The sequence below is a fragment of the Electrona antarctica genome (assembly GCF_951216825.1).
Source record: "Electrona antarctica genome assembly, chromosome: 12".
NCBI lineage: Eukaryota > Metazoa > Chordata > Actinopteri > Myctophiformes > Myctophidae > Electrona > Electrona antarctica.
Window position 1 is genome coordinate 9975485 of NC_136793.1, and position 72089 is coordinate 10047573.

General features: G+C 43.0%; 4 protein-coding genes and 1 pseudogene across 5 annotated transcripts; all 5 read left to right on the top strand.

The window, feature by feature from the left end:
* Positions 1-3911: 3911 nt before the first annotated feature.
* Positions 3912-5546, top strand: LOC306934569 (zinc finger protein RFP-like; the record flags this gene model as incomplete). Its single annotated transcript, XM_079517187.1, has 1 exon — positions 3912-5546. The coding sequence occupies one exon, from the start codon at positions 3912-3914 to the stop codon at positions 5544-5546; it is 1635 nt and encodes a 544-aa protein (XP_079373313.1).
* A 4919-nt stretch (positions 5547-10465) lies between these two features.
* Positions 10466-19759, top strand: LOC306933738 (uncharacterized protein; the record flags this gene model as incomplete). Its single annotated transcript, XM_079516046.1, has 2 exons — positions 10466-12097; positions 18116-19759. The coding sequence occupies 2 exons, from the start codon at positions 10466-10468 to the stop codon at positions 19757-19759; spliced, it is 3276 nt and encodes a 1091-aa protein (XP_079372172.1).
* A 3256-nt stretch (positions 19760-23015) lies between these two features.
* On the top strand, positions 23016-24963 carry LOC306933739 (E3 ubiquitin-protein ligase TRIM39-like; annotated as a pseudogene). The gene is made up of 2 exons: positions 23016-23467; positions 23777-24963. The product of its transcript is annotated as an E3 ubiquitin-protein ligase TRIM39-like (transcript).
* Positions 24964-48570: 23607 nt separating this feature from the next.
* Positions 48571-52683, top strand: LOC306933740 (DNA excision repair protein ERCC-6-like; the record flags this gene model as incomplete). The annotated part of the gene is made up of 1 exon (XM_079516047.1): positions 48571-52683. The coding sequence occupies one exon, from the start codon at positions 48571-48573 to the stop codon at positions 52681-52683; it is 4113 nt and encodes a 1370-aa protein (XP_079372173.1).
* Positions 52684-55203: 2520 nt separating this feature from the next.
* LOC306933741 (COP9 signalosome complex subunit 8-like) lies at positions 55204-55734 on the top strand (the record flags this gene model as incomplete). Its single annotated transcript, XM_079516048.1, has 1 exon — positions 55204-55734. One exon carries the CDS (start codon positions 55204-55206, stop codon positions 55732-55734), a length of 531 nt encoding a protein of 176 aa, XP_079372174.1.
* Between the last annotated feature and the right edge of the window lie 16355 nt (positions 55735-72089).

The following is a 72089-nucleotide window of genomic DNA, read 5'->3' on the forward strand; positions in this document are numbered from 1 at the left end:
CCCTGTGACATCATGTGGAACTACTCAAGCCCACACTGTTTCTTCAGGAAACGGTGCAACACTTGGAATTTCTAGTTCTTGTGTGTGTGTGTGTGTGTGTGTGTGTGTGTGTGTGTGTGTGTGTGTGTGTGTGTGTGTGTGTGTGTGTGTGTGTGTGTGTGTGTGTGTGTGTGTGTGTGTGTGTGTGGATCTAGAAATGATGGGCCCCTGGGCCATCGTCATGCAAAAGCCCCCCACCCCCCCCCCCCACCCCCCCAGAGCTTTTTTCCCCCCCGACGTGGTGCTACTGTCTGTACACGTGTACGCATAACAATTATGACATATAGGCCTGCGATATTCAGATTTACAGCAAGGGATTGCTTAAAAATAATAAACAGCCAAAAACTAAGCCAAATAAATGCAAACTGAGGGTTTAAACACTTGCAGTAATGTGTAGGACTTTTTGAGGTTATTTTATTGACACAAATGAATAAGCCCATTGTTAATAACAGTGACAAGGACCGTGTGTGTCACTGCTGTTACCCCTTTTTTGGGGAGCCCTTACCGGGGAGCCCTGACCTTACCGGTCCAACACTTCTGAAATGATAGACCATTATACAAAGTACCGTCCACCACTGCAGAATCTAGCGATCTGAATCCACCGCATTGTTGTTGTTCATTTGTTATAATTGCAATAGTAATCATTCATTATTACTATATTATAGAGTATATTTATTTATTTAGAGTGTATTTATTCAGTAACTCGGTTCTCCTAGTCTCTCCAGCGCTTTAGTAAGCAGAAATACCGTACATTTTCAAGTCAGGATACTAATCTCTTCCAATCAGGAAACAGCATAGACAAGTGAAAGTGGACGTGATTAATCAAAAGAATTACAGGTTTAGAACTGGAACACTCTAAAATTGAAGCTGATCATATTATCTTCGTGTGGTTCTCTCTCCTGATTGGATAAAGTTGGTGTCCTACCTGTATCCAATAGAAGAATTACATTACAGTTATTTATTTCCCCAATAATATTTGTGCGTCTTGGATTTCTGGTTCAAACACAGTGTATACAGCTCCATAGAACATATAAACTATCCTGAATAAATACGTTGTTTTCTTTGGCTTTTGAGGCAAAATATTCTACAACTCTCATAAAGTATATGTATGGTATTTACATTTGACAGTCAAAACTACAACAAATCAAACATACAAGAAAGTAAACTGAATAGGCCTACTGGGGTAGCAAGACATGATATTAGGATAACACTGACTGGACAAAAGAGATTCAGAGATGACTGTCCAGAGTAATTAACCTGTATAGACCAAAATGCAGCTGACAAACTATACTGTGCATCAAGCCTCCCTTCTGAACGAACACACGTGTGCTTTAGGCACAGTAAAGCAATATGTTAAGGACTTTGATCGCATAAAGTAGTACACATACATTAACAAGGCAGCCAGGTGAACAAGGCATGCCTAACTCTAATGATTGCTGAAAAACTGCTTGTAAATATATTTTCTTCATTTGGAGAACAATTTCAGCTGTTATCAGATAACATCATACAACAATACAATGACAATTGACTAATACAAAGACAATGGTACATATTTACATTATCAACTTTATCAAAGCAAGAAAGATGCCAGTGAAGGGTTAACTTCTAGAACGTGAGGTCAATTAAAAGCACTGCAGTAAAAGGTGCTTTTAATTGTTATATTATTGTTCATGGTAACCAGACTAAATAATTGCCCGACTTTACTATTATATATCTAGAGTAAACCCCAAAAGTTTGCATATTAGTCTGCCCCCTGTGACGTCATGTGGGTCAATACATCATCATCAGACATCATACTGTACTTAGCGAGCTACTCAAGCCCACATTGTTTCTTCAGGAACAGTATCGGTGCAACATTTGCAATTTCCCAAAATTGTGAAATGTCTAGTTCTTGTTTTTGTATTTAGTTTTTGTCTCTGTTTTGTGTTTGTGTTACATTTCTCCCTGCCTCCCTTCCGCAAAAGGACCACAATAATGGAAACGTTTTTTATTCTTTGTAAATTCATTTTCAGTAAAGTGCACTGTCAATCAATCATTCAGTATTTTATTGATTTAGCTGTTATTTTAGCTATTTTGCTATACTAGGCTATAATATTGTTGGTGCAGTCTTCGGAGCATGCGTGTCACACCAACATGTCACTCCATGTACTACTTGAATGATGAGGGGAAAATAAAACCTCTTTCGATCTTATAATAAGCCTCTTTTAATTCTAACTATTCAACTTTATTTGACTTATTTTACTATATATAAAGCTCTAAACGGTCTTGCACCTTCCTACCTCCACGACTGCCTGCCTAGTTATGTTCCAGGCCGCCCTCTTAGGTCCTCAGGTGCGTGCCTGCTCGAGATGCCTTCTGCTTTTACGGCGGCCTGGAATAAACTTCCGCTTCAGCTTGCAGGCTCCCTCGGTAGATATTCTTAAAGCACAGCTCAAGACTCATTTTTTTTTTTTTACTCTTTTCTTGTTTGTTCTATGCCTTGTAAAGCACTTTGCAATGCATTTCTGGCATGAAAGTTGCTATATAAATATAGTTTATTATTATTATTATTATTATTATTATTATAAGCCTCTTTTAATTCTAACTATTCAACTTTATTTGACATTATTCTGCTGCTGACAGTATGTTGATAATAGAATACACGACAAGACTAAAGGTGTGTGTGTGTGTGTGTGTGTGTGTGTGTGTGTGTGTGTGTGTGTGTGTGTGTGTGTGTGTGTGTGTGTGTGTGTGTGTGTGTGTGTGTGTGTGTGTGTGTGTGTGTGTGTGTGTGTGTTTACCACCGCTGAAGTGCCCTTGAGCAAGGCATTGAACCCCAACCATGAAATGTTCTATGAGCAGGGCGTGGCTGTAAACAAGCATCTCGAGCTTAGTCCACTTACCCTGGGTAAACAAAGAACTTTGCTTTGCGTGTGTGTGTGTGTGTGTGTGTGTGTGTGTGTGTGTGTGTGTGTGTGTGTGTGTGTGTGTGTGTGTGTGTGTGTGTGTGTGTGTGTGTGTGTGTGTGTGTGTGTGTGTGTGTGTGTGTGTGTGTGCGCGCGCGCATGAAATATGACACCAGTCGGGTGTGCTGCTGTTGCGTAATCTCAATGACGTTTCAAAAGCGAAAGTAAAAACCACAGCAGACAACAGCGCTAGGTTCTCAATAACAACTTCAAATCAAGAGGATTTTCTATAAACGGAAAGGAATTACAGACATTGACAGGTGAACATAGCTACATAAAACTTTTCTATACAGAATACAGACCAAAAACACATGTTTTCTGATTAGCTGTGGTTCTACATAATGGAGTGTTTTCAGTGAGGTGGATACATTAAAAACTATATGTATACTAGCTTGATCAGGGTTTTGGTAAAGTATCCTTTAAGAAGTACGTTTTACTCTAAGAGTTGCATTTAGTGGTGCATTTAGTCACTCATTGTGTGTGTGTGTGTGTGTGTGTGTGTGTGTGTGGGGGGGGGGGGGGGGGGGAGACCAAGTTTGCGTGTGGCTGTGAGAGAGAGCGAGAGAGAGCGAGAGGGAGACAGAGGGGGGAGAGAGAGTCTGCGTGTGCCGTTAGGTTGCTGTTGTTATTGTTCATGTGGAGTGTTAGTTGAAACAATGAAATAAAATGGCGATAGTATTCATTGTGGGGCAGACCAGTAGGTTTTTTTGTTGCAAGGAAAGCGGTAAAATTAGAGACTTTAGTGGTTGTTTTAGTCTCAGATTTAGTCTGACGGAGGGACACAGTATAATTCTATGTGGACACAAAAGCGACACAAACAGTAGGACTCGGAAGTATCTCTGGAGAGGGCGCTTACATCACGGCTAAAATACTGAATAGGCCTACACAACTGACTTGACTTTCAACCTTTGTTCCCAGTGTGTAGAAATGGCGTCTGCCAGCAGTCTCCTGTCTGAAGAGCAGTTCCTGTGTTCTATCTGTCTGGATGTGTTCACCGATCCAATCACCACTCCATGTGGACACAACTACTGCAAAGCCTGCATCACACATTACTGGGACACTAATGATGTGTGTCAGTGTCCACTGTGTAACAAAAGCTTCTATAAAAGACCAGAGATCTTTGTCAATACTTTCATTTCTGAGATGGTTGATCAGTTCAGGAAGTCAAAGCAGATAAAAAAGACCTCCAACGCCATCCAGGAACATGCTAAACCAGATGAAGTGTGCTGTGACATCTGCACTGAGAACAAGCTCAAGGCCGTGAAGTCATGCCTGGTGTGTCTGACCTCCTACTGTGAGACTCACCTGGAGCCTCATCAGAGAGTCACAGCGTTAAAACGACACAAACTCATCGATCCTGTGAAGAACCTGGAAGACTTGATGTGTAAGAAACATGACAGACCTCTGGAGCTGTTCTGTAAGACTGACAACGTGTGTGTTTGTCTGTTCTGCACTGAGTCAGACCACAAATTACACCAAATTGTATCTCTGAAAGAGGAATATGATGGAAAGAAGGCTGAGCTGGGAAAGACAGAGGCCGAAGTTCAGCAGATGATCCAGGAGAGACAAGAGAAGATTCAGGAGGTCAAACACTCAGTAGAGCTCAGCAAGAAAGATGCAGACAGAGAGATGGCAGACAGTGTGCAGGTCTTCACTGCTCTGGTGAGCTGTATTGAGAGAAGCCAGGCTGAGCTCTTTGATGTGATTGAAGAGAAGCAAAAATCAACAGAGAAACAGGCTAAAGGCTTCATTAAAGAGCTGGAAGAGGAAATCACTGAGTTAAAGAAGAGAAGCTCTGAGCTGAAGCAGGTCTCACACACTGAAGACCACCTCCACCTCCTCCGAAACTTCCCATCCATCAATATCCCTCCACCCACCAAGGACTGGACAAAGGTCAATGTCCATCGGTCTTCATATGTGGAGATTGTGAGCACAGCTGTGGCTCAGCTGGAGAAGACACTCAGTCAAGAGATGAAGAAGCTGGGTGATGAGCTGAGGAGGATCCAGCAATATGCAGTAGATGTAACTCTGGACCCTGATACAGCACAGTGCGAACTCATCCTGTCTGATGATGGAAAACAAGTGAGTCATGGAGATGTAAAGAAGACCCTCCCAGACAACAAAGAGAGATTCTCCAAAGAATACGCTGTGTTAGGAAAACAAAGCTTCTCCTCAGGAAGGTTTTACTACGAGATTCAGGTTAAAGGGAAGTTGGCTTGGTATTTAGGAGTAGCCAGAGAGTCCATTACCAGGAAGGGATCAATTGCATTGAACTATGGTTACTGGGCAATAGGGTTGAAGAATGGAAATGAGCACTACAGCAGTGCTGCTGACCTTGCTGTCGTCCTCACTGTAAGAGAGAAGCTCCAGAAAGTGGGAGTGTTTGTTGATTATGAGGAAGGTCTGGTCTCCATTTATGATGTGGAGGCCAGAGTTCTTATCTACTCTTTCACTGGCTGCACCTTCATTGAGAAACTCTATCCATACTTCAATCCAAATAGCAACCAGAGTGGTAAAAACTCTGTTCCCCTGACCATCTGTCCTGTCAGTTACACAAAGTAGACTCATCCTCAGCTTTCCATGAAAATATTCATTGTGATTTAAGTGTGTATATTTAAGGTCTGTTATATTTTCTCATCAAACTGTCAAATCCATCCAAAACTAAATGTTCTAACAATTATATTTTAAGAACTTAAATTAATTGAACATCTCTGAAAAGAATATGGTTTGCAAAAGGCGTTCTCCTTTTGAAGATTGTAAGAATTTGTTGAATTTGAGGTGAAAATCAGTTTTGTTACTTTTGTACTTTAGAGACATTCAATGATTCTTATGTTAATGATAATCTCTTTACAGTATGCAGCTGATGTTAATTATTAACTAGGCCTATACTGTACAGTATGTAGCTACAGTATAACCTGCACACCACTCAATCTTTGTATGTTTTTATTAAATGTTTTTTATTTTGTTTTAATAATATATGCATGTACATTTACATGCATATAACAAAAAATATCTGCATGCTTTACGCAGATGTTGTTTAATCTGGTCAAAACTTCCTTACTCCCTAACTAAAATGTTAGGGAGGGACTATAGTGGAGAAGAGATCCAGTAGAACAAAGACAAGTAATTTTATCCGTGGTTGTGTGCAGGTGTCATGTTCAGAAAATCGCAGATCTACAAGCTCACTACATGTCACAGAGCAATGCATTGTGAGTTTGTAGATCGGCTATTTTCGGCACACAGCTAAGTATACATCATGCAAGGCTAAATCAACTGTAGATTTAGTCGACTAAAATCTTATATGTAGCCGATTAAAACTAGACTAAAAGTTTATAAAAAATGTAATGGAATTGTATTCTAAATACTATGACTCAAAATAAATCCAAATGTGTTGTCAACAACACAGGTTTAGAGCCTGTATGATGCTTTTTGATGTGAACACAACACTGTTGTCACGACCACATTCTGCTTTATTAGGATTGGAGGATACATTATATGTAGGATTGTTGAATTAATTTACAACACTATGTACTTCACATCTAAATAGATTATTTACTTGTAAAACGATACCGGATGGAAACCTATTCCCACTTTGTCTTATTGCTTAGTACTTGTCTTTGACTTTGTGATTCCTTACAATATTTCCTCTATGCCACACCACATGGCTATTGGATCCATTTATGAACAATAAATGTTTTTTTATGTGAAATCTTTGTGATTTTTACCGGTCCAACACTTCTGAAATGATAGACCATTATACAAAGTACCGTCCACCACTGCAGAATCTAGCGATCCGAATCCACCGCATTGTTGTTGTTCATTTGTTGGTTATAATTGCAATAGTAATCATTCATTATTACTATATTATATTTCTTTATTTAGAGTGTATTTATTCAGTAACTCGGTTCTCCTAGTCTCTCCAGCGCTTTAGTAAGCAGAAATACCGTACATTTTCAAGTCAGGATACTAATCTCTTCCAATCAGGAAACAGCATAGACAAGTGAAAGTGGACGTGATTAATCAAAAGAATTACAGGTTTAGAACTGGAACACTCTAAAATTGAAGCTGATCATATTATCTTCGTGTGGTTCTCTCTCCTGATTGGATAAAGTTTGTGTCCTACCTGTATCCAATAGAAGAATTACATTACAGTTATTTATTTCCCCAATAATATTTGTGCATCTTGGATTTCTGGTTCAAACACAGTGTATACAGCTCCATAGAACATATAAAGTATCCTGAATACATACGTTGTTTTCTTTGGCTTTTGAGGCAAAATATTCTACAACTCTCATAAAGTATATGTATGTTATTTACATTTGACAGTCAAAACTACAACAAATCAAACATACAAGAAAGTAAACTGAATAGGCCAGTACTGGGGTAGCAAGACATGCTATTAGGATAACACTGACTTGACAAAAGAGATTCAGAGATGACTTTCCAGAGTCATTAACCTGTATAGACCAAAATGCAGCTGACAAACTATACAGTGCATCAAGCCTTAAGGACTTTGATCGCATAAAGTAGTACACATACATTAACAAGGCAGCCAGGTGAACAAGGCTTGCCTAACTCTAATGATTGCTGAAAAACTGCTTGTAAATATATTTTCTTCATTTGGAGAACAATTTCAGCTGTTATCAGATAACATCATACAACAATATTGACTAATACAAAGACAATGGTACATATTTACATTATCAACTTTATCAAAGCAAGAAAGATGCCAGTGAAGGGTTAACTTCTAGAACGTGCACTGCAGTAAAAAGTGCTTTTAATTGTTATATTATTGTTCAAGATCAGCATTACTTCTTTTTCAAGAAGTCTACACACAATTAGAGAATTGTGATGCAGAGAGAATGTAGAGAGAATGTGGAATTGTTATTTTGATCAACACTATTAGCCGGTTGTCTCTCCTATGGTACCAGATCAATACAGCATGGAATTCTGGGTCTGAGAGGCTACATGTCATGAAATGGTGGTTCGTGGCTCAAATGCCGAATAAATAATGAACCTTGATATGAAAAGGGTCCTAAACCACTGTTCTATGCTGTCCATTCCTCTGTCTGTCTGTCTGTCTGTCTGTCTGTCTGTCTGTCTGTCTGTCTGTCTGTCTGTCTGTCTGTCCTCCCCTCCCTTCTCATGTCCTACTCCTTCTCCTCTTCCTCAGTGTTAAAGCTTCAGTCCGTAAGGTGTATGTCCTCTACTCTGGATTCAAGTGTCATTCTCCCACGTCGGTGCCAAAATGTCCACTTCTGAGCTAGGATGGAAAGCCTGAGATATTGCACTTTGAGCTTTGACATGCAATACAATACACTGGTCAACCAGTAATGGTTCTATGCCTGCAGGGTCTGCATTTCTCAATGGAAGAGCAGGGAGACCAACACCAACTATACAACCACCACTTTGGATATTATTGTATTAACATAATATCATACAGATAACATTTGATTCACTATAATGTCATGGATTTCACCTTCAATTGAATTCTGAGATATTAGCCTATAAATGGAATCAAAGACTCACACCTTATCCATTTGGGTTTGGTTGGGTCCAGCTTTCTCTCTAGGGCTGAATAGTACATTGTCGTGTGCCAACAATATAGCCACTCTACAAGCTCACAACATATCTGTATCATAAATAACTGTGTGTGTGTGTGTGTGTGTGTGTGTGTGTGTGTGTGTGTGTGTGTGTGTGTGTGTGTGTGTGTGTGTGTGTGTGTGTGTGTGTGTGTGTGTGTGTGTGTGTGTGTGTGTGTGTGTGTGTGTGTATTCTGCACTTTGTCACATCATGAAAGATGACACCAGTTAAGGGTTAATTAACTGCTGCTGTTGCGTAATCTCAATGACGTTTCAAAAGCGAAGGTAAAAACCACAGCAGACAACAGAGCTACGTTCTCAATAACAACTTCAAATCAACGGGATTTTCTATAAACCGAAAGGAATTACAGACATTGACAGGTGAGCATAGGCTACATAAAACTTGTCTATACAGAATACAGACCAAAAACACATCTTTTCTAACTTGCTGTGGTTCTTATTTTGTGGTTCTACATAATTGTCTCAATGGAGTGTTTCAGTGAGGTGGATTCTCAATATAAAAACTACTAGGCCTACATGTTTATATAGCTTGATCAGGGTTTTGGAAGAAGTATCCTTTAAGAAGTACGTTTTACTCTAAGTTGCACTTAGTGGTGCATTTAGTCACAGTGTGTGTGTGTGTGTGTGTGTGTGTGTGTGTGTGTGTGTGTGTGTGTGTGTGTGTGTGTGTGTGTGTGTGTGTGTGTGTGTGTGTGTGTGTGTTTGTGTTTCTGTGATTTTTGTCTGTAATGTATGTCTATGTCTTGTCTTGTCTTGTCTTGTCTGTTTCTTGAACGGTGACGTCATGGACGCAAAGCAAATTTCAGTGCAAGCTGACAATAAAGTTGTGTGTGTGTGTGTGTGTGTGTGTGTGTGTGTGTGTGTGTGTGTGTGTGTGTGTGTGTGTGTGTGTGTGTGTGTGTGTGTGTGTGTGTGTGTGTGTGTGTGTGTGTGTGTGTGTTTTAGATCCTCATTAGTCACTGCCTCAGCAGAGACTATTCTTTCTGGGGTCAAATTACAAAAAAAAACGTTTACAATACATTCAAATAAATACAATATTTAGCAACACAAAAAATAGCAAAACATTTTTAGCAAAAATGTAAATAACAATTAAAGAGCAAATAGCCTACAGTATGCACATCAAGGACAACAATTATCTTAAATTGCGAAAGTTATGCATTAAAAATATATCTTAAAGTACATACAAAAATCAATATAATATACCATGATAACCAGAAACTGTACACAAAAATGAATTTAAACAAAAATAAAAAAAATAGATCAAAATAAAATAAATGACCAGACATAATTCATGACAAATATAGTTAAAACCGACACACATTAGACACAATCTAACACAATCTCTTTCCTCAACACATCACTTCTCAGTCTTTTCTTAAAACCAACTTTGCTGGTGATTATATTAATATAACATTTTGTGGAAGTATATTCCAGTAAGTGATTGCCCTATATGTACATAACAGTTTTTTTCAAAGCATCAGTTTTGGGTTTATGCTGGGTGAAAGCACCTCTCATAGCTTACCTGGTGCAGTAGTTGTGACTAACTATCACTTGCAAGCGACAGCTGAGATGACAGATAGGCAGGTTTATGTGATGTATATATGCATGTGTGTGTGTGTGTGTGTGTGTGTGTGTGTGTGTGTGTGGGGGGGGGGGGGGGTGGTGGCTGGCTGTGTGGGAGAGAGACTGAGTTTGCTTGTGGCTGTGTGAGAGAGAGGGAGAGAGAGTGAGAGAGAGAGAGAGAGAGAGAGGTGTGGTTAGGTTGCTGTTCTTTGGTTAATTGTTCTTCATGTGAGGTGCATTAAGTCTAATGGTATGAAATGTGCTATAGGCCTACACAACTGACTTGACTTTCACCTTTGTTCCCAGTGTGTAGAAATGGCGTCTGCCAGCAGTCTCCTGTCAGAAGATCAGTTCCTGTGTTCTATCTGTCTGGATGTGTTCACCGATCCAATCGCCACTCCATGTGGACACAACTACTGCAAAGCCTGCATCACACAGCACTGGGACACTAATGATGTGTGTCAGTGTCCACTGTGTAACAAAAGGTTCTTTAAAAGACCAGAGATCTTTGTCAATACTTTCATTTCTGAGATGGTTGATCAGTTCAGGAAGTCAAAGCAGATGAAAACAACTTCCAATGCCATCCAGGAAGCTGCTAAACCAGATGAAGTGTCCTGTGACATCTGTTCTGAGAACAAGCTCAAGGCCGTGAAGTCCTGCCTGGTGTGTCTGACCTCCTACTGTGAGACTCACCTGGAGCCTCATCAGAGAGTCACAGCGTTAAAACGACACAAACTCATCGACCCTGTGAAGAACCTGGAAGACTTGATGTGTAAGAAACATGACAGACCTCTGGAGCTGTTCTGTAAGACTGACAACGTGTGTGTTTGTCAGTTCTGCACTGAGTCAGATCACAAGTTACACCAAATTGTAACTCTGAAAGAGGAATATGATGGAAAGAAGGCTGAGCTGGGAAAGACTGAGGCCGAAGTTCAGCAGATGATCCAGGAGAGACAAGAGAAGATTCAGGAGGTCAAACACTCAGTAGACCTCAGCAAGAAAGATGCAGACAGAGAGATGGCAGACAGTGTGCAGGTCTTCACTGCTCTGGTGAGCTGCATTGAGAGAAGCCAGGCTGAGCTCTTTGATGTGATTGAAGAGAAGCAGAAAACAACACAGAAACAGGCTGAAGGCTTCATTAAAGAGCTGGAAGAGGAAATCACTGATTTAAAGAAGAGAAGCTCTGAGCTGAAGCAGGTCTCACACACTGAAGACCACCTCCACCTCCTCCGAAACTTCCCATCCATCAATATCCCTCCACCCACCAAGGATTGGACAAAGGTCAATGTCCATCGGTCTTCATATGTGGGGGTTGTGAGCACAGCTGTGGCTCAGCTGGAGAAGACACTCAGTCAAGAGATGAAGAAGCGGGGTGCTGAGCTGATGAAGATCCAGCAATATGCAGTAGATGTAACTCTGGACCCTGATACAGCGCAGTGCGAACTCATCCTGTCTGAGGATGGAAAACAAGTGAGTCATGGAGATGTAATTAAGACCCTCCCAGACAACAAAGAGAGATTCTCCAACAGATACGCTGTGTTAGGAAAACAAAGCTTCTCCTCAGGAAGGTTTTACTATGAGATTCAAGTAAAAGGGAAGACTGGCTGGGAATTAGGAGTAGCCAGAGAGTCCGTCACCAGGAAGGCATCAATTAAATATTTTGCGAACACGAACAATGGTTACTGGGCAATAGGGTTGAAGAGTGCAGGAAATGAGCATTACAGCAGTGCTCCTGACCATCCTGTCCTCCTCGCTGTAAGAGAGAAGCTCCAGAAAGTGGGAGTGTTTGTGGATTATGAGGAAGGTCTGGTCTCCTTTTATGATGTGGAGGCCAGAGTTCTTATCTACTCTTTCACTGGCTGCACCTTCACTGAGAATCTCTATCCATACTTCAATCCATGTAGCAACCAGAGTGGTACAAACGCTGTTCCCCTGACCATCTCTCCTGTCAGTTAAATTAGACTCATCCTCAGCTTTCCATGAAAATATTCATTGTGATTTAAGTGTGTATGTTTAAGGTCTGTGTTATATTTTCTCATCAAACTGTCAAATCCATCCAATTGTTAAACTAAATGTTCTAACAATTATATTTTAAGAACTTAAATTAACTTAACATCTCTGAATAGAATATGGTTTGCAAATGGCGTTCTGCTTTTGAAGGTTTTAGGTATAAGACTTTAGTTTACAGTATGTACAGTATAACCGGCACACCACTTATGATGTTGTTTGTATGTATTTTTATTAAATGTTTTTTTATTTAGTTTTAATAATATATGCATACATTTACATGCATATAACAAAACTATGTTAATCCGGCCTTTACGCAGATTTTGTTTAATCTGGTCTAGTTCTGCCTAACTGGGTAATATTTGTTAAATTTGTGGTAGACTTACACCACAGTTGATTGTGCTATCTAGCACTAGCAGCAGACAGAGTCATCTCTTCCAGGCCAGGTTTAGTGCAGTTTTGATTTCGTTGACTAAAACTATCGTCAACTACCTTTTTTCACTGAACAAAAATTACTATGATGACTAAAACTCTGACAAAATGTAATGCCAATAGAAACTAGACTAAAATGTTATGGAGGGACTAGTGGAGAAGAGATCCAGTAGAACTAAGACAAGTAATTTTATCCTTGGTTGTGTGCAGGTGTCATGTTCAGAAAATAGCAGATCTACAAGCTCACAACACGTCGCAGAGTGATGCGCTGTGAGCTTGTAGATCGGCTATTTTCGGCACACAGCTAATTATAAATCAGGCATTATGACGCTCATCAACTGCAGATTTTGTCGACTAAAATCTTACATGTAGCCGATTAAAACTAGAAAAGTTTATAAAAAATGTAATGGAATTGTATTCTAAATGCTATGACTCAAACTAAATCCAAATGTGTTCAACAACACAGGTTTAGAGTCTGTATGATGCTTTTTGATGTGAACACAACACTGTTGTCACGCCACGTTCTGCTACATTATATGTACGATTGTTGTATTAATTTACAACACTATGAGCTTCACATCTAAATAGATTATTTACTTGTAAAACGATACCGGACGGAAACCTATCCTACTTTATTTCTTATTGCTTAGTACTTGTTTTTGATTCCTTACAATATTTCCTCTATGCCACACCACATGGCTATTGGACCAATTTTATGAACAATAAATGTTTTTTTTATGTGAAATCTTTGTGATTTTTACCGGTCCAACACTTCTGAAATGATAGACCATTATACAAAGTACCGTCCACCACTGCAGAATCTAGCGATCCGAATCCACCGCATTGTTGTTGTTCATTTGTTGGTTATAATTGCGATAGTAATCATTCATTATTGCTATATATAGAGTATAGAGTGTTTGTTCAATAACTCGGGTTCTCCTAGTCTCTCCAGCGCTTTAGTAAGCAGAAATACTGTACATTTTCAAGTCGGGATACTTATGATTGATTGATTGAAATATTTATTAACAGTTTGCAGAATTACAGTACATTTCAAGCACAAACTCAATACAAAGACTGTTAACTGTGAGTGGACGACCCAATTAAGCATTACACTTGTTTACAAGAGGGTCCACCATGTTCAATTCATCACTAATCTCTTCCAATCAGGAAACGGCATAGACAAGAGAAAGTGGACGTGATTAATCAAAAGAATTACATGGCAGACAGGTTTGGAACTGGAACACTCTAAAATTGAAGCTGATCAATTATTGTACGGATATAACTAAACTTTGCTGTTTCATAGCTTTGCTTAATTACTGACTCAACCCTCCGCAAGGGAGTTATAACAAACAGGTCTGGTAATTGTGATTTAACACACACCAATTGTAACATTTACATTACTCAAACATACATAGCCTCGACGTTGCAATAATGCCCGCAAACAATCACTTGATTTTGGCCATTTTATTACTATTATCTCATAACACACTCACACACGTACAAACATACTTCTACTAAACTTGTTTACAGTATAAAGCCTTATTTGCCTTGTCTGGCCCGTGTTTAGATCTAGTCCAATAGCATTGATTGTCCTTAAATCTGATCATTACAAGGTTATCAGAGACTGTAGTGGCGTTTAGGTAATAACTGAAAACACAAAAGAAACACAAAGTACATACTATTAATTCACATATATAGCGACTGCATAAACGCATCATTATGACTGAATTTAGAGCATTTAACGACCATATAACACTTCACTTTCAAAACAACAACAAATCAAACAAACAAGAAAGTAAACTGAATACTGGGATGGCAAAACATGATATTAGGATAACACTGACTGGACGAAAGAGATTCAGAGATGACTTTCCAGAGTAATTAACCAAAATGCAGCCGACAAACTACACAGTGCATACGAGCCTCCCTTCTGTACAAACACGTGTGCTTTAGGCCTACAGTAAAGCAATATGTTAAGGACTTTGATCGCATAAAGTAGTACACATACATTAACAAGTAAAGGCAGCCAGGTGAACAAGGGTTGCCTAACTCTAATGATTGCTGAAAAACTGTTTGTAAATATATTTTCTTCATTTGGAGAACAATTTCAGCTGTTATCAGATAACATCATACAACAATACAATGAAAATGGAATAATACAAAAACGATGGTACATATTTACATTATGCGCATTATCAACTGTATCAAAGCAAATGGATGCCAGTGAGGGGTTAACTTGTAGAACGTGAGGACAATTAAAAAGCACTGCAGTAAAACGTTTAAAGTACAGCCCTGTGAACAACAGTGTGCTACACTTTCTCTACGACAACTTCAAGGCAACAGGAGTCTTAACACTCCAGAAAGTGGGAGTGTTTGTGGATTATGAGGAAGGTCTGGTCTCCTTTTATGATGTGGAGGCCAGAGTTCTAATCTACTCTTTCACTGGCTGCACCTTCACTGAGAATCTCTATCCATACTTCAATCCATGTGTCAACCTTAGTGGTAAAAACTCTGTTCCTCTGACCATCTCTCCTTTCAATTACACAAATTAGGGAAAATAAAATACACAAATTAGACCAATTCTCAGCGTGTCAATGTGATTTAAGACAAGTACAAGGTTCATGTTAGCTTTTTCCCATCAAATAATTGTCAAATCCATCCAATTGTTAAACGAGCTAACTTTTAAGAATCTTTAACAGTCTGAAAAGACTAATGGTTTGCAAATGCCGTTCTACTTTGAAGAGTTTTTGTACTTTTTATTTTGTACTCAATCGCTATAGAGACATGCAATGATTCTTATGTTAATGATAAACTCTTATGCAGCTGCACACTTAAACTTTTTATTCAGTGTTTTCTTCTTTGAAGAAGAAGAAGAATCTAACACATACAATTTAAAAACATTCACAAAGTGATTTGCTTAAAACTGGTCAAAATTGCCGGTTGCAGGTTAGAATTCCTGCAAAATTACCAATATACCTGGAGGAAACATATCCCACTGTATGTCTTATTGTTTAGGACTTGTCTTTTTTAACATATGTTTATACATTTTCTTATTTGACAACAATTATTGACATACATTTACCCCAAACACACAAATGGCAGCACAAACACTGAAACAATTTCCTCAAAGAAACAACAGGATTCTGAATACAGAAACAAATAAAGGAAAGACAAAAGGGCATGAGAAAAAGGAAAAAGAATGCTTAGGACTTGATATTGTTTCTATGTCACACTGGCTAGAACCCATTTTATGATGAATAAATGTTTTACACAATTTTAAGTCTTTGTGATTTTTACCTGTGCGTCCAAATGTATGCCCAACACTCCTGAAATGATAGACCATTACACAAAGTATCCTTCCATTACTGCAGCGTCAAGTGACCCAAATCCATATGTTGCTTACTTTACTTTGGTTAAAATCTGAATTAAATTGCCACAGTAATAATTTCTTATTACTGAGGGTTTAAACACTTGCAGTAATGTACCGTATCATGATGGTTTAGGACTTTTGGGGTTATTTTATTGACACAAATGAATAAGACCATTGTTAATAACAGTGACAAGGACCATGTGTGTCACTGCTGTTACCCCTTTTTTGGGGGGCCCCTGAACTTGAGCCTCTTCGCGGTCACACGGACGCTCAAGCTCAAGGGCCCCCCTAGCTCAGGGGCCCCTGGGCCTGGGCCCAACAGGCCCGTTGGATTGTGTGTGTGTGTGTGTGTGTGTGTGTGTGTGTGCGCGCGTGCATGAAAGATGACACCAGTCGGGTGTGCTGCTGTTGCATAATCTCAATGACGTTTCAAAAGCGAAAGTAAAAACCACAGCTACGTTCTCAATAACAACTTAAAATCAACAGGATTGTCTATAAACGGAAAGGAATTACAGACATTGACAGGTGAGCATAGGCTACATAAAACTTTTCTATACAGAATACAGACCAAAAACACATGTTTTCTGATTAGCTGTGGTTCTACATAATGGAGTGTTTTCAGTGAGGTGGATCCATTACAAACTACATGTATACTAGCTTGATCAGGGTTTTTGTAAAGTATCCTTTAAGAAGTACCTTTTACTCTAAGAGTTGCATTTAGTGGTGCATTTAGTCACACGTGTGTGTGTGTGTGTGTGTGTGTGTGTGTGGGGGGAGACCAAGTTTGCGTGTGGCTGTGAGAGAGAGAGAGAGAGAGAGAGAGAGGGAGACAGAGGGGAGAGAGAGAGTCTGCGTGTGTGGTTAGGTTGCTGTTGTTATTGTTCATGTGGAGTGCACTGTGCATTACGTCTAATGGTATGAATGGTATTTAAAGGGATATTTTACTTTCTTATGTGAACACCCAGACAGTTTTTAAGTTACTTGATTCAGTATTTAGATATTTTACATTAATTTCAGCTCCCCCGCCCCCTCCCTATACAAACCCATTGTAACTTCAAACTCCATTTTAACCATGATAGATTCATCAAAAACACCCGTCCTTTTTTCTGGTGACTGATTTTGTCCTTCTAATACGTGAGGGGGCGTGGTTCTTCATTTACTGTTTTCATTTATTTTTAACTATTGTTTGGATTCTTTGGTCTCTTCGGTCCTGCAGCAGCTTCTTTTTATTTAAACATAAATGAAAACAGTAAATGAAGAACCAGGGGCCCCTCATGTATGAGAAGGACAAAATCAATCACCAGAAAAAAGGACGGGTGTTTTTCATGAATCTATCATGGTTAAAATGGAGTTTGAAGTTACAATGGGTTTGTATAGGGAGGGGGCGGGGCAGCTAAAATTAATGTCAAATATCGAAATACTGAATGAAGTAACTTAAAAACTGTCTGGGTGTTCACATAAGACTGAGTAGACGATGAAATGACATTTTTTGAAAGTGAAATATCCCTTTAAGTCTGACAGTCTTATGTTATGTCCGGGTCCAAGTGGCACCAGCTCCCGTCCACTTCTCATTGTAAATAGCAATATATCTAAACGCGTGAATCTTTTTACAATAACGTTATTTTTCGGAAAGGAAGCCATTGAGGGCTAAAATGGGTCTTAATGCTTCCAACTCGAGTAGAATTACTAATGTTCTGTACAAGTGTCCATAACAAAGAAAATAATATATGATGTGGAGACAATAAAGACTATTATTATCATTATTATTGAATGTGGTAACAGTCCATTTGCTCAGTACAATATTTCGGGGGCATATTTAGAATGTGTGCAGGGTTGAGTACGTTGAATCTATAGTTTGCATTAATACGATCTCTAATGGAGGATTTAGTTGAAACAATTAAATAAAATGGCGATAGTATTCATTGTGGGGCAAACCAGTAGGTTTTTTTGTTGCAAGGAAAGCGGTAAAATGAGACTTTAGTGGTTGTTTTAGTCTCAGATTTAGTCCGACGGAGGGACACAGTATAACTCTATGGGGACACAAAAGCAACACAAACCGTAGGACCCGGAAGTATCTCTGGAGAGGGCGCTTACATCATGGCTAAAATACTGAATAGGCCTACACAACTGACTTGACTTTCAACCTTTGTTCCCAGTGTGTAGAAATGGCGTCTGCCAGCAGTCTCCTGTCTGAAGAGCAGTTCCTGTGTTCTATCTGTCTGGATGTGTTCACCGATCCAGTCACCACTCCATGTGGACACAACTACTGCAAAGCCTGCATCACACATTACTGGGACACTAATGATGTGTGTCAGTGTCTACTGTGTAACAAAAGGTTCGTTAAAAGACCAGAGATCTTTGTCAATACTTTAATTTCTGAGATGGTTGATCAGTTCAGGAAGTCAAAGCAGCTGAAAACAACTTCCAACGCCATCCAGGAAGCTGCTAACCCAGATGAAGTGTCCTGTGACATCTGCACTGAGAACAAGCTCCAGGCTGTGAAGTCCTGCCTGGCGTGTCTGACTTCCTACTGTGAGAATCACCTGGAGCTTCATCAGAGAGTCACAGCGTTAAAACGACACAAACTCATTGACCCTGTGAAGAACCTGGAAGACTTGATGTGTAAGAAACATGACAGACCTCTGGAGCTGTTCTGTAAGACTGACAACATGTGTGTTTGTCAGTTCTGCACTGAGTCAGACCACAGATTACACAAAATTGTATCTCTGAGAGAGGAATATGATGGAAAGAAGGCTGAGCTGGGAAAGATAGAGGCCGAAGTTCAGCAGATGATCCAGGAGAGACAAGAGAAGATTCAGAAGGTCAAACACTCAGTAGACCTCAGCAAGAAAGATGCAGACAGAGAGATGGCAGACAGTGTGCAGGTCTTCACTGCTCTGGTGAGCTGCATTGAGAGAAGCCAGGCTGAGCTCATTAATGTGATTGAAGAGAAGCAGAAAACAACAGAGAAACAGGCTGAAGGCTTCATTAAAGAGCTGGAAGAGGAAATCACTGAATTAAAGAAGAGAAGCTCTGAGCTGAGGCAGCTCTCACACACTGAAGACCACCTCCACCTCCTCCAGAACCTCACGTCCATCAACATCCCTCCACCCACCAAGGATTGGACAAAGGTCAATGTCCATCGGTCTTCATATGTGGGGATTGTGAGGACAGCTGTGGCTCAGCTGGAGAAGACACTCAGTCAAGAGATGAAGAAGCTGGGTGATGAGCTGACGAGGATCCAGCAATATGCAGTAGATGTAACTCTGGACCCTGATACAGCACATTGCGAACTCATCCTGTCTGAGGATGGAAAACAAGTGAGTCATGGAGATGTAAAGATGACCCTCCCAGACAACAAAGAGAGATTCTCCAAAAAATACGCTGTGTTAGGAAAACAAAGCTTCTCCTCAGGAAGGTTTTACTACGAGATTCAGGTTAAAGGGAAGTTGGCTTGGTATTTAGGAGTAGCCAGAGAGTCCATTACCAGGAAGGGATCAATTGCATTGAACTATGGTTACTGGGCAATAGGGTTGAAGAATGGAAATGAGCACTACAGCAGTGCTGCTGACCCTGCTGTCGTCCTCACTGTAAGAGAGAAGCTCCAGAAAGTGGGAGTGTTTGTTGATTATGAGGAGGGTCTTGTCTCCTTTTATGATGTGGAGGCCAGAGTTCTTATCTACTCTTTCACTGGCTGCACCTTCACTGAGAAACTCTATCCATACTTCAATCCAAATAGCAACCAGAGTGGTAAAAACTCTGTTCCCCTGACCATCTGTCCTGTCAGTTACACAAAGTAGACTCATCCTCAGCTTTCCATGAAAATATTCATTGTGATTTAAGTGTGTATATTTAAGGTCTGTTATATTTTCTCATCAAACTGTCAAATCCATCCAAAACTAAATGTTCTAACAATTATATTTTAAGAACTTAAATTAATTGAACATCTCTGAAAAGAATATGGTTTGCAAAAGGCGTTCTCCTTTTGAAGATTGTAAGACTTTGTTGAATTTGAGGTGAAAATCAGTTTTGTTACTTTGTACTTTAGAGACATTCACTGATTCTTATGTTAATGATAATCTCTTTACAGTATGCAGCTGATGTTAATTATTAACTAGGCCTATACTTTACAGTATGTAGCTACAGTATAACCTGCACACCACTCAATCTTTGTATGTTTTTATTAAATGTTTTTTATTTTGTTTTAATAATATATGCATGTACATTTACATGCATATAACAAAAAATATCTTCATGCTTTACGCAGATGTTGTTTAATCTGGTCAAAACTTCCTTACTAGTTCATATTCGTTCAACTTGTGGTAGACAGTTGATTATGCTCTCTAGTGGTGTCTGTCTGTCTGTCTGTCTGTCGACTAAAACTATGTTGTATGAAAAATGTCGACCTTTTTTCACTGAACTAAAATAACTATGATGATTAAAACTCTGACAAAATCTACTGCAAATAGAAAATGTTAGGGAGGGACTCAGGCAGGTGTCATGTTCAGAAAATAGCAGATCTACAAGCTCACTACATGTCACAGAGCAATGCATTGTGAGTTTGTAGATCGGCTATTTTCGGCACACAGCTAAGTATACATCATGCAAGGCTAAATCAACTGTAGATTTAGTCGACTAAAATCTTATATGTAGCCGATTAAAACTAGACTAAAAGTTTATAAAAATTTAATGGAATTGTATTCTAAATACTATATGACTCAAAATAAATCCAAATGTGTTGTCAACAACACAGGTTTAGAGTCTGTATGATGCTTTTTGATGTGAACACAACACTGTTGTCACGCCACATTCTGCTTTATTAGGATTGGAGGATACATTATATGTAGGATTGTTGAATTAATTTACAACACTATGTACTTCCCATCTAAATAGATTATTTACTTGTAAAACGATACCGGATGGAAACCTATTCCCACTTTGTCTTATTGCTTAGTACTTGTCTTTGACTTTGTGATTCCTTACAATATTTCCTCTATGCCACACCACATGGCTATTGGATCCATTTATGAACAATAAATGTTTTTTTATGTGAAATCTTTGTGTTTTTTACCGGTCAAACACTTCTGAAATGATAGACCATTATACAAAGTACTGTCCACCACTGCAGAATCTAGCGATCCGAATCCACCGCATTGTTGTTCATTTGTTGGTTATAATTGCGATAGTAATCATTCATTATTGCTATATTATAGAGTATAGAGTGTTTGTTCAGTAACTCAGGTTCTCCTAGTCTCTCCAGCGCTTTAGTAAGCAGAAATACTGTACATTTTGAAGTCGGGATACTTTTGATTGATTGATTGAAATATTTATTAACAGTTTGCAGAATTACAGTACATTTCAAGCACAAACTCAATACAAAGACTGTTAACTGTGAGTGGACGACCCAATTAAGCATTACACTTGTTTACAAGAGGGTCCACCATGTTCAATTCATCACTAATCTCTTCCAATCAGGAAATGGCATAGACAAGTGAAAGTGGATGTGATTAATCAAAAATAATTACATGGCCGACAGGTTTGGAACTGGAACACTCTAAAATTGAAGCGGTTCAATTATCTTTGTGTGGTTCTCTCTCCTGATTGGATAAAGTTGGTGTCCTACCTGTATCCAATAGAAGAATTACATTACAGTTATTTATTTCCCCAATAATATTTGTGCGTCTTGGATTTCTGGTTCAAACACAGTGTATACAGCTCCATAGAACATATAAAGTATCCTGAATAAATACGTTGTTTTCTTTGGCTTTTGAGGCAAAATATTCTACAACTCTCATAAAGTATATGTATGGTATTTACATTTGACAGTCAAAACTACAACAAATAAAACAAACGAGAAAGTAAACTGAATAGGCCTACTGGGGTAGCAAGACGTGATATTAGGATAACACTAACTGGACGAAAGAGATTCAGAGATGACTTTCCAGAGTAATTAACCTGTATAGACCAAAATGCAGCTGACAAACTATACAGTTCATACAAGCCTCCCTTCTGAACGAACACACATGTGCTTTAGGCCTACAGTAAAGCAATATGTTAAGGACTTTGATCGCATAAAGTAGTACACATACATTAACAAGGCAGCCAGGTGAACAAGGCTTGCCTAACTCTAATGATTGCTGAAAAACTGCTTGTAAATATATTTTCTTCATTTGGAGAACAATTTCAGCTGTTATCAGATAACATCATACAACAATACAATGACAATTGACTAATACAAAGACAATGGTACATATTTACATTATCAACTTTATCAAAGCAAGAAAGATGCCAGTGAGGGGTTAACTTCTAGAACGTGAGGACAATTAAAAAGCACTGCAGTAAAACGTTTACAGTACAGCCCTGTGAACAACAGTGTGCTATACTTTCTCTACGACAACTTCAAGGCAACAGGAGTCTTAACACGCAGCGAACACATAGCCTATACAGTGGCGGGTAAGAATGGCATTATACATTATATTGTATATAGGCCTACTGTACAGATCACAGAACATGTTTGCATCAAGTTAATTTGCATTGGTTCTTTGTATTTGTGTCAATGACGTGGTTCTTTGCATTGTATTTCTCAATACAATGCATATAGTGTATGATAGATGGAAGATGGATAGATAGATTAATTTAGATAGCATTGTATAGACATGGCACAAGTGTAAACGCATAGTTTAATTAGGATATTGCACTGTTAGACGGATGTTAGGTTCTTTTATGTATGATTTTGATGACTATTTTTAATGTATTTTATTGTAATTTGTTTGGTTCTTGCTTATACTATAAGTCTGCTAAATGCCTAAATTGTAAATAGATAGATAGATTTCTGATATAAACAAGGATAAGTATCCACCAAGTGTGAAGATGAAGGTCAATTATGTGTGTGTGTGTGTGTGTGTGTGTGTGTGTGTGTGTGTGTGTGTGCGTGTGCGTGTGCGTGTGTGTGTGTGTGTGTTTATTTTCTGCAAAGCAGATTGCGTTTACTTGCTATGCAATGTGAAATACAAATGCAATTAACCTGACTTTCACTTTTCACTTTTGTGTGTAGAAATGGCGTCTGCCAGCAGTCTCCTGTCTGAAGAGCAGTTCCTGTGTTCTATCTGTCTGGATGTGTTCACTGATCCAATCACCACTCCATGTGGACACAACTACTGCAACGCCTGCATCACACATCACTGGGACACTATAGTGATCATGTGTTTAAGTGTCCACTGTGTAACAAAAGGTTCTATAGTATAGACCAGAAGTCTCTGTTAATAAAGTTCTTGCAGAGATGGCTGACCAGTTCAGGAATTCAAAGCAGCTGAAAAAAACTTCCAAAACAATCCAGGAACCTGCTAAACCAGATGAAGTGTCCTGTGACATCTGTTCTGAGAACAAGCTCAAGGCCGTGAAGTCCTGCCTGGTGTGTCTGACCTCCTACTGTGAGACTCACCTGGAGCCTCATCAGAGAGTCACAGCGTTAAAACGACACAATTCGACACAATTCGAAACTGGCCCCCGTAAAATCTGAATCCCCCCCACCGCCCCCCCCCCCCCCCCCCCCCCCCCTTTTTCCCCTCACTGTATATATTTCTTTTCCCTTTTTACCTCCTTTATGATGAATTCCTGTTCTGTCTATAGAAGTGTCTATTTGTACGTCTCTAAATGTTTTGATGATTTGAACATGGTGGACCCTATTGGAAACAAGTGTAATGCTTAATTGGGTCGTCCACTCACAGTTAACAGCCTTTGTATTGAGTTTGTGCTTGAAATGTACTGTAATTCTGCAAACTGTTAATAAATTCTTCAATCAATCAATCAATCAATCGACCCTGTGAAGAACCTGGAAGACTTGATGTGTAAGGATTAAGAAACATGACAGACCTCTGGAGCTGTTCTGTAAGACTGACAACGTGTGTGTTTGTCAGTTATGCACTGACTCAAACCACATGTTCCATAAAACTGTATCTCTGAAAGAGGGATATGAAGGAAAGAAGGCTGAGCTGGGGAAGACAGAGGCCGAAGTTCAGCAGATGATCCAGGAGAGACAAGAGAAGATTCAGGAGGTGAAACACTCAGTAGACCTCAGCGAGAAAGATGCAGACAGAGAGATAGCAGACAGTGTGCATGTCTTCACTGCTCTGGTGAGCTGTATTGAGAGAAACAAGGCTGAGCTCATTCATGGGATTAAAGAAAAGCAGATAACAACACAGAAACAGGCCGAAGGCATCATCAAAGAGCTGGAAGAGGAAATCACTGAGTTAAAGAAGAGAAGCTCTGAGTTAAAGCAGCTCTCATACACTGAAGACCACCTCCACCTCCTCCAGAACCTCACGTCCATCAACACCCCTCCACCCACCAAGGACTGGACAAAGGTCAAGGTCCATCAGCCTTCATATGTGGGGATTGTGAGGATAGCTGTGGCTCAGCTGGAGAAGACCCTCAGTCAAGAGATGGAGAAGAATCTAGGTGATACGGAGCTGAAAAGGATCCAACAATATGCAGTGGATGTAACTCTGGACCCTGATACAGCACACAGCAAACTCGTCCTGTCTGAGATGGAAAACAAGTGAGTTATGGAGAAATGAAGAAGAACCTCCCAGACAACACGGAGAGATTCTCCAAGAGTCGTTCTGTTTTAGGAAAGCAAAGCCTCTCCTCTGGACGGTTTTACTATGAGATTCAGGTTAAAGGGAAAACTGACTGGGATTTAGGAGTGGTTAGAGAGTCCATCAACAGGAAGGGATCAATCAGACCGATTCCCAACAAGGGCTTCTGGTCTATATGTATGAGTAATGGAAATGAGTGTGAGGCTCTTGCTGACCCTCCTGTCCTCCTCACTGTAAAAGAGAATCTTCAGAAAGTGGGAGTGTTTGTGGATTATGAGGAAGGTCTGGTCTCCTTTTATGATGTGGAGGCCAGAGTTCTAATCTACTCTTTCACTGGCTGCACCTTCACTGAGAAACTCTATCCATTATTCAATCCATGTGACAACAATAGTGGCAAAAACTCCTGATCATCTCTCCCCTTAGATACACAAATTAGACTCATCCTCAGCTTTCCATGAAAACATTAATTGTGATTTAAGTGTGTATATATTTAAGGTTTGTGTAATATGTTCTCATCAAACTGTCAAATCCATCCAGTTGTTAAACTAAATGTTGTAATTATATAAAAAAGATTAAAGAAGATTAATGGTGAAAATCTGTTTTGTACTTTAGAGACATGCAATAATTCTGATGTTAATGACAATCTCTTTACAGCATGCAGCTGATGTTAATGATTAACTATATAGTATATAGCTATAGCCTGCCAGCTATATCCTGTGTATGTTTTTTTTTTTTTATCTTTTAAGATCCACATATGTTTTTATTATGTCTTATTGCTTAGGACTTGTCTTTGACTTTGTGCTTCCCAATATGTATTGTATGTCACAGCATTGGCTATTTGACGCATTATAGGAACAATAAATGTTTAACACAATTTGAAATCTTTGTGACTTTTTACCTGGACCAGATGTATGTCCAACAATTCTGAAATGATAGACCATTATACAAAGTACCCTTCCACCACCAGCGGAATCCACCACATTTTGTGGTGTTCTTTAATTTCCTGTGGTTGAAATATGTGTTAAATTGAGATGGTAATCATTCATTATTGCTATGAAGTGTCTGTTCAGTAACTAGGGTTCTCCCCGTCTCCCCAACACTTTAGTAAGCAGAAAATACATTTTCAGGTCAGGATACTAATCTTATGGAACACTAAAACTGAAGCTGATAAATGATCTTCTTTGTCTACTAGTTCTCTCTCCTGATTGGCTAAAAATGGTGTCATACTGTATACTGTAGGCCTATCTGAACTTGTATAAAATATACAAAGTTAAAAACAAAACAAAAAAAATCACTTACACCACCTTTATTTTAAAACAGTATTTTTACAGTAGAATGAAAGGACGGTAGTATGTGAATGAACCACTAAACATATTCTACAGGCTACTTAAAGTCTACCTTAGTATTGTCGTAGACTCAACACACGCACGCGTGTGCACGCACACTCACGGTTGACACCACCCAGTGGGGGGGGGGGGGGGGGGGGGTTCTGGTGAACGCACACACGCAACACAGGGGTGTACATAGTCCAATATGGGCCCTCAGTCCCTACACGCTCATTCTGTAGCTCCGAGATGAGGTCACATGCACACAGTTACCATTCCACTGCGTTTCAGAACCGGTGCATGGTTTCCACTAGGAACGTCGCTTACCCTTTTCTGCACATCGTGTCCAAAAAGTAAAGGTCCGATAATGAGCTAAACTCATTTTAATTTAGTTCCGGACATGAAAAATAATTTACGGACCTTTTTAGTTTTTGGACACGATGTAATTGTAACTGTGTGTGACCTCATCTCGGAGCTACAGAATGAGCGTAGGGACTGAGGGCACATATGGGGCTAGGGTGTAGTGGTGTACACAGATAAATGCTGCTATATTGTCCTGGCCGAGGCACAGCTTAGACCACGAGGACGCAGACAACAGAACGCTGGTTTCACCTATAAGTCTATCTGTGGCACTTCATTCTGCTTCCTTTTGTTGCGGCACATGCTCTTCTGAAAGCATGTGAGTGCACATTGTAGGGTTTATTGTGCACACACACACACACACACACACACACACACACACACACACACACACACACACACACACACACACACACACACACACACACACACACACGGTTAGCCTAGTGTGTGTGTGTGTGTGTGTGTGTGTGTGTGTGTGTGTGTGTGTGTGTGTGTGTGTGTGAGTGAGAGAGAGAGATAATCCGGTCTGGATAACAGCGATAAGGTGAACTCTGTGAGATAAAAGCGTTGGGTTAAAGAGACTCCTGCAAGTCTCTCTGTAATCAACCGGTGATGAGTGTGTGTGTGCGCGCGACACACAAAGCTGCCTTAGAGTATCAGGCACAAATAAAGCATATTGCACGGTTGCACCTTGACTGTGGTGCTTTTGAGAGTGTGTGTGTACTTTATTGTCACCACACAGGTTTACAGGTGTAAAGAAGTGGGCAATTATCATTTTTTTCTTTCATGCGGGCACCATTTTGAGGTTTCCACAAGAAGAGAGAGGATAGAGACAGAGCCGGAGAGAAAAGGAAAACGCATGATAGAAACAAGTCAAGTGATACATACAGATAGCGTAGTAGCAGGTCTCGTCGATCGAACGACGATCGAGAGATCGACGATCAAGAGATCGACGACGGGCGATCGAGAGAACGACGATCGATCGAGAGATTGACGATCGATCGGCGATCGATTGAGAGATCGACGATCGATCGAGAGATCGACGATCGATCGAGAGATCGACGATCGAGAGATCGACGACAGACGATCGACGATCGAGAGAACTACGATCGATCGAGAGATCGACGATCGATCGAATGATCGACGATCGAGAGATCGACGATCGATCGACAATCGATCGACGAACGATCAGGTTTTTTTCTGAAAAAACCTGTGTTTCTGAAAAAAACGTGTTTCTCGTACTTTTTCCAGGAAATGGAAAACATCAAGCTGTGTTCCAACTTGCATGCAATGTAGTTATTATTTAATCACAAGCCCTTGTTATTACTTTAACTTATTTTTGAGGGGCGCCAGTCCCTCCTATGCCCATCTTTGTGTGTTTGTGTGTAGTGTACCCCATAGCGATGATTTAGATTGGCTGAGCACGGAATGTGAAGTTCACAAAGGAAAGTAGCAGCAGGTGCAGCGTTTTAAAGTGCAGTTCACTAGACCAGTTTCACTCCACAAATCCACACAGTTCAGATAAAATCCGGTAAAATCCAATAAGGAAGTATGTAACGTAATCCAGCATACGAGAGCACACGTGCATACATGCATGCATGCCTGCACTGCATTGATCATTTCCTATATGTCTTCTGTGTATATGAGTGGGTGGGTGTGGGTTCTTTGCAAGGGAATGGTTTTCATCTTCACTGCTTCATCCATTTTTAGAAAACCTGTGTTTGAGAGGAGAAACAGAGACACAGAATAAGAGAGACGTATAGCTAGTACTGTAGCTCCTTAATAAAGCTTGTTGTGTCAGGGTATAGAGTGGGTGAATTCACATACATTCAAAGTACAGAGGAACTCATTTTGGAGAAAAATTAAAAAAAAAACCTGACAAATGTCCACTCACCACTTGGACACACGCGCGCGAGTGCGCGCACGGCACATATACACGCGCACACAGGCGCACGCACGCACGCACGCACGCACGCACACGCACAGCGGGAGTAGTGTATTTGAAGAGTGCAGTTGTGTACTGGCCACATCCTAGTGGCCTATAGTGGCCTATACCTCCCAAGAGTAAAATACTGTATACAGAAGTAAAGCAACTTTCCCAACCAGATCCGTGCAGCTGATAACTGCTCTTTTATTCATCTTTAACACCTCTTTCATTTGACTTAAACCATGCAGAATTAACTCGGCATGTGTTGTTATAGCCAAAATATATTTCCTTTTTTGTGAATGACTATTTGTCGGACGTGGTGGCTCGGGACAAATTCAATTGATAGCCCGTTCTTGCTTTGCTATAAAAGAACAACTCGCAGCTCGCTCGTGACGTTTCCTTTATCGTCTCTTTTACATTTCAGTTGTACTAACTGGGATGGGGGTGGGGGTGTGGGGGTGGGTGTGGGGGTGCTGACAGTTCAAATCCCATCAGCGCCATGGACAGGGTGGTTCTGTCAGAACTCCAGCAGCAGAGGTCTTGGGCAGCAGCAGCAGACAGCATGGTCGCGTGGTGCAGCCAAAACATGAGCAGCCTCTCCTCTCCTCTCCTCTCCTCTCGCCACCTACTAAACCAGGCCAGAAGGAAGCTGTTTGTTTCCACCTCTAAAGCTGGGCTTCCAATTCTAAAAATGAACACTAAAGAAAGAAAGAAAGAAAGAAAGAAAGAAAGAAAGACAGAAAGACAGAAAGAAATACATTTGTTTTCTATTTCCTGCCTTGTAACTTTTGATATATTTTTCCCCATAGTGGTGATGTTATCAGAGTTGTTTGTCTTATGTAAAAACCTTTTTTTCCTTTTCAGGATTCAAATTCAAAAGCATCAAAAGTGGCAGACCTGCAAACTGAAAATATGTCGCTTCACGCCGCGTTTCGAGATTGCAGATATGCCACCTTGATGCTTTTGTGTGACGCAGTATGATCAAGTAGGGCGATCATTTATGAAAACACTACATGTTAGAGTTGGAATATGGAGCTAGAGACTCGGAGTAGAGTCGCTGCTTCTTCGCCTGGAAAAGAGCCAGCTTAGGTGGTTCGGGCATCTGGTTAGGATGCCTCTCGGGTGTCTCCCTATACCTATAGGGAGGTCCTTGAGGCACGTCCCACTGGGAGGAGACCCCGGGGCAGACCAAGGCGCAGTTGGAGGTAACACATCGACTCACTGGCCTGGGAACGTCTCGGGATCCCCCATGAGGAAGCTCTCTGGTGGAGCTGTTGCCCCCGCGACCCGACTACGGATAAGCGGTTGAAGATAGATGGATGGATGGATGGATGGATGGAGGAGGTATAGCGGTGATATACTGGTTATGCATCACGTGACGTGACTCAGACTACCCCGAACGATGCAAAGTGACCTTTGAGTGAGAATGTGCTTGAACAAAAATAATGATCTGTTATCAAAGGTGGAAAAAGTAGGTACTCAATTTCTTTTTCTTTTTTACTAAAAGTGTCAATACTGCAATGTAGAAAGACTCAAAGTACCAAAAGTAGAAAGTATGCATTATGCAGAATGTCCCATTTCAAGTTTTCAAATGTATAAAAATCTCTTGAAAGTAGCCGATCTTACAAGCTTGTAGATCAGCTATTTTCAAATGGACGAAATGTATATGGCTGAAGTGGGTAGTGCATTATTTATATTTTTATAATTCTACTAAGTAACTAGTAGCTAAAGTTTTCAAATAAATGTAGTGAAGTTAAAGTACAATATTTGCCTCTTTACTTGACGTAAACGTACACTTACTTTACTTTACATGTCACCACTATGTTATTCCCATGTGAACCCGCTCGGCTTGATCAGTTCTTCTCCATTGTTCCCTGCACTCCCTGGATCCAGACGTCCTTCCCTCGGCCCTCCTCTACCGAGCGCCCATAATGTAACTCAAAATGTATTGTTACTGAGCGAAGTTTCTTATAATGTAGCTCTATAAGCCAGATAATGACCCCGAACCGTAATGTAATTAACGGTTATCAGAACACCTGGAGTGGAGAGATAGATACAGTTAAAAGTCCCAGTGCGGTTTTATTCTATATCAGCACGCATGGAACGCCTCTCATCATCCAATGAAATTACTTGGTCAATTCAATAAGTATGCATAGTTGAAATTCCAGATTTCGAGTAAAATCCTAATATCCTAATATAGAGGGTCTCATGTCATGTGGTCGTTGTGCCGGAACCAAGTTATAATTCACAGACTGAGCGTTTTTCTATAAGCTCTCTCGTTTGACTTTGGATGTTTTCCGCAGTCTTGTTGAAAAGCATTAAAGAAAAGATATGCAGGCGCACGACCCTTGTAAAATGCACTCCCACCGCCGCCACGTGAACACACCCGCGTGCAGCGCCGTGCACGCACACGCATGCGCCGTGGGCATACACATGCACAAATGCGTGGCACACGCACACCTATAAACACAGACAATTCACCTTCATTTTCTCTTTCTCCAGCACTCTTACAGCAAACAAACACACGGGGGATGGCGTTAAGGGCCTTGTGAATTAGTGAAAATCGTTATCTGTGTGTGTGTGTGTGTGTGTGTGTGTGTGTGTGTGTGTGTGTGTGTGTGTGTGTGTGTGTGTGTGTGTGTGTGTGTGTGTGTGTGTGTGTGTGTGTGTGTGTGTGTGTGTGTGTGCGTGCGTGCGTGCGTTAAGTATGGCCGTGATGTAATTGGTATCAGAAACTCATAACTCGATGTGGGAAACTCCTCACCTTGAGTGGAGGCGCCGGTCGATAGCATCTGAATCCGAGATATTAAGGCGCGCTAAAGAACCTTTTCCCCCTCCTTAATCAGGCTCTCTGGGGAAGGGGGGGGGGGGGGGGGATATCTTTATGGACCTCTAATATCTTCGCTGGGCTAATAAGTGTGCGGCTGGCTGGCTCTTTTTAAAGTTGACCAAAATATGACCTGCTCTATAACTAGTCCATTAAATCCAGGAAAGCACCTGTGTCATAGAATTTAACTATATAAGCACATTGGCTGGCTATTCAAAAGTAGAAGATTTACAAGCTCATAGCACGCCACTTTGTGCTGCGCTATGAGCTTCTTTTTTTTTTTTTATCTTGAACATTTTGCAAATCTTTGAATATATTTAAAGCGGCCAAATACATATAATTTTGGGGGTCCTTAACATACGTTTTTCAGAAAACTGTTAGTCGGCACACTGTATCTTTACAGTCATGTGATTTTTCATAGTCCATCCTAATTGCAATGCCCACAATGACTTTAACTTAAATAGTGCTCCCATCTTGTCTTTGTGTCGAGGGGGATATTTCGGTAACGATGGTGGAGATCCATGCCCCATGCACCCGGCTATGCAAGTATACCCTGTGTACCCTGCATGTCAGAGTATAGTTCCATCTGTCTGTGTCCCTTTTATGCCCATATATGGAGATGTCTGTATCTGTCTCTCTGTGTCCCTTTATTCCTATGAGTCATGTGTCAGGCATGCCCAAATATGAAGTGTTGTGATGTCAGAACAGGCCAGCTCCAAATATGGAGATATAGGGGTGAGCCATTATACGACAACTCCATTCACTGCATGGGGCCAGGCTCTTCTATTGGTTTGTCCAAGTTTCGTGGATTACAGACAAGACTTGGTGCATTTATAGTCAGATATACAGTAGATGTTTATTTGTCACTCTCTTAATACTTGATGTAGTTAATTGCTTGCCTCGCCTTGTCTTGAATCGGCCAAACAATGACAAAAGTGAACATTTGTTTTCACAGAAATGAAGTGCACGCAACTAGAGAGTAAAAACAAATATTTTGAGCAAAAATGATGTGTTTTCTCCAAATTGAGCTTCAGTGCCATGTGACTGATTCCGGCCAAACAGGGTCCCATGTGTCCCATGTTCTTTTTTCTCCTTAATCTCGGTCTCGCTCTGTTTGCCCACTCCAGGCTAACCCCCTCTGAAACTCTGTCACTCTCCCTCACTCTCTCTGCTTGTCTATCTCTCTGTCTCACACAATCCAATTGTTGTCGCACGCGCGCACACACACACACGCACACAGTGGTGTAGCCTACTATACATTTACTCAAGTACTGTACTTTCTTTTGAGGAACTTTTACTTCACTGGAGTATTTCAAATGTGCAGTACTTACTTCTACTCCATTACATCTCAGAGGCAAATATTGTACTTTAACTCCCCTACAATCATTTGGAATCTTTAGTTACTACTTTGCGTTGTAGATTGTGATATTACAAAACATATACATTAACCACTTCAGCCATTTGGAAATGGCCTATACAAGCATGTGAGCATGTGTAGTTCTGCTATTTTCAAAATATTTTCTGTTCAAATTGAAAACTTGTGAAATGGGACATTCTGCGAAATGAGTACTTTATACTTAAAAAAATGTGTACTTTAAGCACATGTTGATACCAATACTAGTATAATACAAGTATTTCTACATTGCAGTATTGATGCTTTTACATACAGCAAAAATTAGCAATACTAGTACTTTTTCCAACACTGCGCGCGCACACACACACACACACACACACGCGCGTGCACACGTCTCAGGGATCTCACCCTTCCTTCCTTCTCTCTCACGCGTCTCTCCATCTCCGTGACCTGCTGTGTGAGCGTACGCTTTCCTCCCCGTCTCCCTAGGATTAGGGTGAAGTCCGTCCGCTGCTTCTTGCCCGCCTGAACCCCCTCCCCTGGCCCCCCTCCAGCCCATATAGGCAGTGGTTTTAATTGGCCCGGAAATAGCCGAGAGGATCCAGAGGGTACGAGGGAGAGGAGGGGATATAGAGGGCTTCGTGGGTGTTTGTCCACACGCTAACCTTTGCAGTGGTGTAAAGCAGGGGTTCTCAACCCGTGGGTTGCGACCCCTCGGGGGGTCGCCAAATTATTTTAGGGGGTCCCCAAATTATTAAAAAAAAAAAAAAAAAGATTTTTTTTTTAATTTTATATTCACGATTTTTCAAAAATAGCAGACCTACGAGCTCGTAGCGCGCCACTCGGTGCCGCGCTACGAGCTTGTAGATCTGCTATTTTTCAATAGCTAAATTATAACATAATGCTTAAAACACCAAAAGGGGTTCCCGCCCAAAATGGGTTCCGGTTATTGTTGCAGTCAATTTATATTAATTAAGTACTGTGATTAAGTACAATTTTGAGGTATTTGTCTCAGAGGCAAACGGCCTACTTTTGCTCCACTATCATTTTAAAACTTTAGTTACTCGTTACTTTGTAGATTTTGATTATAATTACAAAATATTAATATATATATATAATAAAATATTAACCACTTCAGCCCTATACATTTCGGGCGACTGTGGCTCAAGAGGTAGAGCAGGTCGTCCAATGATCCATGGGTCGGCGGTTCGAATCTCGGCTCCTCCTGGCTACATGTCGAAGTGTCCTTGGGCAAGACACTGAACCCCAAATTGCTCCCGATGTGCTGGTTGGTACCTTGCATGGCTTCCGCCGCAATCGGTGTATGAATGTGTGTGTGAATGGGTGAATGTAATGCACAATCTATGTAAAGCGCCTTGGATAAAGGCGCTATATAAATGCACCATTTATTTTATTTTATTTATTTATTTCGGCCATTTGGTAATAGCCGAAGAGATCTATGTAGATCTATTATTTTCAAAATAGTTTTTGGAGAAGAGGTGACCACCGAAACGACGGTGGTTAGGTTCGTTTAAACAGAGGAATGTGTTGTGTGAGCGGTGACCACCGCTGCGTGACGTCATGTTGTAGTTTACGGTGGTCACCTCATCACCGAAAACTCATTGACCACCAGGGGGCAGAAGCCTGATGTTGGCTACTGCCACCATAGACTCTTGTTCTATTTTGCTTGTAGAAGAAGACCATTTCCGCCCCCGAAAATCAGCCCTAAGCTAATGTCAACAACGTCTATTTAAGAGTCTTTTGAAGTATTCATATTTGAAATGGACGGTAACCAGCATTTAGGATTGAGCCGCTAAACATAGTCGCTTTGTTCATCCAGCTCGATCTGAACCATTGTGTGAGTGCCGCCATCTTGCTGCCGGCAAAGCAAATCGAGCACAGAGCTATACCGATCAACCTAATATCATTAGGTTCCCAAGTTGCATCGTTCCCAAGTAGGCTGGATCATGGCCGACTGCTACGGGCACGTACAGGTCTAGTTAAAAGAATACCAAACAAAGATGCCACATGGGATCAAACACAACGTCTATTACACAACAAACATGCGTGCGTGCGTGCGTGCGTGCGTATGTGCGTGCATGTGCGTATGTGTGTGTGTGTGTGTGTGTGTGTGTGTGTGTGTGTGTGTGTGTGTGTGTGTGTGTGTGTGTGCGCACGTGGACAATTCCCTTATGAGCAGCAAACTGAATGATCCACTCTGTGTGAGTGACTGGGCTCCTGAATACCTCTGTTCTCTTGAAAGACCACTCGTGTCTATACAAAAAAGGCAGAAAGCCCTGAAGCTCATCCAGACAGCCTGTGGAGCGAGCCTGAGGGATGCGAGAATATAGGCTCTAATAACTCATTCAAACCGGAAAAGCATCTGTATCATTTTTTTAATTTTAGCTACATATAGCCTTGGTTGGCTATTCAAAGATATAGCAGATCTGCTATCTTTGAAAAATCGTGAAAATGTGTGCAATTCTTTGAATATTTGTCTTTTTTTAAGCGAATTCTTTTTATCTCAAATCTCGTATAGAAACGTACATTTAGAATCTTGCCCTCAGGTGTTAATGTGATAATAGCATCTAATGTTCTGGGATCTGTAAAGGGAGACAAGAAGAGGAGAGTCTGTCTTGTTTCATTCACTGTTCATCTGAGCTCTACGTGGATGTCATTATATAACCACTTGAACCCTGACGTACCCATGGCCGGATTAACCATATAGTCCGCTGTGTGCAGCCGCACCGGGGCACTTGGCAAGGGGGGCAAAACTGGTAGAAATAGAGGCGGTTATTTGCCCTACGCAAACTACGCAACTGCGTAAAGCCCCGAGAGGTAGAGGAACCAACGGTCTGCCCCCGGAAAAATCATCGCAGCCCGGCCGTGCCATAGTAGTTGATTTGTAAAAGTATAGGTAGTCGGATTGAGGGGGCCCCCGAACTGGCTACTTCGCTAATCCAAAGATTAGCGAAGGGGACCCACGGCGGCTCCAAAATGGCTGATTACTATACTTCCGGTTCACAGGACTGGTTCACGGGGTCTTCGCTGCCTTTTTCCTGTATTCTGTTGGCACTGGTGCCACAGTGTCGGAGTCAATGGCGACTTGGAATCGGTTAAACGTTTGACCGCCAGTTTTAATTAATCTATATCTATCGCGCATTGCCAATGTTTTATCACGCGCAACCCTTATTTTGAAGAGCCAAAATATCTGTAACCAGATGACAAAATGCTGTGTGTGGTGTCTTGACCGGTTGTTGTTCTCTGGTGAAAAAACCCGACCTTGTTTTCACCAGAAACGACATTCATTGCGCCGATTTGGAGATTGAAAGCAGCAAATAGAGTGCAAGTGGATGCGTGCGCATCTTCAAAATGGCCGCGGCCACTGTCCCACTTTGACTGTTATGCTAACGAGAGGCAGCTAACGATTCGATCCGATCAAAACATGGATGAAAGAATATAAACCCTGGAAAACGTAGGCTACGGTTCTGGCGGGCTGCACGACTAATTTAATCCTACGGTAACTATGGTTCTGGTGCATGGGCTCCGTGTTTTAAAGGTGTAGTGAAATACGTTTTTCACACTTTTAGACCATATCGGTGGTCATCATATGGTCATACCTAACAATGGATGCCAAAAAAATGGGAAAATTCTCATTTTTGTGTGTTTTTATATCAAACGTCCATAAATTTCCATATATTTCCATATATTTTTTATTACTTCCTGAAAACGAAAACGTGCTGCGTGATGACGTGTCGAGGCCCACATTGATAAAAGCCAATAAAAAATGAAGCTCACCCATTTAATTCCCCATATCTCCGCATCCGTCCAGCACAGGCTGCACAGCTGCTACTGATTACAGATATCTTCCGTTTTTATTCCCATTCAAGATAACATCCAGAGAGTGTATTACTCGATTTTAACTTAATCATCACGCTAAAAAATGTATCTGAAAACATTATAGGGTAGAAATAAGCCACATAAGAGTAAACTGGTAAAGCTGGACGACTATCTGATTTGTAAACAAACATCCACACGCTGTCCTGCGTAGCATAGCTACCGTCCCTAGCTACCGTCCCATCCCCTGAAGGAATGCGACGCTCTGATTGGTTCAGAAACTTCATAGCGGTGTTTCAACTTGAGACCGTCTGAAACTTCAAAATAAAATGTCCACCATTTCCGTTTCACTACGCCTTTAAGTGACAGATTGTAAACAATGTACCTATTACACTCCTGCAGATAATCTCTTATATAACTTTTCCTGCTTTTGAACCATATTTTAATTGACAAAAAGATCAGGTCAAAATACAGTTACAAAACTAGAAGAAAGATGACTTGCAAAGAAACTCAAGGTTGTTTTATAGGGTTCAGGCAATTACATATTCATCACAGAGCCTTCTTGTTTAGATATAGCTTTGGGGTTTTATTGACGTATAAACAACAATAAAGCTTTCAGACATTGGTTTGTACGGTTGTAGCATATGACTAGTCCCATCGGCGAGCGTGTGTCTTGTGTATTTACTATTAGAGTAAATACACAAGGGACAGTAGAGAACCCAAGCCCAACTCATAGAACTGTACAAGAGGCAGATGCTTAAGAGAGCCTCCTCCCTCCTGGAGGTCTCAGATCACCCACTTCGGTCTGAGTTTGAACTGTTGCCCTCAGGTCGCCGGCTGAGGGTGCCCACTACAAAGACTAACTGAACTGTTGCCCTCAGGTCGCCGGCTGAGGGTGCCCACTACAAAGACTAATCGGTTCAAACTATCCTTTGTCCCGGCTGCTATTCAACTGCTGAACAGCTGATAGCACTTTATTCCTGCCTCTAATATTGCCACTAATGCACTTTTGCTGACTTTGCTACTATTGAATGTTATGAATTCTCTGTCTCTAGTGCCCTGTTCTTAGATCGTAGTTTGTATTGAATGTTGTTGCTGTGTGTATTTTTTACTATGATATGGCTGCAAACCAATTTCCCGCAAGGGACAATAAAGCTAACCTTGAACCTTGAACCTTATTCCTTATTGACTTCTTGACTGCTGATTCTGGACCACTGAGAGGCCATCTGGTGTCTAACACCTCATGGAGAAGTGACTGACTGACTGACTGTCTGTCTCAATCTGTCTGTCTCTACCAGTCAGAGTCAGTCAGTCAGATTGTAGATTGGCTGTTTTCACACTGTTGTATGAAGTGAAAACTAGGGAATAACCACTTTAGCCCTCTACTTATAGTAAACTAATACTTCGTTGACCAGGGTCAACCAGTCAGCTTTTTTTTTCCATCTACACCAAATGTCTTCACCCAAAAATGTTGCCGATCTACAGGCCTCACAATGTGTCACAACTTGTGCTGCAAGCTTGCAGGTCTCTATTTTATGTTCCCGCCACGGGTTACAGCGGTTAAAACAAGCTCATCATTTAATAGTGAATATTCATGGAAAGCTGTTGTTCTGGTCACGGTCCAAGTCTGTGTGTTTGTGTGTGTCTATTGTTGCCTAAATAAACAGGTAAAACCCTTAAACCCCCACATATAATCTGCCCCATTCCCCATTTTGCACGCACGCACGCACGCACGCACGCACGCACGCACGCACTCACGCACGCACGCACGCACACACTCTGCTGCCCTCCCTCTCCTCTCTCCACCCTGTCTGTCTGTCTGTCCACCGCCTTAAAATAATCAAATTCAGGTGGCTCACCTGCTAAGCGAGTAAGCGTAGATATGTACTACTCTCCCCTTCAGAATGGATAGCTATGTAGACAGTAAGGTACATGCATGTTCAGAACACAAGCGGCATTGCTCACATAAGCTCTGTACGTAAAGACTATGGTGAAGTGGCCTTTCTCTTTGACTCGGAGGCTTATCTTCCAGTGACACAGGAGCGGGGCGCGTCTCAGCCAATCCCAGCGGTTGAAACAGGAGCCGGGCGCGTCTCAGCCAATCCCAGCGGTCATGGGGTCAGAGGACGAATCACGTCTTTCGACCCGATGTCCCTATAATTTGGGGACGCATTTTGAGCCAGTAGATCGGCTATTTTCGGCATGTGCGATCGGTATGCTACGTCAGCGTCAGCTTCCCCCGTTCACTTATGGGAAAACCATGACTACTACTAGACTGTGCCGTTGTGGCGTGTTGTAGGCGCTTCAGCCGACGCATCTGAAATGCAAGCCACTAGGGTTGGGATCCGTAAAGGATTCCCACTTAAAGGTCAGGCGGCCTACATGTCACGATTATTGTGGCAAATATAATTGTGATTAACGATATTATCACTCTCACGATAATCAAAATATGCTTAAAACTTAAGCCCTTTTGTTAACCACTTGAAACCCCAGCATCCCTATTCTAGGGGGAACGTTCACCTATTTTTAGTGTAGAGTGAATACCAAATGCACTGGATGGAAACTATACTCACGTCTTATCTATTGGTTGGAGCCTGGTCATAGTTCATCAACGTTGAGCAGTATACTAGTCGACACCTCCAGAGTGGATGCAGCCTGTAAAATAGGCACAAATGGTGCATTTGACAACACACGCATGCTTGGGTGTCAGCATGGGGGGCTTTAATGTGTGCGTGCCGTGCATGCATGCGGCGCGTGTGTGTGTGTGCGCGGGGTGCTTGAAGGTGAGAATAAGAGAGTGTGTGTGCGTGCGTGTGTGCGTGCGTGTTTAATCTGCTGACTACCTGCCTGTCCAGCCATCTGTCATCAGGGCCACATCAGGGCTGCACATCACAGCAGAATCCCCCTCATCCTCTGCCCCATTGTCTTACAGCCTGACACGCATGCACACATTAACCACATGAATCACAATGTGTCACTACCCTGGGTGTATGACAGGATGACATTTGAAAATAACCCAGTCTACGAGCTCACAATGTGTCACAACTCGCAGCAGGTCGCGGCACGTTGTGAGGCGATGCTTTCTGCCAGCCTGTGATACTACAGGGATGCATGAATGCATATGTGCATATATTGTTCATCATATGTGACTCTTCTTGATACAGAGACATGTCATGGCGGCAAGAGTAACTGTTCAAGAGAGGAGAAAAACTGATTTAAATTTTTTTATCCAAAATGAGCTAATAGCACAGGCAGACTCTTGAATGATAATCTCGTTTGTAAATACATCAAAGATGCGAATATAATCCATTTCTACTGGATCTCTACCAGGCCTTGGCCTGGAAGAGAGGTCATCAGGTTGTCTCCAACCTTCTTAGAGTGTTTCAACCCTCGACCACTACACTCTCCAGTTGGCGGGTCAGCAGTGATTGGCCAAGTCACTGCCCCTCTCCTCCAGGCTTCCAGCTATAGACAAGTCCACGGAGGGGCGCCCCGGGCGCATCCATCACCGAGGCACAACCAGCACCGGGAGAGATGGCCACACCTGGCCAACAGGGAAGTGAGCAACCTGCCGGCCGGATGCAACAAACCAGTGCTGACCCCCTAAACCCCCCCCACCCCGCGCGCGGACCGGCCCACTGTCCTTTCTCTCCTGCCAGAACTAAAAGGAAGCGCTCTCGGCCTTGTGTGTTCTTGGAGGATAGCAGGCACTGAGAGGTCTCTAGGACTATATGCCTCCTGCCTAGTGTCCTCCTACGTCTCACCAGACTGTTCGTCTGTGCGGTGTCTCGTTAGTCCAATGACTGTCTCCCATTCACGGTGGGTCACAAATCAGTGTCTTCTGGGGACGCTTTACCGGACGGACAAATACAAGCAAACGTTATATATTACGTTTTAACTACAGTAGTGAAAGCAGACACTTTATCAGTAGGCCTACTACATCGGCTAATAAGAATCAAAAGTCTTTTTTAGATTTCTGCACGCAGAATCACAGTATTGCAATATCGGTATTGATGGATTTGACAGTTAATCATTTTGTTGAATATTGGCCAAAATGTCAATAGTGTGCATACCTAATGACATTGTTTGGTCGAACCATCACCCATCAACATCCATACAATGACAGCTGATACTGACACATTCCAAACCACCAAGGAATGTGGTTCACATCTCTGAAATGTGTTGTGTTTTGCTTTTAAGACTTAAAAACAACATGCTGATTCCATTCACGATAGGCCAACAATCTGATTTGACCTGCCAACGTGAACATAGCTAGAACCACAGAACTGGATAAACACTGAAATTCAAATTCACAGGAGAGGTAAATGGTGCATTTATATAGCGCCTTTATCCAAGACGCTTTACATACAGATTGTGCATTACATTCACACATTCACACATACATTCATATACACCGATGGCGGCGGAAACCATGCAAGGCACCAACCAGCACATCAGGAGCAATTAGGGGTTCAGTGTCTTGCTCAAGGACACTTCGACACCAACTTTGGGGGAGCCTGGGTTCGAACTGTCAACCTTGCGGTTACCATCCAGCCACTCTACCCGTGAGCCACCGCCGCCCAGAGGGAAGCTAAAAGTTACCATGCGGTAGAGCGAACAGGTAAAGTTACCATGCGGTAGAGCGAACAGGCACAGATACAATACAGCGATGGAGACCACCATTCAGAAAACAAATGCCACAAATCGGACCATCCTGATAAAAACGTTTAAACAGTTACTATGTTTTCCCAAAAGGAAATGTCATACTAGAGAAACTCCTGGTCAAATATTACACAACTGCAAGTTAAATTTGGACTTGAGTATTAAAGTGCTGCTGTACTTAAAAAAAGAAAAGAAAAATACTGAACTATATAAAAGTACATAAGTTATATTAATTGTTTTAATGTTAATGCTTTGCTGGCAGCTATTAGATCTGCTATTTTCACTACATACTATACTACTATATTTAGTTGGTTAATACATTATTGCACTTTTTCCCTTCCTAGAAATGTAGTGTCAAAAGTACAATAGTTGTAATATAAAATTAAATGGAGTGAAAGTCTTAAAGGACCACTTCACCACTTTTCAACTTCTCTTCCTATAATTGGTCCTAACTAATGTTCATGATAAAATACCACCATTTTTTCCAACTCAGTCTGTGTCTCATAGGAAGGCTGTGGGCAGTTCAGAAACCCGTCCACCAGTGACATCATCAATGGTGAATCCAAGCTAATAGAAACGGCAGGCTTTCTTTTCCTGAAAAGTTGCAATGCAAAAGTTGAAGCCATCGTTCTCACGATAATACAAATCTAAATATATTTTAAAACAAATATTGTTTAAAAAAAAATCTGCCTAACGATGATGTCACTGGTGGACGGGTTTCCGAACTGCCCAAAGCCCTCCTATGAGACACAGACTGAGTAGGAAAAAATTGTGGTGTTTTATCATGAACATTAGTGAGAACCAATTATATGAAGAGATGTTGAAAAGTGGTGAAGTGGTCCTTTAAGTATCCAATAACACAAATCAATCAAGTAATCTAAAAAGAACATAATGTACTCGAGCAAATGCACTTTGTTATTGTGTCCATGCACCACTACGACTCTCAGCTCTGCTACAATGTGTCCATGCACCACTACGACTCTCAGCTCTGCTACAATGTGTCCATGCACCACTACGACTCTCAGCTCTGCTACAATGTGTCCATGCACCACTACGACTCTCAGCTCTGCTACAATGTGTCCATGCACCACTACGACTATCAGCTCTGCTACAATGTGTCCATGCACCACTACGACTCTCAGCTCTGCTACAATGTGTCCATGCACCACTACGACTATCAGCTCTGCTACAATGTGTCCATGCACCACTACGACTCTCAGCTCTGTTATTGTGTCCATGCACCACTACGACTCTCAGCTCTGCTACAATGTGTCCATGCACCACTACGACTCTCAGCTCTGTTATTGTGTCCATGCACCACTACGACTCTCAGCTCTGCTACAATGTGTCCATGCACCACTACGACTCTCAGCTCTGTTATTGTGTCCATGCACCACTACGACTCTCAGCTCTGCTACAATGTGTCCATGCACCACTACGACTCTCAGCTCTGCTACAATGTGTCCATGCACCACTACGACTCTCAGCTCTGCTACAATGTGTCCATGCACCACTCCGACTCTCAGCTCTGCTACAATGTGTCTATGCACCACTACGACTCTCAGCTCTGCTACAATGTGTCCATGCACCACTACGACTCTCAGCTCTGTTATTGTGTCCATGCACCACTACGACTCTCAGCTCTGCTACAATGTGTCCATGCACCACTACGACTCTCAGCTCTGCTACAAAGTGTCCATGCACCACTACGACTCTCAGCTCTGCTACAATGTGTCCATGCACCACTACGACTCTCAGCTCTGCTACAATGTCATGTTCTGAATCACAAAGCGTGTAATTTGACATCCATTTCTAGTTGATGATTTTTCAACCCAACTGAATACATTTTTAATTTGTCCTTTTTCTGTTTTCTGTCACTATGAACTTATTACGGTACTTGACTCTTCATCGTTCAGTATAGTCACACAACCCAAACTAAATAGATGCCACCCGTCACACTCACCATCCCTCTCCAGCTCAATCACCTCAATCACCTCAAAGCAGGCTCATTAACAGATGTGTTAATGAGCACGGCCTTAACGAGCTTAACGAGGGCATAACGAGATGTCGTTGCGGTGGCGTCTGGTCATGCCTCGTCAGGCAGGCAGAGCAAACGAGCTGCCAAATGCCAGATGTGCATTCTTTCTTCTTGTTTTTTGACTTTTCTTTTTACTTTAATTTAATTTACACACGGGTGAACGTGTCAAATGTCGCAGCAATTTAGCATTACATATTGTATGTTGTTTGTACTGATTTCTATGGTTCTTTTACGTGTTTATGCACAACATGTAGGGTAACATGTTAGAGTAACGAGTGTTTTTGCAATCTCTCAGTTATACTCCAGACCTTGGTGTGTGTGTGTGTGTGTGTGTGTGTGTGTGTGTGTGTGTGTGTGTGTGTGTGTGTGTGTGTGTGTGTGTGTGTGTGTGTGTGTGTGTGTGTGTGTGTGTGTGTGTGTGTGCGCGCGTGTGCGCAGCCGCAGCCGCAGCACTAAGAAAAGCTCCTATGCCCAGCCTTGTGTGTCTGTGTGTACCAAATTTGAAATGATTTGATTGGCTGAGCACGAGTGTGATTTTTGTTTATCTGCACATGCTGTTATAGTGTGGAAGCTGTGGCCTTGGAGCCTAATTAAGGCCTGACTCACACCTTCGCATCTAGCATACAACATTGATGCATGCTAGATGTATGAAAGGGTTTGTTTACATCTTGCCCCGATGCATTTCCAATGGAAGTCACATGGTTTGACACAACATTTGTGTTGTACGGCTTTCGGCTGTGTTTCGACTGCCCCCCACCCCCTCATACAACACAAATGTTGTGTCAAACCATGTGACTCCCATTGGAAATGCATTGTGAGCTTGCATCAGTCAATAAGTCTCATGCATCAGCTATACATCAATCTGTTGCGAAGGTGTGAGTCAGGCCTTACTGTGTAGTGGGGTGAGTGACTGAAGAGCTGATTAATACATAGGCAGCATCTTGGGTGGATCACTACTGCACTGTGGTTGGTTGATTAGATAGCCATGGGTGGAGTCTGCAGACTATAAGGGAACAGCTGGGTTGAGTGTGGGCTGCCAATGTGCCATGGTGAGAGGCTGACACCTGCAACTCTCTGTTATTACTTGCGCAAGCAGAGCGCGCATGTACTAGTTTCGCCCAGGAGTGCGTATGCACCGTCCCAGCAAATGACGTAATGACTACTGACTACTGAGCTAGCTATATCAGTTATACCCTGACGTCATGAGATTTGACAGTTTGTAGCGGTCGAGAGTACTTGCACGCTCTGCTTGCGCACTAGTAGGCCATTTATGGCCTACTTGTGTGCAACAAGCAAGTAGGCACTCGACAGAGTGCAGTTCTAGTTTTTTTATTTGTTTGGATTGGTGAGTTGCCTTTTGATCAGTTGTTAAAAATAAAGAAAAATAAAACAATTTAAATTGTTATCTGAGCCTGAATCAAATTAAAAACCTTAATTGTTCCTGCAAGCCTGGTCCATTTATGACATGTTAGGGTTTTTGAGTGGTGCAAACCACTCAAACAACTGGCTTTGTACCTGTGTAGCCGTGTTTGTTCGTACCAAAAAACGAGCATGGTTGCTATGGTTAGCAACCAAAAAAACGAGCATGGTTGCTATGGTTAGTATATGTGACGTCACTGACGTTGCACCACTCAGTTCACACGGGTGTGATTTTTTTAGGTATATTCAGCTATAGTGTATATATTGTTGTCCTAATACAAACATTAAATGCCATTGGCAAGGAATGGATGATGTACGATGATAAGAGCGCCCTTCACTTCACACGGGTGTGATTTTTTTTCACTGACTTTGAGCCAATCTACAATCTCACTGCGGGTAACAATGTTAATGGAAGATTAACCACTTTAACACTGATGCATTTTGGGCATGTATTATGCCCTTCATGCCCCCAGTTATGCAAAACCTGCTGTACCTATTGTCAAAGTGTGTGTGTGTGTGTGTGTGTGTGTGTGTGTGTGTGTGTGTGTGTGTGTGTGTGTGTGTGTGTGTGTGTGTGTGTGTGTGTGTGTGTGTGTGTGTGTGTGTGTGTGTGTGTGTGTGTGTGTGTGTGTGTGAAGCTGAACAAACAAAGCTCGTTCCACTTTGATTGTGCTCACAGTGTGGAGCAGCCAGTCTGTAATTAGCACACAAACGCACAGCCATCTGTCCAAATACCCTGCATCAGAAAAACACTACGCACGTTCTCTATGTCACTTTCATCCAACTCTCTCTCTCTCTCTCTCTCTCACACGCACAAGCCGCTGCCACACCATCAAAAGAGCTGCGCACGTTCTCGGCTGCGCGTAGCTTAAAGCTTGAGTTTTTAGACAGCTGGTGGATGGAAATTAAGCTCCACCTCCGCCGAATACTTGCGCGACGGCCAGATTCCCGGAAACGCTCTACTCCGCTCAAGTCTTCGGCGGAGGTGGAGCTTAATTTCCATCCACCAGCTGTCTAAAAACTCAAGCTTTAAGCTGCGCGCAGCTTAAGAAGTGCGCAGCTTAAGAAAGTTTTGCGCTCAGGTGTGGAGACGGTGACACACACTGCCTGTTGGGGATGTAGCCCCTCCTATATGCACAGCTTTGTGTGTGTGTGTGTGTATGAGCACAGAATGTGACGATTTGATTGGCTGAGCACGGAATGTGATGATTTGATTGGCTGAGCACGGAATGTGATGTATGTTGATGTATAATGATTTATGATGATAAGAGCGCCACCCCTCACTTAACACGGGTATGATTTATTTTGGTAATGGCCTGGGTAGTGCGCGTGGAGTATTGTATTCTACGGTTAAATGCAGTTAAACATGCATGCATCATCTGGTACCATGCTAAATCTGGTATATTTACACTGCATTTTCTTTTTTGCTTTCGCCTTTTTTTTTAAATACTTTTTATGGAGGGACAGACAGTAGGCTGACAGGAAATGGGGAGAGAGATGGGGGGGGGAAGACATGCAGTAAAGGCCGTCGGGATCGGGAGTCGAACCCGCGGCACACTGCCAGACCGGATCACCAGCCAAGGTGCCCGGACCATTGAGCCATGGTCCAGGCCTACACTGCATTTTTAATGTAATATTCATCAATATACAATTATACACTGTCCCGACTAAATAAACGAATAAAGAATCATATTCGTGCAAATGAAGACATTGCCATTTTTACAGCGTGGCAGTGCTGTGCTAGCAGCTGTCTGTTGTCTGCCCGCCTGTGTAGCCTGTGTTTTGGGAAGATGTTGTTCACCCGTGACCATGTGGCCTTATTATACTGTGTCATTTCTGGCAGTGGTAGATATAAACAAGAATGAAAGACAATCAAGTGGTGATGCTTTGCATGCCCACACTCAGATGTCTGTGTGTCTGTCATCAGATGCTCTAATTCCCCTGTGTTGGTGACTGACCATGTACACACACAAATATCAGGGGGATTTTTAGGGTCAGGCCTTTAGGGGTGCATTTACTAGCCTGGCTTGGCCAGCCTCATAGCGGGGGGGATTCACTGAAGATTCTGCGGGGAGGAAACGTCAGTGAACCCTCGCTATGAGTCTGGCCACGCCAGGCTATGCTTTACCCCCTAATGCTGTGATGTAGCCTACTGTGAGCTTGTAGATTGGTTATTTTGACACGGTCTAAGTATAGGAGTCTTGGCAGCCCTGCTATAGCATGTGCCTTGAAAAATGTTAATATGCTGTACCAATTTATTTAATATTGGGTTGTTGAATGCACTCAGGTAACGTACTTACTTATCCTCTTCGTCCCAGTTGGGGCATAAGGCCGCAATCATACACTGCCACTGGATCCTGTCTCGTGCTTTGGCCTGTGCTTCGTCCCAGGTAAGACCCATCTCCTTCAGCTCCATCATCACTGTCCTTCGCCAGGTGTTCTTTGGTCTGCCTCTCTTTCTTTTCCCAATTGGGGTCCATCTCAGGGCAATCTTGGGTGCCCTTTCGTTGGGCATCCTGAGTACATGACCGAGCCATCTTAATCTGCGTCTCTTTATCTCAAGGGACATATGAGAGCTGCCCGTCTTTTTATGTTACAGAAACTGCAATAAACAAACCACAAAACTAAGGTAACATTTTGACCTTACTCTCTCACTCACCTGTTTTCTTGAAAACCTTTTTGAATATCCATCTTATGGAAAAACTCAAAACAATTACTTAATAACTACAGTACTCAAGTGTAGGCTACTTACTGTGACTGTCCACCACTACAAGTTTGGATAATTTGACCAGGCTGATAATTCTCTCCTGTCATTTGAGTCGCAGTCTGACACAGTCACAGTAAGGGTTCAGGCTAATTGAGAATCGTGTGAACGTTTGGGTAGAGCATAGGATCACACTTTTTGATTGCCTGCGAGAGGATGGCTGCTCCTCTTCTTGCCCAATTTAATTCCCTATGAGTCATCTCCTCAACCCTGCTTGTGCACTCGTTTTTATTAACGGGTCGCGCTGCCATATTCCTTATGCATTATGTGAAAATTCGAAACAGGTGGCACGCAGAGCCGTTCAGTGACTTCGACGAGTGCTTCCAAACTCCAACACCTAGAAAAAGAATCACCTGCACAGGATTTCTTGACAGAAAGTAGCTCATAACATGTCTAGGGTGGATTTTTATAGATTGAAAGAGGATAATTCAAGCTTGGCCTAGAGCTGTAATGTTGGTGAGTTTAACGTAATTTAATACAAGCAGATCGCAAACGCAAATTGGATGAATGGGGAGTCAATGGAGGGTATTGCAACTCTAGATGGTTGCAAATTGCGGCTACACCATGTAGTACTGAACAGAAGGAGACATCACAGGAAGAAAGAAAGGCCAATTTTTATCAAGAAGTGTGATCTTCTGAGGTGGGCATGTTCACAGCGGTTTCTCAATTACAATTTGACAGGCTCGCCAGGGGAGTTCTTCAAATCAGGACACAATTTCTGTTTCATTTTACGGAATATTTTCTTCCGAACAAACTTTCAGGACAAGTCAATGGCAAATGATGTAAGTGTGTGACTTCATCATCATACATAATCATAATAAAAGGCACCCCTCACTTCACACAAGTGTGATTTTTAAGGGGGGCTAGCTTTTGTCCCCGCCCGTCTCAAGATTTGCCATTGACGATGAACGGAGAAATGACGTCGGCTAAACAGGGGAGGGAGTTTTCCGATGACGTCTCACTCTTACGCAACATCGAGGATTGCCCAACAGGCGCTCCCAGGCGGTGGAGCCATGCGATCCGTTTTCATATCAATAAACTTCGTCTTTTGGACAATACTTAGTCCTGGGCGTCGGGCGTTACTAATAGAAAAGACGAAGATACTTCGTCCTGGGCATTCTAGGTGTTAATGGCATTTAATGTTTGTGTTTGCACCGTTTGTTTTACATCACACATCACCTAATCAACATGAGTTAGACTTTAAATAGACACAGACCCTGACATAGATGGCTAGCCTCTTGCAGACCCACAGCGTACAGCAATTCCAAAAACATGAAAGCGGTTCATTTTCTGGGAATGTGAACTTGGTTCCAATTCTAGTGAACTACTGTACCTACTTCATTTGTAACATTGTGTGAACTTAACTTTGAGCCAGCTTTTGTAGTGTGACCTTGCACAACACTGACATGGGTTCATGTTGTGTGACGTCAGGAATGTGGTAAACCTATATATAAGATGCAGGGATGGTTTTACACAGGGAACGCTAAAGTACATCACCATGCCCGAAGATGGTGGTAGGCACAAAGTTCCCCTTTCGTTCTCCAGCCCGGCCGTTCCCCTCACACATGGAGGCATGGACAAGGATGGGGCTAAGAGACACTCTGCAATGTCTTCCATCACTGGAACCAGCCAGGAGTCTGAGACCAACTCTGAGACTGTACAGACAGTACGCAAGGAAGGTGCTAAGAGGCCACTGTTGCAGATCAACCGGCAACATATCCAGGCGACATCTGCCAACTCCGGAGAGGCAGAACTACAGGGCCTGGGGGTGGCCGTGTATGACCAGGATGTTCTGGAGCGGGGTGTGTTGCAGCAAGTGGACCAAGCCATTCAGGAGGCAAGTAAAGCCAAGGCTGAGAAAGAGTACCGGTCTGTACTGAATGATGTTCAATCCGTTACCACAGCTCTAAAACAAATCAACAAGATCATAGAGCAACTGACTCCCTATGCTGCCTCCAGCATGGACATCAGCAGGAAGATTGAGTCTGTCCAGCGGGAGAGAGAGCATAAGGAAAAACAGCTGGAGAAGATCTGGGCTAAACAGCGGAGGCTACAGTCTCTACTGGGAGGGAACGAAGCAATGAGAGCCGAGGCTGAGCTCATAGCTGAGGAAGAAGAGGCGCCGTCCACACTGTGTAGCATGCTTGTGCCAGCTCAGGAAAGCAAGTGGGAAGAGCTTATCCGGACTGGCCACATGACGCCGTTTGGAACGCAAATCCCTCAAAAGCTGGACAAGAATGAGCACAAAAAAGCAATGGTGGCAGTGGATAAATCTGCCTTTGACCAGTACCTGGAAAACCAGGCCAAGTTGGCTAAAGACAGGAAGAGGCTGGCATCTCTGAAGAATAGGAAACACACTGGGTCCAGCCCAGAGGGAGAGAAGCTTCAGATAAATGCCCTGAAAGCCCACCCTAAGTCTCGACCCAAGGTCGAGCCACTGCTGCCTAAACCCTGGAGAAAGCACTGCGTCACAGAGGATACGGACAGCGAGGGGTCTGAGCAGCTATACAGTGATGAGAGCGTAGATCCCGACAGTGAGGCAGGAGAAAGTGTGGACGATGTCTTTTGGGGGGGTGACAACGAGTATGGGCTATATAAGAGGACAAGTCAAGGAAACGGGCAGAGGAAGCAGAAGAGAAAGGAAAGTGAGGATCCTGGGAAGGTAAAGGGAGAAAAATGCACAGATGACGGACATTTGAATTCCTACAAACAAAGAATAAGGACATGGAGGAGACAATGTCTTCAAGAGCAAGAAGACAAGAGGGAAAGAGGTGAAGAAGAGACGGATAAGAGTGACGCAGAGTTTGACAAGGGATTCAAAGTGCCTGGCCTCATCTGGAAGAAGCTTTTCAAGTACCAGCAGACTGGTGTACGGTGGTTATGGGAACTCCACTGTCAGCAGGCGGGTGGCATTGTGGGAGACGAGATGGGATTGGGTAAAACCATTCAGGTCATCAGTTTCCTGGCTGGTCTAAGCTACAGCAAAGTGAGGTCCAGAAGATCCAACTACAGGTATGAAGGTCTGGGTCCTACAGTCATTGTGTGCCCAGCTACAGTCATGCACCAGTGGGTGAAGGAGTTCCACACCTGGTGGCCGCAGTTCAGAGTGTCCGTCTTGCACACAACCGGCTCCTACACTGGCAAAATGGAGAACCTGATAACCGAGGTAGCAGCGTGTCATGGTATTCTCATCACCTCGTACTCGGCAGTGAGGCTCATGGAGGATTCCTTGAAGCGTTACGACTGGCACTATGTTATATTGGACGAGGGCCAGATGATTAAGAACCCGCATGCTGCGGTCACCATCGCTTGCAAAAAGTTCCGTACCCCCCACCGGTTAATTCTGTCAGGCTCTCCGATGCAGAACAACTTGACAGAGCTGTGGTCTCTGTTTGACTTTATCTTCCCAGGCAAGCTGGGCACTCTACCTGTCTTCATGGAGCAGTTCTCTGTGCCCATCACCATGGGAGGCTACAGCAACGCTTCGGACGTGGAGGTTCAGACGGCGTACAAATGTGCCTGCGTGCTGAGGGACGCCATACACCCGTACCTGCTCAGACGGGTGAAAGCAGACGTCAAGGCCAACCTCTCCTTGCCGGACAAAAATGAACAAGTTCTGTTTTGCAGATTGACAGAAGAACAGCGGCGGGTGTATCAGAGATTCTTGGAGTCCAAAGAAGTCTACCAAATACTGGACGGGAACATGCAGTTGTTAAAAGGTTTGATAGCGATGCGCAAGATCTGCAACCATCCGGACCTCTTTACTGGGGGCCCGCAGCACATGAGGGGTATACCTGAGGACCAGCTGACTAAAGAGGAACACTTTGGGTATTGGAAACGCTCTGGCAAACTGATGGTGGTGGAGTCACTGCTGCGCCTCTGGTTCAAACAAGGACAGAGAGTGCTGCTCTTCACTCAGTCCAGAAAGATGTTGGATATCTTTGAGGGTTTTGTGAGATACAATAACTACTCCTACCTGAAAATGGATGGAACCACTGGCATAGGGTACCGGCAGCCCCTTGTCACTCGTTACAATGAGGACAACTCCATTTTCATCTTCCTATTGACGACAAGAGTTGGAGGTCTGGGTATTAACCTCACTGGAGCCAACCGAGTCATTATATACGACCCAGACTGGAACCCGAGCACCGACGCTCAGGCACAAGAGCGTGCGTGGAGGATTGGTCAGAAGCAACAAGTGACCATATACAGACTCTTGACCGCAGGAACAATTGAGGAGAAGATATACCACAGGCAAATCTTCAAACAGTTCCTGACCAATCGGGTGCTGAAGGATCCCAAGCAAAGACGTTTCTTCAAGTCCAACGATTTCTATGAGCTCTTCACTCTGGACAGCCAAGACGGAACTCGGGAAACGGAGACAAGTGTCATATTCACCGGGACGGGATCAGAGGTCACGGTGCCAAAGAAACCAGAGAGGCTAAGGTCATCAGACGGGGCCTGCGACTATGCACGGAAACACTCCTCAGCCAACCAGAAGGACAGGCACACCTTACCCCATCACATTACCACACCAAGAGGTGGAAACACTGACTTGTGTGCCAGTCAAAGCAGTGCAGTTATGGGGCCAGATATTCCATCACACATTTCACAGCACATGGGAGAGAAACATAGAGACTGCACACAGACAAGCAGGCTCTTGGTTTCACCTGACGGGTGCAGAGGCAGAGAGACTAATCCAAGCAGCCCTCATAATCACAGGGGGAAAAGGAGGCACTGTGACCAAACTGACACAAGCGGACGTAAGAAGAGAAAGCAAGAGCAATCCTGTGATGCCCTCTTGGAGGGTCAACCTATCTCCCACTTGGTGAAGAGGAGGACGTTTAAGAAAGAGGAGGGCGTAGAAGACAACAGCCAGGACCAGAAGAGGAGTGATGACTATGTCTTAGCAAAGCTCTTTGAGAAATCCAGTATCCACAGCGTGATGCAGCACGATACCATCATGGAGGCCTCCAACCCGGACTATGTTCTGGTAGAGGCAGAGGCTAATAGAGTTGCTAAAGAGGCCCTGAGAGCACTCAAGGGGTCGCAGCAAAAGTGTCGCCTTCCCTACAACAGGTCTCCTCTACCTCCTGCTTGGAAACGGTTTGGCCCAGAAATGACTCCCTTGTCCCAGTTGTCTGCACCGTACACCACAGCTGCCCCTGCCCCAAACAACTGCAAGCATACCACTATTATAAAGAAGTCTGTCACGAGGACACCCGGCGCAGGGTCTTATTTTAGCGGGGAAGAGACAAACAACGGAGCCCCGCTCTCCTCCTCCTCCCTGCTGGCTACGATGAGAGCCCGTAGTCACCTGGTCACAGCTGCCTTGAGCCGAGAGGAAGAAGCAGTGGAGGAGGAGGCGTGTGTAGGCCCACCTACAACCTCCTCAGAGCACGTGGAGCTGCTCATGGAACTGCGTGACTTTGTGGCCTTCCGGGCCTGCGTGGATGGACAAGCCAGTACCCAGGAGGTGCTGGCGTACTTCACGCCCAGGCTGAACACGGAGCAGACGCCGGTGTTCAGGGAACTGCTCAGGAGTATCTGTGACTTCCACAGAACTGCTGGACAGCAGGGCATCTGGAGGCTGAAAGAGAATTACCGCTGAGTGCATATAAACTGTCTGAAGTGTCAGTCCACTTCAAGAATGGACTGACATTCTGAGATAACTTTTTTTTTTACTTGAGTAAAAGTATCAATATTGCATGCATTATATAAATACTCTGCTAAGAGTAAAAGTCCCAAATTCAATCTGTACTTGAGTAAAAGCACAAAAGTATTGGCTTCAAAATGTAGTTAAAGTACCAAACGCAGATGCAGAATACCGTTTCAAGTTTTCAAATCTATATCTTTTGAAAATAGCAGATCTATTAGATTGGCTATTTTCAAATGGGCTGAAGTGGTTAATGTATGTTTTGTAATAATAATACAAATCTACAAAGTAACTAGTAACTAAGTTTTCAATTAATTGTAGTGGAGTAAAAGTACAATATTTGCCTCTGAAATGTAGTGGAGAGTAAAGTACAAATATACCTAAAAAATTGTACTAAGCCATTAGTTGATATTGATGAAAATATATTTGTATATTTGTTTATTTTTAATTTTCCCCAACTCTAGTATCATTGTTGTTTTTTACTCCTCAGGGATTATTCTAAATGTTGCGTTCTTAATTAGAGTAGAACATCAGAGCTATAGAATTAGGTGCTACAGGTATATATTGACCAAATAGTTAATTCATTTCCCTTTCAAATCACATAGAAAGGGAAAATACAATCATTTCCTCTCAGCATACTTTCCAATCACTAACTTCGGGCCAAAACCAAAACATTCACAAAGCTACATTGCTTGTGAAAGTTAAGCTGCGTAACACACATCAGTGGCCTTGTGGTTAGAGTGTCCGCCCTGAAACTGGGAGGTCGGGGTTCGATCCCCGGCCGGGTCATACCAAAGACTGTAAAAATGGGACCCAATGCCTCCCTGCTTGACACTCAGCATCAGGGTTGGATTGGGTTGGATTGGGGGTCAAATCTACTAATCAAATGATTCCCGAGCGCGGCGCACGCTGCGGCTCACCGCTCCAAGAGATGGGTCAAATGCGGAGAACAAATTTCACTGCGGTAACTTGTGTGACAAATCGTACGACTTAGACTTTGACTTTGACACATGTGTATGCACCTGCACGTTTCTCTCGTAAACTTGTGAATCCAATCTGTTCACTTGCCATTAGTATTAGGCTACAACTGCTTCAGCAGGAAATCTGCAAAGTGAAAGGTCACCTGTGTAAATCTAGTCATGCATGGCAATGGTTTGTGTTGTGCGTGAGGTCAGACCAGGTATCTGCTCGGCCTATAAGGCGCGGCGAGATGAGTAAAGACAAAGACAAGCAGTGAAAGAGAGACATTCCAAGACGAGTATGATGAACATAATATGCTCGATCCTCTCACAGTGCAGATATGTGGCTGTAACTCATTCTGGGGGTGAGTTCTACAAAGCAGAAAACCCCATGATATTTATAGAATATCTATTTATAGAATGTCGCTCCATTGACTTCAATGTGTTTTTGCCTTTTGGTCACCACCAGGGGCCTAATGTATACTTTACTTTGACTCGTAGCACTTAGCAGCATACAGGAGAAATGGATTCAGCACATAAGAATCATATAGAAACAACAAAGTACAATTTATCAGAATTATAGCCATTTCCCAGTTTCTGTGATTAATTATGCTAATTACTAAATTTCTGACAAAACAGTGACTCGTATCACTCGGCATACGGCAGAAATGGATTCAGCACATACAAATCATATAGAAACAACACATTATGTACAATTATTTATCAGAATTATAGCCATTTCCAGTTTTTATAGTGATTAATTATGCTAATTACTGAATTTCTGACTGTGTCGTAGGCCTATCACTCGGCATACGGCAGAAATGGATTCAGCACATACAAATCATATAGAAACAACATATTAAGTAACTTTCTTCAAGAATGCCATCAGGCATCACCTTTTTGGCATTTGGGGTCCTGACTACAGGTATACTGACGTCATAGACTATGACGTCAGTGACCATGACTCATAGTACTGTAGTGACAACCTTTTATGCCCATGTATGGAAATCCATCCCTGAACTCTCCCAAGTTGCTGCGTCATACCTGCCGTATCCAACCTGCATTGACTTCCAGTAGAATATCAAGTCAATGCTGTTTTAGATCAGAATGATTCAGTGAAAAAGACTTTGTTGCTTAACACAAAATTATATGTTCTACTTTATATTTGCCAGTTTTGAGACACCTTTATTAAGTATTAAGCAGACAACAACAATATGGAAAAGAGAATAGCAAGTAGAAATTCTGTCGTTGTCACTTCAATTGCATCAGTAACTGTTTCATAATTACCAATAGAACTCTATCTAGATGCTGGAAATCTACCTATAAATGTATAACTGCACAAATCTGCATAGCTAGGCATGCATTGCAACGGTTCGTGTGGAGTGTGACATCAGACCAGGAATCTGCTCAGTATATAATAAGATGTATACATGTTTTTCCTTTGTAGCAACTCTGGTGTTCAACAGCAGGCTAATATTACTAAACCTTACCTGTTATTATGGAGAATTACCGTCAAATGCTAGGACAGCGTGAAACACAAGAGCTGGCAGCTCCAGCAGGCATCGCAACATCCCAAGTCTACACTCACATGCTGTCTTTGTATTTATGGGACAATGACGTGACTAACGCCGGTTTCCTCTGGGAGCGGATTCCTCACGCGATGAAATCAGCCGAGCAGAAGGCGCTCTGGGCTGTCGGCCAGCACATGGAAGAAAGAGACTTTCCGGCGGTCTACACGTCGATCGCGGCTTTCCAGTGGTCCGAAAACATCAAGCCAGTGATGGAGGCCCTGCGAGAAAAGACGCGGAAGCGCGCGTATGCCCTGGTGGCCCAGGCGTACAGCTCGATCGCACCGCAAGACCTTGCAGCCTTGGTCGGCTACTCTGTGGAGGAGGCTGTCAAAGGTGCGTTGGGTCGGGACTGGAAGGAAGACCCCGACACCAGGATGGTAATCCCCGAGAAACCAACTCCCCCTCCGGTCTCCCTGGTTCTAAACGAGGAGCAGTTGACCAGACTCACTGATTATGTGGCTTTCCTGGAGAACTGATAACCCCCACCTCCGCTAACACCACCTTGTCCATCTGCTGGATGGACTTGTTGAGAAGTTCAAACCCTACTTACTGACATGAGAATCTCCCTCCTGGATTTTGCATGCTACACAACAAACAGTGCACATGCATGTTATATACCTGCATTGCAGAATGCAATACTTGGCCCTTGCAGTGGTACAGTGTTAGCTTGTGGACTCTCCATCTTTAGACGTTAGCATTTGATGTATTTATGTGAGAACAATAGAGAAAAGGAACTGGGAAGAGAGAGAGGGAGGCAGGAGGTGAACCAACTTCAAGTTATTTTTTTGCTAGCTAGCTGATGTTGAGCACTTATCCCACTTAGAGTCAGACAGCATATTGTTCCACTGTTTGATATTAAATCTACCAAACACTCGACATCCCAGTTCTGCAAAACCATTAGAATATCCTTTCATAGCTCGGGACTTAACAACGCCATGGTGGAGAGTTCAAAGCACCTACAAGGCTTACCGTCTTACCGTAAAAGACTTTCCCATCTTTAACCAAGAAAAAGCACCCCAAAGCTATCCTCCATGCATCCAATAAGTGCTCTAGGCCCTGCTGATGACAATTAAGAGGGCCATTTCACCCTCCAATCAGTCCAGCACCTGTGTGAACTCCTTCCCCATGATGCAGCACATCTCGATAAAGTATGAGGATGAAGCCGAGGGCCAAGAAGACACTTCCAGATTTTTTTTTCTTTCCTTAATTCAGCGCAGGGGAAAAGGGGATGGTTATGATGAGCATGTGAGGGAGAGCAGTTAGAGGTTGTTTTGCTCACGTCACTAAGGAGTCAGGAGGCAAAACTGCGACCTGATTACAGATGGCCACCCTGTTGCTGGGCCCTAAGCACATGCAGATGATAATATGTGACATGCTGCTGTATTGCTTCCTTTGTCGACTCAGCTCCTCTCACTCTCAGGTGGCAGTGGCAGTCCTAGCCACTAATTATTATCGAAACAATTAGCCTTTTCATTCATGAAGGCTCTTTGTTTCTGACTGATGGCAAGGTGGAGAGATGCAGAGGCCACAAGTCTCAGTTTTCTGAGCTCCTACAAAGGGTATAGCCTACCAGTGGCAGTGGCTCCTGTAAATGTAAAATAGACACTATGCCTATTTCCTCAGACACTATGATGTAGAATTCTCCATTCATTGTCAATGGGAATGTAATGTTTGTGTAAGACTAAAATCTACACTAATAGCTGAATATAGGAAACTTTGCAAACTCAAAAAAGTTAACTGTACACTCTTAGATTACAACTCATTTCACATCATCTGAGTGCATAGACTTTCGCAATTATTACAGTACAACGGGAAAAAAGAATCATACTTGTGTGAAGTGAGGGGTGTAGCGAGGGATGTATTTATATCAACCAGATGATGTCTATATAGGTGTAATTTACTGCCCTAAACAAACATTAAAGTCTATAGTCTTGGCTGGCGACAGGTTATTTTTAATTCGGCTCTAAACAAACACTAAAAGTCCATAGACTTGGCTGCAACATGACGTAATTTCGGAAAGCCATTGGAGGGGCCAGAGCCCCGCAAAATGCCCGTTCATGCACTCATTCTGTATCTTCGGCAGGCCGGATGTCCAGTCTATGACGTTTGTCATCTACGACATATTGCTTCATATCGGCATGGCTCGACTGCCCTTCACTTCAGTTATAAAACATAAGATAAAAAATAAAAAATCACACCCATTGTGAAGTGAGCAGTGCCTTGCCCTTGGAATACATGATCATTACGTCACTGAAATAGATCCAGTAACCACAGTAACCGTGCTGAAATAGACACCCAAACACACATAGTCAAGTGTTGGAGACGTAAGTATACGTCTTTGGCCAACTGGTAGCATGAACACAATAATATGGATGGTTCCTGTGGTTTGTGAGATTTGCCTCTGACAGCCACACCAGCAGGTGACCATATACCAAGCGGCCACTGATGCTTCTTTATGAGAAAGCTCTGTCAAATGTTGTCCTATGCCAGAGAAACAAATCATGTGAATGATGTCCATCCATGTCTTTATTTAGTGTATAGTATAGGAAAAGCAAAATAAAAATCACACCCGTGATGTGAAGTGAGGGGTGCTCTTATCATCTTACAACATCAATTACAACATAATGTTTGTTTAAGCAACGGGTGCTAATGTTTGTTTTAGTCCTCAACACAAACATTACATTTATATTTATTGTCTATGACAAACATTAAAGCTGTACTGTATATAGGAGGGGCTAGCGCCCCTCAAAAATCACACCTGTGTGAAGTGAGGGGCGCTCTTATCATCATACGTCATCATACATCATCTCATTCTCAACCAATGGCACATCTCCCACCCAATCACGGCGCGGCCAATCACAATTTGTCACTTTTGTCTTCAATGTTTGTGTTTACACAAACCCTCGAAGCTGGACATAGGAGGGGCTAGCGCCGCCCTAAAAGCTACTCGATTACAGCAAGTACTTGTAATTAGTTTCTTTCCTCCTCCTTTGCGCACGCGTATATGAAGTAGTCGAATCAGTAGGAAATCAAGGTGCAGACGAGTGTGTGCAAAAAGGCACTTGAATCAGTACTCACAATACTCAAAATTTCAAAAATACTCAAATAGGAAAATAAATACTCATCAAAATACAACACACTGGCCACAGTGGCAGGTCCCCTTGAAAGTACTCCCCGATAGTAGCGTCATGAAGATACAAGATGCAGCTTGGAGCAGGCGTCTCTTCCGGGGTTTTAAAATAGCTGGTGGGTGGAAATGACGTAATGTGGTAAGAGAAGAAAAGAAAAGTCAAACAGAGAAATGTGTGTATTTAAGTCATCAGGCATGGCGGGCTTCTGTTAAGAATTCACATTTACCATCTAGTGATTTTGCATTGCGTGTCACTCTGCATCAGTGTTGATTTTTACATGTCTCATCCACGGCCTTTATCTCCTCCAGGCAGGTGGCGAGGGTAAAAGACAGTTTTGTTTACTGAGTTCAACTGCTGTCGCTCTGTGATCATTACCACAAAGACGTCGGAAGTCAATTGGACGTGCTGGACCCTTTTGCTGCACCCAATTATTTTAAAAGGTTTAGAATCACTGTCTCACAAAGTGCAAGGTGAGCCAGCAACAGTTTCAGGTAGAGTAAACACATTGCAAAGACAATACTTATTATGGCTTCTTTTATCTTTTTTTTGTGCGGAAAACAAATGCAGCACAAACTTTCTAGCGTGAAAGAGTCATGAAGGTGCCTGGCAAATAAACTGAGACAGAGAGCTGGAGATGCTCACTGAAAACCATTTGAATGGATCTGTTTAAAAAACAATGGTGGTACAAAAATCTGTATGTTAAGGCTTCATCTATCTATATTTTCTTAGCAGCTATTCTATTGATTACTCTGTCAATGAATTGATTTTGAATTTATATTGTATATAAGATATATGGATTTTATTTTAATCACCTACATTGATTAAGAGAGAATCAACCAGCGATCAATCACCAACAAGCGTCTGTACGGGGCATTACCAAGTGTAACAGAGAAGATAGCAGTAAGGAGGATGAGACTAGCTGGCCACTAGCTGCCACCGTCACCAAGAACTCCCGGCCAAAAAGCTTGTACTGTGGGAACCAACACACGGGCATCGATCGAGAGGACGTCCCACACCGACCTATACGTGGACGTATTAAAGAAAGATGCTGGTGCAGAAAGCACAAATGAGCTGGCCAGATGTATGGAGAACCGAGATGACTGGAGACGCCGATGGAGGGCTCGTCTGAGGACGACATAGAGAGAGAGAACCAGGTGCTCGATGGAGGTGTAATAAAACTTTAAAAGTAAAGTAAACTGGTGCTTCAAAGATCAGGGAGACTGGAATCCTAGGAAGACTCCTTTGTGAGTCGAAACATGTTGGCTTTTTAAAACATTTCTAAATAAAGTATTGTGATTTTTATCCACCCTCTCCTCATTTTTAAACATATTTGAGTGCTCGGATCACCGCCTTTTCTCTAGTACCTATTGATTCATTTGATGAACCACTTCAGCCTGTTGCTGTTTTATAATATAACATAAGGCCTGTATGAAATAGAACGGTGTCACACACAAATATCTGATCTACAAGCTCATATCGCGACTTGTAGATCAGCTATTTTTGAAACCATTTGATTTGACTTAAAATATTTTTTTGTTTTTTATCATTTGTTCAATTAACCGTTGCACCCCTAACCGACCATTTGAATCGATCTCACACGCGTGGAGCTACACAAAGGTCTATAATACTTTATATGAGATTCATAACACACTATGAACTCCCAGTCTATATAGCCTGCAGTACCCCTGCAGTTAAATTCAGGTGGGTGTATTTTGTTATTGCAACTTTGACAGGCATCCTGCTTAAATGCTCTGTTATTTTTGCATAGTGACCTTCTACACACCCAAACTATTCCCCTGCTCTTGACTTAAGAGTAAGACTCTGTCACTTGGTTCGTGTGTGTGTGTGTGTGTGTGTGTGTGTGTGTGTGTGTGTGTGTGTGTGTGTGTGTGTGTGTGTGTGTGTGTGTGTGTGTGTGTGTGTGTGTGCGTGTGCGTGTGTGTGTGTGTGCAGCATCAGCAGCTTCCTGACAGTCTGTTGCATTATAAGTAGCTGTCTCCATACTTAAAGAGTTGCACCCAGTAAACTGTGCTAAATTCTGTCAGTTCATTCCTCAAATGACTCCTTCGTGGGCATGCCCATGCATGAACAACAGTTTGCTTCGGACCGCAAGATCCTTGCAGTATACTCACATTCTTTACTATGAGTAGTATAAAGTAATAATACAGTACATAAAAGATGTAATGACATTTGCTTTGACGTTTTTTTTGTCAGACAGCCAGTAATGGGTTATATGCTGCCGCAATAAATAATAGTCTCTGTGACACCTCTACGGCTGCAGTCTGCATTCAAAGATTTTACTAGAAGCGTTGTCATTGGTCTGGTCATTTGCTGCCGGCAAATGACTAACCAATCAGGAAGTGGACAGTCAAGGTCATCTTTGAAGGCAGACTGAGGCCCCCAGAGGTGTCACAGAGACCCATTGCTGGCTTGCATGGCTGTCTGAAAAAAAAAGAAAATGTCATTACAATTTTGATATATTATTACTTATAGCTGCTTTAGGTAAAAATATCAATACTGCAATGTAGAAATACTTACAAGTAGAACTGGAAGTAATATATATATATATTTAGATATATTTATTTTGGTGGCAAATCTTGTTGGCTGGAGCTTGGGTGTAGTTTTTAACTAAAACGGAGGGCGCCATAATAGAGCGTCGAAGTCCTGACGTCACTCGCTCATCCCCTCGATTCCCCTGGTTCACGGAAGTAATTTCTCTATGGAGAATAACATGGGGTCATCTTAAAATCGTTTCATATAAGCATTGTGGTCCAAAAATAAACAAGCTGTCTCGGCTTTTGTCTGGGAGGTGTCTCTATCGTTTACGACCGTTAGTCACTCATATATTTTCTAGCGAAAATGTAACTAATTCAGTAGCAGTAACAATAGGACTGACTTCGGCTCATAGACGCCATAGACGCCTTAACAGACGACGTCACACTGATAAGCACCAGCATGCGCAGCACAAGAACCCTTCCTCTCATAAGATAAGATCTCATCACGTGTAAAAATTGCCCCATCAAACTTTCAGATGCTGTTTTTCTCCCAGTGTGGAGGAAGAATGATTAGGATTTTTTTTGTGATCTCTTGCCCTTGAAATATATAATCCTTGGTTTCTGTTGTGTTTGAACAATAATAGCAAGTCAAAACAGTTGTCCTCAAAACCACACCTCCAGTCGCTGTCATAAGAACGGGAGGTGCGCTCATGACGGCAGCAGAGCCTATTTGTGCACGGCTGCACGCGCACCTGCAGCCCATCAAGTATAATTTATGCTTCGTCCCGCGATGGTGTCGCGCACGCAGACCTCTGAGCTTGTATATCAGCTGTTCTCTGTGCGCAATACTGTTGGGCTTTGAAGTATAAATGTCTCCTAGGGTGCATCTCACTAGCCAACTCACAAGAGGAGGTTGAATGGACTGAAACCAGCGCTACCCAAAACAACATGTGTGGGGATCTGTTGGGAATTGATTACATGAAACAGTCACCCGTGTGCCCAGTCCCAATGTTTGTAAACAAATAATTGGTCTATAGGGAGCGAGTATGAGAAATCAGAAAATGGCCGGGCCAATCAGTGACTGCGTTTCACACCCAGTTGAGACGCAGTCACTGATTGCCATGTTCTGCCATTTTCTGATAACATGGCATTGTTTTGGGTCTTTTATGCCTTTATGTATATTATAATAGGCCAAGTAGACTGACGGGAAACGGGGAGAGAGAGATGGGGAGTGACACGCAGCAAAGGTCGTTGGGATAGGGATTCTAACATGCTGTCAGGCTGTTGTATAGCCCAGGGGTTCTCAACCCGTGGGTCGCGACCCCTCGGGGGGGTCGCCAAATTATTTTAGGGGGTCCCCAAATTATTTTCAAAAGAAAAAAGATTTTTTTTAAAATTTTATTTTCACGATTTTTCAAAAATAGCAGACCTACAAGCTCGTAGCGCGCCACTCGGTGGCGCGCTATGAGCTTGTAGATCTGCTATTTTTCAATAGCTAAATTATAACAATGCTTAAAACACCAAAAGGGGTTCCCGCCCAAAACGGGTTAAGGTTATTGTAGCAGTCAATTTATATTGGGGGTCGGGAGGGGGCGGGGCGGGGGTCCCGAGACATTGCCAAAGCATTTCCGGGGGTCCCCGGCCAAAAACGTTGAGAACCCCTGGTTTAAGTAAAAGTACAGAAGTATCAAAATATACTTACAGTACCAAGCGTAAAAAAGTACTCATGCAGAATAGACCATTTCACAATCATATTATTGGATAACAATTATTATACCACAGGTCGTTTCGAGGAAGCAATCTGATTGGTTGAAACAGCCTTCTAGCCGTGGGTTAAACCAGCACCATTCACCACCTAATCAAAACAAAGAATTCAGCTGCTCTGTTCTCCCAGAGCGCTAGCAAACTCGGTGGCTAGGCTAGCTAGTTTCTTGGGACATTTGTGGTCGTAGTGACTACATCTGTCATTAAAAAAATATATTCTTTCAGCGATTTTCTTAGTTTTAAGGGTAACTGTTGTATAATTGCAATATTACACTCGAGGGTGTGGGTTAACGTGATTATTGCCACTCCAGTGATGCTTGCGGAACTCGACTTCGTCTCGTTCCTCACCGCATCCCTGTCGTGGCAATAATCACGTTAACCCACACCCTCTCGTGTAATATTGCTTAAGTAATACATTACTCACTTTTTAATGACTTCATGTGCTTTTGCACTGTAACTTTCCTCTTCCAGCCCATATTTGAACCTGGTTTGCTGCGCAAGTGCTGACATTGTTACCATATTGAACTAATAGAGCACTGAAGTCTGATAGGCTAATTTATACACCTTATACCTGGGTCACGTTTTTTTCCCCCCATTCTGAATTCCCACTTTCTTTCTTTTTTTTGCGTCAAATAAGAACTGCGTCAAAAATAAACAAATTATCCTGGCGGTTTAACTCACATGGATATGAAGAATCAAGAATCAAAACGATAATGTTACTGCCTCCGAAATAGTACAATTTTCACCAGAAACACCATGAAACCATTCATCAGTGAATGGATGTTTTGCATCAATAATCTAAAGATAACTACTAAAGCTGCTAAATGACTGTATTCAAATAAAAAGGTCTAGACTCTAGAGAGTAAAAGAAAAATAATTGTACAATTTAGTCACTTTCATCTCTGCCTTCTTCTCTAATCAAGAGAAGGCTATTTTGTGGCTTTCTCCAGCCTGATTTATAATTGTGCCATTTACCAAACATAGCAGCTCTTCAAGCGCTGCAAGGCATTGTCAGCATCATTGGGTTATTTTGTTGCAGTGTGTCCAGTTTTCTTTCTTTCTTTCTTTCTTTCTTTCTTTCTTTCTTTCTTTCTTTCTTTCTTTCTTTCTTAGTCATTCCACTGCCAGGTCATTCGTCCCCCTTCACCCCTCCCCTGATTTCATTTCCTCCCCTCCTCTCCTCTCTCCTGGTCCAACCCTCCTCCCTTCTGCCTTGCTTCCCTTACATACCTCAGTCCTTCTTTACTCCTCTCCTCTCTCATTCCTACTCTCTCACGCTCTGCCTCCAAGACCCCCCCCCCCCCACACACACACACACACACTCTCCCCACCCCCTCCACCCTGTGGTAATTGATAGCGAGAGGTGCTGTTATTTCATCCAAAGGGCCCAGTAAACAAAACCGTCTCTGACAGAAGCAATATGGAAATCTCAGGGAACCGGGCAGCGAGTTATGGTCAGTGTCAGGGTGTGTGTGTGTGTGTGTGTGTGTGTGTGTGTGTGTGTGTGTGTGTGTGTGTGTGTGTGTGTGAGTGTGAGTGTGAGTGTGAGTGTGTGTGTGTGTGTGTGTGTGTGTGTGTGTGTGTGTGTGTGTGTGTGTGCGTGCGTGCCCGCGCTTGCGTGTCACACGTGTGTGCGCACCTCTGGGTGATCCTAGCCGTTCCGCGTAATAAACTTTAAACAGGGCCAGCCATTAACTGAAGGGGGGGTGGGGGGACAGGGGGGACGGGGACAGGGGGGGGTGATATCAAGGCCAAATTGACATCAAATGGTCTAAATTAGTCTCACTTGTCTCCATTGATTTACAATGGGCCTGTAAATTGCATCAGTTGCGGGATTGGGGGGGAGGAGATGCCCGTGCGGGGGGGGGGGGGGGGGTTGGGGGTGGTTCTGACCGACCTCTTGGCGAATGCTGCGTCACAGCCAGGGTTTACAGTGTACAGTCGCACCAGACTGCCACAGCCAGGGTTTACAGTGTACAGTGGCACCAGACTGCCACAGCCAGGGTTTACAGTGTAGACCAGGTATAGGCTGCATGGAGGAACGAGCCCTTTCCAAGGACTAGAGGGGAGGTTTCAAACTTGCGCTGCAATCCACCGCCGGCTCCCTACGGCTCCCTATTGGTTCACCAATATGTGCCCGCCCAGAGGAAAGCACAGCGGAGAACGCTGACGTCACCGCATTTATTTTTTAGGGGCGATCCTATGTCCAGCTTTTGGTGTGTGTAACCCAAATGTTGTCCTAACACAAACAATAAATGCCATGGACAATGAATGGACAATTTTGAGTGTTTGTATATCAAACATTGCGTATTGAAGACGAAGGTGCGAGGACGCAAATTGTGATTGGCCGGAATGAGATGATGTCATCAGGGATGGAGATCCCTGATGTTATCAATATTAAGCCCATATATGGAGACCCCTGATGTCATCAATATTGGCCAGCAACTCTATATCTGACCTCAAACCCTTAGATCTCCATACAGTATATGGAGCTGACCTTTTCTGACATTCCATATATGTTGATCCTTCCCCATCCATCCTTCCTCTTCGATGTCTCCCTTTTGACTGATACCTGTCCATGTAAACTCTAGACGGGCCTGCCCCAAAGTTATAAGTGCAGTTATAAGTGCCCGGCAGCCGGCGAAAACTAGAGTCCTCAACAGGCCCGAAAATTAAGATCTTACCCCCCATGCCAAAACACCAGAGCTCACCCAGCAGTCTGCCATCCAGGCGGATATGTTGATCTGACCCCCCATTCCAAAGTGCCAGCGCTCGCCCAGCAGTCTGCTGTCACCCAGGCGGATATGTTGATCTGACCCCCCATTCCAAAGTGCCAGTGCTCGTCCAGTAGTCTGCCGTCACCCAGGCGGATATGTTGATCTGACCCCCCATTCCAAAGTGCCAGCGCTCGCCCAGCAGTCTGCTGTCACCCAGGCGGATATGTTGATCTGACCCCCCATTCGAAAGTGCCAGCGCTCGCCCAGCAGTCTGCCGTAACCCAGGCGGATATGTTGATCTGACCCCCCATTCCAAAGTGCCAGCGCTCGCCCAGCAGTCTGCTGTCACCTAGGCGGATGCGCTTGTCCCCCTCAGACGTCTTACTGGTGTTAGGTGCGTAGTGCGTAGTGTGGTAAACTGAATCATGTAACCATTTGATGTTTATGTTGTTGCGTTGTCAAATAAACCAAAATCAAAATATATATTTTTAATGAACCACACAAATGGTAACAAAGTGGTATAGTGATTGTAACTACTGAATAATGATTGAATGCTCAGCTTTTATAGTTCTAAGAGTGTAAATATATAATTCTTGAGGGTGTTGCATGCATTTAGTTTTTAGTGGCAGCACAACCCAAAACAAAAACTCTTGTTTTATCGTACATTGAAAGTGGTTGTGACAGCTGGTAAATAAAAGCTTTCTGAGCTGGCCGTTTGATCAACCAACACAAATTCCAGAGACCAAAGACTTAAGTATCAAAGACACGCTCATTTTTACTTAAAAGTCAGAGTGCAAGTACCCTGCTCTTGTGGTGTTTTATGTAAACTGCCAAGAACGCTTGGGAGAGACAGTGTACGCAGGAGAAAGACACTGGTGGGATTTGATTCTAGACTAGCTAAACTATAATATATGCCTCGTTGGGGATGACCGTGTTGCTCGACAATTTCAACTCTCGCCAACGCTTTATTTCAGTTGAAAGTACAACATTTTCATTGAACGGAGCTTTGTGGCGCATGTGATGCACTCTCCTATACGCATAGGTTTGTGTCATTACCATTTCTACTTTATTTGGCAGAACAATTACAATGTGTTTGGATTCGAACCCATGTGCAGATCAACATTAAGATGTGACGCACAAAGAAACCTGGTGTCTTAATCTGTAAATGCAATGCAACGTACATTTAACCCTGTTGACCCTGCCTTGTAACCAAGGCTATGAATGGACAGACATTGCACACCAGAGTATTCACCATATAGACGCACTGGGAGGGACACTATAAAAATAAACGAACAGAAAAATTAAAGAACAGAAAAAGAATAATCACACATTTTCTAATCTCTTGTGTTTTATGGGCACACTATGGTTCTACTGAGGCGTCTGAGCAGTGGTTCTCAAATTGGATGCCGCAGAATACTTTGATAATATTTGGAATTGATCAATATAATATCATTTCAGTTTAACCACTTAAAGGACAACTTTAGTTTGTTTCAACCAAGGTTCATGTTTTAGGTTGTTACTATAGAGAAAGTAAATGATGAGCTATGTTTGACAGGGGAGCGGGGGGGCATTGTGTTTTTAACAGTGTTTTTAACAACAGTGTTTTAAAAACAGTGTTTTCCAAACAGTGTTTTCCAAACAGTGTTTTACAAACAGTGTTTTACAAACAGTGTTTTAGTTTTAACAGTGTTTTAACAACAGTGTTTTAACAACAAGTTTTTGGGCGATGGACGGTTTTTGGGCCATGGACGGTTTTTGGGCCATGGACGGTTTTTGGGCGATGGACGGTTTTTGGGCCATGGACGGTTTTTGGGCCATGGCCGGTTTTTGGGCCATGGACGGTTTTTGGGCGATGGACGTTTTTTGGGCCATGGACGGTTTTTGGGTGATGGACGGTTTTTGGGCGATGGACGGTTTTTGGGCCATGGACGGTTTTTGGGCCATGGCCGGTTTTTGGGCCATGGACGGTTTTTGGGCGATGGACGTTTTTTGGGCCATGGACGGTTTTTGGGCGATGGACGGTTTTTGGGCCATGGCCGGTTTTTGGGCCATGGGCGGTTTTTGGGCCATGGCCGGTTTTTGGGCCATGGACGGTTTTTGGGCCATGGACGTTTTTTGGGCGATGGACGGTTTTTGGGCCATGGACGTTTTTTGGGCCATGGACGGTTTTTGGGCCATGGACGGTTTTTGGGCGATGGACGTTTTTTGGGCCATGGACGTTTTTTGGGACTGGCCGGTTTTTGGGATATGGACGGTTTTTGGGCCATGGACGGTTTTTGGGACATGGACGGTTTTTGGGCCATGGACGGTTTTTGGGACATGGACGGTTTTTGGGACATGGACGCTTTTTTGGGCGATGGACGGTTTTTGGGCGATGGACGGTTTTTGGGCGATGGACGGTTTTTGGGCGATGGACGGTTTTTTGGGCGATGGACGCTTTTTGGGACATGGACGAATTTTGGGTGATGGCCGGTTTTTGGGCCATGGACGTTTTTTTGGGCGATGGACGCTTTTTGGGCGATGGACGCTTTTTGGGCGATGGACGCTTTTTGGGCGATGGACGGTTTTTGGGCGATGGACGTTTTTTGGGCCATGGACGGTTTTTGGGCCATGGACGGTTTTTGGGCCATGGACGGTTTTTGGGCCATGGACGGTTTTTGGGCCATGGACGGTTTTTGGGACATGGACGCTTTTTGGGACATGGACGGTTTTTTGGGACATGGACGGTTTTTGGGCGATGGACGGTTTTTGGGACATGGACGGTTTTTGGGACATGGACGGTTTTTTGGGACATGGACGGTTTTTGGGCGATGGGCGGTTTTTGGGACATGGACGGTTTTTGGTGTTGTGGTGTTTTATTTGTGGTTTTTGGGCGATGGGCGGTTTTTGGGACATGGACGGTTTTTGGGACATGGACGGTTTTTTGGGACATGGACGGTTTTTGGGCGATGGACGGTTTTTGGGACATGGACGGTTTTTGGTGTTGTGGTGTTTTATTTGTGGTTTTTGGGCGATGGGCGGTTTTTGGGACATGGACGGTTTTTGGTACATGGACGGTTTTTGGGCCATGGACGGTTTTTGGGACATGGACGGTTTTTGGGCCATGGGCGGTTTTTGGGCCATGGACGTTTTTTGGGCCATGTACGGTTTTTGGGACATGGACGGTTTTTGGGACATGGACGTTTTTTTGGGACATGGACGGTTTTTGGGCGATGGACGGTTTTTGGGACATGGACGGTTTTTGGTGTTGTGGTGTTTTATTTGTGGTTTTTGGGCCATGGACGGTTTTTGGGACATGGACGGTTTTTGGGCCATGGACGGTTTTTGGAACATGGACGGTTTTTGGGCCATGGACGGTTTTTGGAACATGGACGGTTTTTGGGACATGGACGGTTTTTGGGCGATGGACGGTTTTTGGGACATGGACGGTTTTTGGGCCATCGGCGGTTTTTGGGCCATGGATGTTTTTTGGAACATGGACGGTTTTTGGGACATGGACGGTTTTTGGGACATGGGCGGTTTTTGGGCCATGGACGGTTTTTGGAACATGGACGGTTTTTGGGACAAAAACAAAGTTGTCCTTTAAAGGAGCATTCAGTGATACAGTGGGGGACATGCAACAGGCCAACAGCCCGTGCACCAATGCCCCCCCACTCGATCATGATTTGAGGAAGGCCCCTCTCATCCTGATTGGATGAAGGCTGGGCCCTCTAGCCAAAAAGGAAACCTATGGTTTTTTTACGGGGTTAACTGGGAACTCCTTATCAGCACACTCTATAGTAGGGAGGATTATCCGGGGGGAAAAAGTGATATTTGAATTAAGTGAAATCACTGAAGAGTGAAGATACCTTTAAGTCCTTTAAGGAGAGGAGAGGAGAGGAGAGGAGAGGAGAAATAAACAAACACAAGAACGAATAATTAGGAAGAATAAGGCGTGGGCCGTGTTTGAGGCCAAGTATGTGTTTGTTTAGTCAAGTGTGTGTGTGTGTGTGTGTGTGTGTGTGTGTGTGTGTGTGTGTGTGTGTGTGTGTGTGTGTGTGTGTGTGTGTGTGTGTGTGTGTGTGTGTGTGTGTGTGTGTGTGTGTGTGTGTGTGTGTGTGCGCGCGTGCGCGTGCGAAACCACCTCCAAATTGAACACAGGCAGTGTGCAACGCAAGAGGGAATTATCGATTGTCTCTCTCTTACACACACACACACACACACACACACACACACACACACACACACACACACACACACAGTTTATTTTCCTGTCTGATTTAAGGTGTCTGCCATATCGTGTTCTAGCGGTGCATTAATATGACAACAGTAACCAGCTCTGAAGGACTCTCTCTCTCTCTCTTTCTCTCTTACACACACTCAGTGTATATGAAGCTGACGTATATCACCATACTGCAATACATTACCATCAGTGCACGCACGCACGCACGCACGCACGCACGCACGCACGCACGCACGCACGCACGCACGCACGCACTCTCTGTTGGGAAGGACCAAGCGAACCACTGTATGACTGCTGGTTGGATAGGTTGTGTGCGCCCTTGGGCATTGATTAGGACGCAGACGACAATGGTGGCGAGCGAGGACCATTCATTGTCCTTAATGAACAGCGCTAAACATCTGGGTTGTGTGTGGTTTCTGTAATAAGCTGAATATAACAGGGACAACCTTGTAATTGTATACATCATACACGTTCACACTACAGTGTACTATATGACTGGTCTAATTAGACAGATACCAAACCAACTTTTCTTCTCTGTTTAGTGTAGCTGCTCAACTTGCATGCATAGTGCACATACGTGGAACCTGTCTCTGCCCAACTGTGGTTACAAACAGTAATGCAGCTTAGATAAGATCAGAACCAAATTGATCTGGTCACATTCTAAGGAAATAAGTGCAGTGACATTACACTTCATCATCAACATATAAGAGATGTGAAAGTGCATACAGTCTAGGAACTAACCAACGATATAATAGCATTCTCATGACAGTCAGCCACTATAGCGACCGACGAGCATGCAGGTAGTTAGCATTAGCAACAGGTAGCCTATTTTAGATTGAATACACAAACCCCATGACATGACACGCTATGGCAACAGGTTATCATAGCGTAGCGACAGGAAAGAACTTACGTTGTCATGCATGCACATGCACACATGGCACTCTGGTATGTAAAGTTGGGTGCCACCGATATTGTCCCTTATCATTTGACCCATTTAGGCCTGACCTCAACATTTTAAAAAATCCTTCTAAATCCTCCAGTTTTCTGAAATAAATATTTTCACGATTTTTCAAAAATAGCAGATCTACAAGCTCGTAGCGCGCCACTCGGTGGCGCGCTATGAGCTTGTAGATCTGCTATTTTTCAAAAGCTAAATTATAACATAATGTTTAAAACACCAAAAGGGGTTCCCGCCCAAAATGGGTTAACTGTCCTTTTGCGCAGATCACGCAAACCTCAGCAAAAAGAAAAGGACAATATCGATGGCCTCCAACTGTAGCAAACATAAACAAGTATATAGGACTTAATACAATACTGTGGCTGAATTCACTTTTACGATGGATGGCTTCGCTTCCCGTCTTTTTTCTCGCGCGAGATGAGAGACAGTCTTAGCAACGTGGCACGCTGTTGTCTCGCGAGGGGCGGCACATTCTCTCAGGCCGGGGGGGGGGGTTCTAACACGCACACACACACACACACACACACACACACACACACACACACACACACACACACACACACACACACACACACACACACAGTGTAGTCTAGTCTAAGGCTGAGCAACTCTTCCCGCATGCACTGGCCTTAATTGGATTCTAATGTATCCAGCTTGCTCCAGTGGGCAAATAGATGGTTACAGCTTAGAGAGAGAGAGAGAGAGAGAGAGAGAGAGAGAGAGAGAGAGAGAGAGAGAGAGAGAGAGAGAGAGAGAGAGAGAGAGAGAGAGAGAGCATAAGTGATGGGAGAGAGAGCTTGACGGGGCAGAAGGAGAGGGCGATGAAGGAGGGAGAGATCGATGAAAAGACATGGGAGGAGAGAGACGGAGAATTAGTGGAAGAACCATAATTACTTAAAATCATTGGACTCAGAAATCCCACGCTTCTGCTGCTGTGAATGATAACTTCATGCTGCATGCATTGGGAAAAGATGCTGACACAGTATGAGGTGTGAGGACGGACGCCCTTCATGTTTCACGGCTCATAATCAATCAATCAATCAATCAATCAATCAATCAATCAATCAATCAATCAATCAATCTCCTATACTGGTTAGAGTAGTCCTCTCCATAGACAATGCATTGAAGCTGACCGCTTTCTCAAATATAGCACCGCTGCTGTGAATTCAGCCCAGCGCGTTTTGACGGAAGACAAATTGGTTGGGGGTCACATTTTAGTGGCAACTAATTGACCCATTTAGACCTGAGGACACATCTGTGTCGCCTTAGCTTTTAACCACTTTGACAAACGTTTAGCTGTTGAAATATAGCAGATCTATTGCCGCGCTGTGAGCTTGTATAGATCTGCTTTTTTTATCGGGAAAATGTGTTGCAAATCTTATATATTCTTTCACAGTGAACGTTTTTAACTCATATCTTTGCATCTGGGAGGTCCCTGGAACAACATATTTTCAGATAGGGGTCGGCGGCCAATTACATATCATTTTTAGGGTCCTTGACAGTTTGAGAACCACTGATATATTAGAATTCAGAAAACTGTCATG